The sequence below is a fragment of the Lissotriton vulgaris genome, chromosome 12 (genome assembly GCF_964263255.1).
Source record: "Lissotriton vulgaris chromosome 12, aLisVul1.2, whole genome shotgun sequence".
NCBI lineage: Eukaryota > Metazoa > Chordata > Amphibia > Caudata > Salamandridae > Lissotriton > Lissotriton vulgaris.
This window is the reverse complement of record NC_141700.1, coordinates 192,197,648-192,269,736: the sequence shown is the minus strand read 5'-3', so window position 1 is coordinate 192,269,736 and position 72,089 is coordinate 192,197,648.

Genomic DNA, 72,089 nt, shown 5'->3' with positions numbered 1-72,089 from the left:
CTGCAGGCCCACTAGTAGCATTTAACATACATGTCCTGGGAATATGGTATACCAATCAACAAGAGATTTATAAGTAAATTAATTATGCCATACAGGTGTAATCCATGGCCAACAGTTGACATCAGACCATGTTCAAGTTCAAGTTCAAGAATTTATATAGCGCACTACTCACCCAGAGGGTCTCAAGGCGCTTGGGGATATTATTTATCGAATAGCCAGGTTTTAAGTTCTTTTCTGAAGGAGAAGTGGTTCTGTGTAAGGCGGAGGTGAGTGGGGAGTGAGTTCCAGGTCTTGGCCGCCAAGTAGGAGAAGGATCTACCTCCCATGGTGGATCTTTAGATACGCGGAACTGCGGCGAGGCCTTGATTGGAGGATCTTAGTTGGCGGGTGGGTGTGTAGAAGGATAGTCGAGTGTTGAGGCATTCGGGCCCTAGTTTGTAGAGGTCCTTGTGTGCGTGGGTGAGGAGACGGAACGATATTCTCTTGTTGACGGGAAGCCAGTGGAGGTCTTTCAGGTGGCCGGTAATGTGATCTTGGCGAGGGATGTCCAAAATGAGTCTCGCTGATGCGTTTTGGATGCGTTGGAGTTTTTTCTGTAATTTGTTTGTAATTCCGGCCTAGAGGGTGTTTCCGTAGTCTAGTCGACTCGTAACCAGTGCGTGGGTGACAGTCTTTCTTGTTTCGGCGGGGTAGTGTGGCTCACTGGTTAGAGGCGGCAGACCCGAGAGCAGAGGACGGCCCGGGACTAGGGTTCGATTCCCGGCGCGGCAGGTTTCTGGACCAGGGTCAGCGGACTCGACAATTCTCTCGCCTCGGTGCCCACTCTGATCAGCGATCACACTCGGCAACTCTGGGCATTAGCTTGCCTCATCTTCACTAACGGCCCCACCAGACCGCCGGGGATGCCTGGTCTCACCCTGGAGATACCCATTAAGGGACCATCTCTCAGGGACCCAGGAAGGGTTTCGCAGCGGTCGAAGCGCGGAGATACTCCCCCGGGAGTGATTCTAGCGCTATATAAACACGCAAATTAAATTAAATTAAATCCAATGGAAGATTTTTTTGAGCATACGAAGTACGTTGAAGCAGGAGGATGAGACGGCGTTGACTTGTTTGGTCATCGAGAGTGAGGAGTCTAGGATGAAGCCTAGGTTGCGTGCGTGGTCTGTGGGTGTGGGTGCTGAGCCCAGATCCGAAGGCCACCATGAGTCGTCCCAGGCAGAGGGGGATGATCCTAGGATGAGCACTTCCGTTTTGTCTGAGTTAAGTTTTAGGCAGCTGTTTTTCATCCATACGGCTACTTCTTTCATGCCTTCGTGAAGATTGGTTTTGGTGGTGTTGGGGTCTTTGGTGAGGGAAAGGATCAGCTGGGTGTCGTCTGCGTAGGAGATGATGTTACGGTTGTGCTGACGCGCGATGGAAGCGAGTGGACTCATGTAAACGTTGAAGAGGGTGGGACTGAGTGATGATCCTTGTGGTACACCGCAGATGACTTCGGTGGCCTCTGACTTGAACGGGGGAAGTCGGACTCTCTGAGTTCTCCCAGCTAGGAACGAGATGATCCAGTCCAAGGTTTTTCCTTTTATGCCGATGTTGCTGAGACGTTGTAAGAGGGTGCTGTGACAGACAATGTCGAAGGCGGCGGAGAGGTCGAGTAGAATGAGGGCCACTGTTTCTCCCTTGTCCAGTAGTGTTCGGATGTCGTCTGTTGCTGCAATGAGGGCGGTTTCGGTGCTGTGTTTGGCTCGAAAGCTGGACTGTGAGGGATCGAGGGAGTTGTTAGGTTCGAGGAAGGCGGCGAGTTGGCTATTGATGGCTTTCTCAATGACTTTGGCCGGGAATGGGAGGAGGGATATGGGGCGGTAGTTTTTAAGTTCAGAGGGGTCTGCAGTGGGTTTCTTCAGGAGGGCGCTGACTTCGGCATGTTTCCAGCTTTCTGGGAAGGTCGCAGAGTTGAAGGAGCAGTTGATGACATCACGGAGATGGGGTGCGATGATGGAGTCTGCTTTGTTGAAGATGTGGTGGGGGCATGGGTCGGTTGGCGAGCCAGAATGGATGGAGTTCATTAGGCGGATGGTGTCATCAGTGGTGATTGGGTTCCAGGCGCTGAGGTTGTTAGAGGTTCTGAGGGGGGTGGAGAGGATTGTTCGTTGGAACTGTTTCCGAAGCTGTTATGTATGTCTGCAATTTTGTTGTAGAAGAAGGAGGATAACGAATCGCAGAGGTTTTGGGAGGGAGTGATGTCGTTTGAGGCTGCGGTGGGGTTGGTGAATTCTTTGACGATGTTGAATAGTTCCTTGCTGTCATGGGCGTTGTTGTCGAGTCGATTCTTGAATGCTGATTTCTTGGTGGATCGAATCAGCTGGTGGTGTTTGCGGGTGGCTGCTTTGAAGGTGGTCATGTTGTCGGTGGTTGGGTTTTTTCTCCATGTTTTCTCGAGAGTACGGCATAGCTTCTTGGATTTCTTAAGGTCATCGTTGAACCAGTTGGCCTTTTTGTTGTCTTGTTTGGTGTGATGTTTTTTCAGTGGTGCTAATTCGTCAGCGCTGTGAGTGATCCATTGTTTGAATTTGAAGGCTGCTTGGTTTGGGTCCGATGAGAGGGCGGGTGGGTTTTGGTTGAGCGATGTGAGGAGTTGGTCTGTGGTGATTTTGTTCCATTTTCTTCAGGGAATAGGTTGTGGGGGGTTGTGGGTCGAGGTGGTTTTGTAGCTGAAGTGAACACAACTGTGGTCAGTCCAATGGAGAGCTGTGGTGCGATCGAAGGAGATGTGTTTGCTGGAGGTGAAGATTGGGTCGAGCGTATGTCCGGCTACATGGGTGGGGGTGTCAACAAGTTGTTTGAGGCCGAGATTGGCCAGGTTGTCAAGAAGGGTGGTGGTGTTGCTGTCGTTTTTCTTTTCCAGGTGGAAGTTGAAGTCTCCTAGTAGAATGTAGTTCTTGGAGGCGAGGGCATGTGGACTGATGAAGTCAGTGATGTCTTCGCTGAATTGTTTACGGGTTCCTGGAGGCCTGTAGATGAGGGTGCCTCTGAGTGTGGTCCTAGGGTCGGTGTGGACTTGGAAGTGGAGGTGTTTGGCGGTTGTAAGGTTATCGTCGTAGCTGGTCGTGATTTTGATTGTGTTCTTATGGACGATGGCGATGCCTCCTCCTGTTTGGACGGTGCGGTCTTTTCGGAAGATCTTGTAATTGTCTGGGATGGCTATGGCGATGTCGGGTGTTGATGATGCGTTCATCCATGTTTCAGTAAGGAAGGCGACGTCCGGTGATGTAGTGTCGAGTAGATCCCAGAGTTCAGTGGTGTGTCTGTGGACCGAGCGGGTGTTTAGCAGGATGCACTTCAGGTGGTTAGAGTCGGAGCTGTTTTTGGGGTTAGTGGATGTGGTATGGGTCTTGATGCTGGTAAATTTGCAGGAATGGCATGCGAAGGGTCCGTGTGTACGTCCCGGGGTCTCTTCGTAGCATTGTGGTGTGCGTCCGGGTTAAGGGCTAGGAGGGTGGCGGCGTCATACGTTATGCGGGTGGAGTGGGGTTTGCATGGACCAGGGGGTCTGGCGCTGGGTGCGGTCCAGGCGCGGACGGGCGTAGACGGGCTTAACTTCGGCGCACATAGAGCGTGACCGCTGCGCGTGAACGCTGCGCGCAAAAGCATCTGACATATATGGATGGTGGAGGGGGAGGGGCGAGGGAGGGGCAGCTGGGAGGCGGGATCTAGGTGGAGGGCCGGGCTGGGGGGCACAATCAACAACAACAAAATGGCAGCGAGTCAACAGGCAAACGCGGCAATACCGTGACCCCAAAACGCTTAGTAAAGGCAGAAATGATTCTACACAGGCCCAAAATACACACGCAGGTGAGGCAGCAAAGTACAGTTGCATAAAACGATGAAAGCGCGGCTTAATGGTAAAGGGCTACGCTAACAGTTGCAATCACGAAAAGCGCTACAATCCTATTGTATTCAGGCACATAGATGGTTGCAGGGCAATGAAATCGGAAGCGCAGATATTCTTGAAAGGTGAGGAGCAGTTTGTTATTAAAGCGCAACAATACCAGTCTCGGGCAGGGCAGCGAGCTGCGTGAGGAGCGGCCGCTTCTGTGGAGCACAGGGCGGACAGATGTATAGCATTCAAAAACTGTTTAAAATGTTTTCATAAATGTTTAAAGGTATCATGTATTTTAGGGAATCGTAATGAGATGTTTAGGATACTGGATGAAGACCAGGGAACAGGAATGAGGACTCAGCCTCTTGACCTGTGACACGGGTACTTTTGTAGGTATAGGAGGGAAATCGGTTGCATGTGTGAGAAGTTATTTGGTGTGTCAGTGTTGTCAGCAAAAGCTGAAAAGGATGTCATTCAAGTTAAGGTGCTCTTTCAAGGGCATAAATCCCTTTATCCGGCACTCATTCTCAGACTATCCTCAGTGATTGTTGGTCTGCACACCCATTCACTTGGAAGCTTCCGAGCAATGGGGTACTGAACATGATCAATTTGTGGGTGGCAAGTATGGAGTTGTCAGCCTCTTGTTCTTGTGTCGGTCAGTCTGTTGCTGTCTGCATCTGCCACACACCCTGTGCTCTGATGCACTCCCTTGCAAGATGTTTGCCTGTATCGCTTCCACAGAATTATTAACAGATAATGCCCTGTTTCCAGGCAGTTCTTGTGATACACTCTTGTTATCTTCTTTGGATATGGGGGAGAACTCAGAGCATCCAATATATCCTACACACTTTCTTCTACTGCTATGGGGGCTTAAGTATTATTTTGAGGAAACAAATAAAGAGGAAGTTATACACTATATGCACAAGCTGTAACTCAATCCTTCAAATGCCAGTTTGTTATCTCATTTTTTGTGGGTGCCTTTCAAGGCCCACTCCTAAGATTCTTGCTTCCAATGGCTTCTCATGTTAGTTTAAAAAAAGGTGCCCATTGTTCTGAACAGGATTTATACTTATGATCTTTCAATCATGTCTAAAGGTTATTGAAGTACTCAAGATCAAGTGTACAATACTTGTTAAACCCAGTCTTCAATATAACTGCATGTGCTTTCACCATACTGGTGGTTTGATATATGGGCAAGAATCCCTTTTGCTAGGGCTTTTTCTTGTTTCAAATAAGCTGGCACAATTTTCCATACTACTGCCTCATTCACAAACAGGTACATGTTGATCTGTCTGGCAGCAATATGATTCAGCTCATCCCCCGGAGGGGTGAGGTAATAGAGTAAGGAGGGAAAGGCTAGATCTCAGGTTTTGGAGAACCCCGGTTACAATTTTTTTTTAGGCTTGCAGACATTATGGGTGGCAAAACCAGAGTACCTCTTACATTCACACATTCATCTGCTGGCACATGTACAAGGTGTTCTGAGCAATGTTTGCCTCCCTGTATATTTCTAGAGCCACTTACTCCTGTAGCATACATTTTATGCTGACATCGAACTCCTAATATATTGAGAATTCTCCAACACCTACCCAAACCTATTATCTTGGTCTCACCTGCCTAGGCAATATTTTTACAGTTTCCAACACTTATTATCTCTACATAGTTGACAAACCGAATCAGACTTTTCATTTTATAAATTTCAGTGACACTTTTTGGCATGTTCTATGTGTTATTCACCAAGACGTTCTCTACCCTAGCTACCAACGTACAAACCTCCATCTTACCCTTGTCACATGGGCAGTCATGAGGTTTATAGAACCTCAATTGTCAGAAAGTGCCAAAATAGTTCTCAGTACATGCATTTTTGTATGATGTGAGACTGAAGAGCACCATTGCTCTACAATGTAAGCGCATCCCCTTCTCTGTGAAAGCCACCAATGGAGGCAGCTTATAATGCTATCGTTTCTGATATCATGCTAGCTGTCAACTGAACATCACATTAAAATTAAGTCTAGGTAAGTGGTTCTTAACCTTTTGTTTGGAACCCCTGGTTGCACCAACACCTACTCAGTAGATCTGCAACTGTTTAGTAAATGAAATAATATTAACAAATTCTTAAATTGTATATAAATAAATAAGCACATTGTAAAAATGAACATTTTTAAAACTTGAGTAAATATGAAGCAATTTCAAATTGGAGGCTAAAAATTGAGTTGGCATCCTCAGATTGATTCGTGAGAGGAGTGAAGTGTATCAACTAGAATTTAGTGTGGACAGTAGGTGGTCTCAATTGAATTTAGAAAATCTTCAACCTTCCCATTAAAACTAAACAACTTTTTTTTATATTTGTTTGGGAATTAAATCAAATGTTTCACCAGTTGTGTCTGTGTTTAATGAATGCTTATTTATGAAATGTAGTGTATTGTTTTGCAGTTCAAATGATCGCAATTGTGGAGGCCCGGGTCCCTGGGTTCCAATAATGGCTCAGTGGGGATCCCTGGATTCCAATAATCATTTAATAGGGGTTACAAGATTCTAGTAATCATTCATGGGGTCCCTGGGTTCCAGTAATGCTTAAGTGGGTCTCCATAGAAGTCAAAGATGTAAGAACCACTGTGTTAGAGAATTTCCTATGTCCAATCCTAGCAACTTTCACACCAAAACCAAAAGTTCCTTTTTTTTAGTTTTTGGCACACCTCTCAAGTGCCCATTATCCAAGAAGTACATAGCCTTCCCCATCTGCAGGAACCTTATTCTCCCTTGTTCTCGTTTCTCTGTGCTCCTGTATGGATTTGCGTTATCACCACCACTTCCAGTGCTAGAACTGGCTTTCCATTTATGTTGGAGCTAAAACAGAAACACCAGGGTGACACTGGGCAGGAGGATTTCTATTCCTGAGGCATTAGAGATCTACATTAAAGAAATAAAAATGTTGGCTATCCTCTGCTTTGTCTATGCATTTGCCAACGGTTCCTATACACCTCCCAGATCGATACATCCTACTAAGTGGCCACTGTTGAACATCCAGTCTTCCTGCTTCCAAACCCATTGTCCTTGTAGGGCAGAGTGACTAACAGATGGTCTGGGTTGTGTATTCAGTCTCTGGACCTGACATTCTGGACCAATCGGTTCTAAACATGTTTTCTCTTAGGTAGACAAAGTGTATTTTTAAAAACCTGCTTTCCACTAATCTTACTAAAAATCTCCTTTCACCGTTGAATTTGTTTTTTAATAACAAATGGAAAAAGCCTTTAAATTAAAGTTATATAATTTTTGTCATGTAGAGGTATACAGACCATGGGTCAGTTCTACTAACATTTTGCGCTGGGCTTGCATCACAAAAGTGACGCAAACCAGCACAAATCGTTTTTTAGTACTTTACTCTCCAGTGCAACTTGTTTTGCCCCAGAAAGTAGTCTGCAAGTAACGCAAATCAGCGTGAATCACTGCTCTTCATGACTTAGCCTCCTCGGGGGGGGGGGGGGGGGGTTCCATGGGTGGCACATGGGTGTTCCCAAGCAACCATCCATGGTTTTTGATGCAAAACCCTATCTGGTAGTAATAGTAGACACGGTTTTGCATTAGAAAATTAACACCACTTGAAAGCAGGTGATAAAAGTAAAAATGCTTTAATTTCTCCTTTCTTTTCCATCTTTGCATGTGTGCTGCACTGTACAGTACACTTAAAAAGTAGGAAACGTTTTAAATGTTGTGTAGGCATATTTTTTTGTACTGGAAGGGTACCTCTCCAGTTTAAAACCTATGATAGACTACACACACACCCTTACACTGTGGTGCAATGGGGTGTGGGGCTCTGCAGCACAATTCTGCAATGGAGGTAGGGAGAGGGAAGGAGAGTGCTGTATCTCTGTAGAGAAGGCACTCTCCTGATCTCTCTCTATCACCCAATGCAGTGCGGCATTTTTGGCTGCAGAGCTGCATTGGGTGGTACTTTGGTAAATCTGGCCCCATGTGTTTTTACAGCACAGTGAAAAACACCTTTTTGCAACTTTTCACTGTGAAACATGTTATATTTTAATATCTACCATGTCTCATTTTTATATATTAAGCATCCAAGTATGTGGGCTTACAAGGCACACTTTAGGAGTGGCTTAGTATAAGAACTTGAGGTAATAATTGGGGCGGTGGGCACCCACCTCAAATAATAACCACAGCCCTTGTCAAAGTGAACCTTTAGAGTAACTAAATTAACTGGAACTCAACCTCCTGGTAGCTCTGGTGCAGAGCAGACAGGCTTACTTTAGAGGCAATTTATGAAGTATGTATGCAGTACTGATACTGTCATTTTGTCAAAACATCACACCAGAAAAATTCCAATCCAATACAGAAAAATAAAGTACTTTTTTAATAAATAAAATAGCACCAAAATTACAAAATCCAAGAAGAGAAACTAGAGTTCTTTAACTTTAAATTTAAAAATAGCACAGAAAAGTGTTAATCACCAACTGTGGTCCTCTGGCTGTGCTTGACCGGTACCTAGGCGTTAGTTAATGCCAACCACAATGGAGTGCTGGTTGGATATAGAAACCAATTTAATCCCAGTGTGAAGGTTTTACCTTCAGACCTAGTCTCAGCTGGGCATGGCAGCAGACTGTGGTCGAAGAGGGCTCCACATCGGCAGACGTGGTCTCAGTGAAGCCATTTGACTTTTGGGGTGAAAACTCCTAGTGGGAGAAATTAGAATTTTGTGCCCAGATATAGGTCCCTGGCCAGCTGGATACTTTTGGCACCTTTGCCCAGTGAAAAGTTTTACCTTCCGACTTAGGGTCTGATTTATAATACCGCGGTGTGTTATTTCATCACAAACATGACAGATATTGCAAGTGCATTATATCCATTGGCACCTGCAATACGAAGGACAGGATATCAGTCACGTTCTTGAAAGAGTACCCAACTTCTGAACTCAAAATCAGGGCCTTAGTCACTTTTTTGGTGCCCAAATAGTATCAGCTGCAGGCTGTAGCCAAAGTGTTCTCTGCGAGGTTGGATACCTTTTCTGAGAGATCCGCTGAATTGGATTTGCTGCTGTGGAAAAGCAAGGAGAGAGAGCAACGTGAATCTCTGGTTGAGCGACAAAGCACTTTTGTTGGATACATTTAGCTGGTTGGTTCCAGTTCTCTGGAGGTAAGGGTTTCCTTTTCTGAGTTCCAGGTATCAGGAAAGGTTAGGAGGAGTGCACCTTGATGCCAGCCAGCCTATGGTACAGCACTTAGGGGGCAGGACTTACTCCATCAGAGGTCAGCAGCCTGGTCCAGGGCAGGTCCATTTGGATCTAATCAGCAGGGGATTTGCAGAAAGGCCCTTGTGTAGCATGTTGTGTCACTGTAGCTTCAGCAGGAGGTCAGCTTTATGACCCTTGAAGCAGCATTGGATTGGTAACGCTGGCACTCGGGCAATGCCTAAGGGGCCGGTAAGCGAAATACAGTTGTTCGGATGTTGCCAGCGGCCAGTGGGTGCCTGTGTGGCCTTCCTGGAGGTAGATGGGCGTCCATTACCTCCCTTTCATCAACAGGCAGAGGTGTCACTCCCTTTCTCTGGCTGCAGGGCCAGGCTCATCAATTTAAGCATATTGAGCGGGGGCAGGGGGCCTGACCAAAGGTGACCTCACTTGTTTTCAGGTGTGTTTCACCAGTTTGAACTAATCTGTGCATTCCCCTACCCCCATTTTTGATAGAATTTTGCAGAAGCATTGTTTTGCGGAAAGATAAAATACAAATGTGGCCCACTTTTTTTTTGCGTGTCCGGGGCCAATTTTTTATCTCAATCCAATCCGGCATTGGATTCCACTTCTTTGTCCTGGATACAAGAAGGAGAACATGCCCGGTCTTCTAGGCTTTTCTCAGGTCAAAAACATCAGGTCAGTACTCTTCTGTTCTCCCGTAATTCTAGATAGTAGTCTGACAGGCGTATTGTGGGACCCACGTATGCCTGTTCTGGGTGGAGGCGATGCTGGGCCACTCCCTAACCAATAAGGTAAAAATTCCCAGGGTCACCCCTACCCACTTTCGCAGTGCTTCTTGTGTTCCCAACCATACACAACTCCACAGTGCCTTTCTCTGCCTAAATCCACGATGATTAATACCACCACTCCTTGCCATGACAGAGCTTCTGTTCCCACTCTGTCAGCTGTCTAAAACCTCTAGAAGCCAACTACATAAGCTTCCAACAGTCACCCAAAAGCTGAATAGTCCATTGATAAGGTGCTAACTTGCTCTCAGATCTATGACAAAGGCCTTCGGTGTTGGGAGGATCTCTGTTTCTCTCATAAGAGGACCTTCTGGACTTAATTAATTTCAAAGAGGCCTACTCTGTCGCAGACAGAGATGGCTAACATCTAGGCCTTCACCCTCCTTTGTCTAATTAGTAAGCCAGGCACCACTCCCAGTAGGAGAGTGGCTGCACCAGATCGGGTTTTCAGCGACCAAATAGGAGGGGCTACTTATTTCTGTGGCCACACCTCTGGGGTCGGGGACAAGAGCTTTGCTCAGGGGAAGAAAGATTATGCCTTGTTGGATTTATATTAGGAATGGCACTGTGGGATTGTTTGCAGCAGAGCACACAGAAACTGCTGCGAAGGTGAGAAAGAGTACTCCTGCTAACTATTCCACATTGGTTAGGGAGGGGGTGGGAGTTATATCCCACCCACAGTGCCATTCATTAATATGGCACCCCTGAGCAACATCTTTAGAACACTGCTGGACCTGTGAAGGAAATACGAAGGACTGGAGCTATTGAGACCTGAAAGGCTAGACATTCGCCCAAGTGTACAAAAAAGAAATAAGTGGACGGAAGTGGACAAGCTGCTAGAGGCCCCTTTGCTGGGGAGCTTAGCTGACTGGTTCGAACCAGACTTGCCCTAGACCCTGCTGTTGGTGTTTTGTTGGAATGAGTCTTGATCCCAAATGTTGTTGCTGAAGTCCTGGGTCCCATGACTGTGCCAAAGTGTACTCCTCCTAACATCCTGAGAAACCTGGGACTTAGAAATGTTTGGTTTCGAAAACCTCTGGAGGATAGGGAAAACCTCCCAGGTCAATCTGACAAAGGTACATTGTAGCTAGGCTGAAGATGCATGTTGCTTACAATCATAACCTTTCCACATCAGTAAATCTGTTTCAGAAGATGAAGGTTTCAGCCCCGTTTGGCTACGTTTTCAGACTTGGACTCCAAGCTCCAAAATAGGCACAGAGGATACAGCTATGTCTAGCTAAGTCCGAACATAGAAATCTTCACTGGAAAAAGGCACCAAAAGTATTCAACCAATGAATGACCTTCCTTGTGCACAAATTTTGAAGTTATTCTCCTCAACTTTACCACCAGAAGTTGCCTTATCAAAGTAACCTTGTCAATTGGCTGTCTGGTCTCATAGAGCCATTTTATGCCACAGCCTGCTGCATTTGTCCTGCTGAGGACTTTTGATTTCCATTTTAGAGATGGAGTCAGAAGGTAAAACAGAAAACTTTCGACCAGAACAATCCTGGTTTCTTTATCCATCCCATGCTCCATGAGGTCGATCTTAAAATGCAACGAGGTACCAATCCAGTGCAACTAGAAGACTTTGGCTGGCATTCAACAATTTTGGGAGCTATTTTTATTTGAAAGTTTAAAAATTCATATCTCTAAATTCCCTTATTGGATTTTTGTGGTTTTGGTGTACTTTTGGTCATTAAATTATTCTCTGTTTTTATAAATTGGAGTGGTACGAATAAATGCTTTACGCATTTTCATAGGTTAAGCCTGTCTGCTCTTTGCCACAGCTACCTGGGGTTGAATTTAGGCTTAAATCACTGTTTTTTTCCGTACCTAAGAATTAATGACTTATTACTTGTGGTGGACTACCATCCACCCCAAATAATAATCAACTTTCTGGCAGACACCATCCAGAAGAATCATTTAGAATCGTACACTCCACTGCACACATTTTACTACGTTTTAGGTCACATTTACACCACCAGTGATATGCACCTGTGATTTGATAATGCTGTTATTGGCAGGTCTGAGAAGAAACCAACCCTCTGTATTAGTATAACGCACAATGAAGCAACTCACTTTAATTCCTCAATAGGCTAATCATTAAAAAGAGGTACTGAAGAGCGGTAATGCATCATAGTACTACTGATGTGCCTGTTAAGTTTATTCCTTTTTATCACCCACAGTGTCCCCTTGTAATTCAGGCCCAAAAAACATGACCTTGTGCTTCAAAAGACTTTCATTACTTTTATGTTATTTTCACTCTCTGAAACCCCTTGAAAGATCCTACATACCATTGCTTTTTTTTTTTAAGAATTTTTTATTGAGCGGAACAGAAACCAGGTACAAGACAGATAAAAACCAATCTTTAAAATAATGGAGAAAAATCACAAGAAAAATATAGCTTCTTCTAAAAACCACAAACAGTCAAGCAGTCAATGTAGCTATTACTTCATAGAAAAAAAGTGCAAAGTCCATATTTTGCTATTCCAATCTAAAGTGCAAGTATACAAACCATTAATACATTATTCAATTTCTAAAGTGCAAGTATAATACAGTACGATACAGTCGATCCAATAGAAGCAAGTTGCAGGATGAGTAAAAAACAGCCTCCTTTTAAAACTAAGAGCAATCAATATAGCTGTTCATTCACATACAAAACATATATGCACAATCCATATTTTACTTTTCGATTCTAAAGTGCATGTGCAAAAACCATTGATTCATTTTCCATTTCTACAGTACTAATGCAATACAATACAGTACAGACCGTCGAATTAAACTAAACCTCTACTATTTTAAACTGCAAATGTAATACAGTACTATATTAATTTAGCAGTCCTAAAGTGCAGATGCTGAAGACCCCTAAAGTGCTTAATACCCCAAAGTACTAGTGCATACCCACCCATTATATTCAGCTTGCCCCAGCCTCGAGACTATTTAATACTCCTAGTTTAAGTTCGCAATTGAGACCCCCTTGCTTCCTCCAAATTCTCCAAATAGTGCCAGGTCCTTTCAAATCTCCTAATAGCCCCTACTCTGCTTGAATATGCTTCCTCAAAGTTTCGTGCCCTTCTCGTTTTATTAAGCCATTTCAGGTGTGATGGGGCTTCTTTAGATTTCCAATTTTGTAGGATTAATGATCGTGCAACTGTGCAAGAAATAAATATGAAGGTTTCCTCATCACCCTTAAACCACCCTCTATTATGACAAATCCCAAAAAGGGCCATTTCGGCTGAGGGCAAAAGTGCTTTCCCCAATGCTGCCTCAATGTCTATAAAGACCGTCTCCCAGAATCGATTCAAGTGGAAAAATATATGGAGCCAACCACCCTGGCCGTCAGCTAGACATCTAAAACACATACAGCCTGATTCATGAAGTGAAATTGCGCCCGCAATCGCTGCGAAAACGCAAATGCGGGCGCAATTTCCGTAATCGGCATTCAACAACAAAATAGCGAATTCGCAAACACATATTTGCGAATTCGCTAATATAATCGCAGAATCCCTGCCGCTGAGCATTAGCGAATCGGAAATAGCGACACACCACGGATTCTGCGATAATAATAGCGAATTCGCAAAAGAAAATCGCTATCGGCATTCAAGAAAACTCGCAATTAGCGAAAAACCCAAAAATCGCTATTTGCACGGCGCTAAATAAGGACAACTCAAAGCAGGTGGTAACCATGAAAGGCATTGAAAAATGTTTTCAAAAAACCGTTGTCCTATCACCAACAGGGCCAGGCCTGACCAATCACACATAAGGACATTCAGCAGCAGCATTAGGCGTTCCACAATGCCTGGGATGTACATGGTGGTGAGGCGGCGAAGGCTACAGCGAGCAGCACGGAGGAGACGCATGAGGCAGGCAAGGATTTACCGGCTGCGGGTCACCTTGCTGGGCCAAACCAGAGAACAGATTTATGCAAAATACAGGCTGAATGGGGAAATGATCACCTGGCTGATACAAGAACTCGACCCCATCATGCAGCACCCAACAAGGCGAAACAATTCTGTGCCCACACATGTGCAGGTATTGTGCAGCCTGCACCTCCTGGCCTCCGGCAGTTTCCAGGGCATAGTAGCCGCTGCTGGGGGGATATCCCAGCCCACCATGTCACGCTGCCTCCACACTTTTGTTGACGCCATGCTCAGCCAGCTCCACCGGCACATCACATTTCCCACGAGCCAACAGGAATTGGACCTCACTAAACTACAATTTTATAATGTTGCCCATTTTCCCCATGTCCTCGGCTGCATAGACTGTACCCACGTCGCCATCTGCCCACCAGCTGGCACGGAGTATATGTACCGCAACAGAAAGTGCTACCACTCCCTCAACATACAGATGGTCTGCAATGCCAAGAGCATCATCACTGACATTGTGGCCCAGTACCCAGGGAGTACCCATGACTCCTTCATCTTCAGGCACAGCGGACTCCACACACGACTGATCCGGGGAGAGTTTGGGGAAGGACACCTACTTGGTAAGTACACTTTGTCGACAATGTCACATTGCTATGAAGTAACTGCGCTGCACAGGCAATCAACATCTGCTCCTCTCATTCAGGTGACAGTGGCTACGCCCTACGGGAATACCTCCTGACCCCTTACCTCAACCCTGCCACACCTCAGCAACGGCGCTACAATGTTGCGCACATCCGGACAAGGAACTGTATTGAAAGGACATTTGGCCTGCTCAAGAGCAGGTTCCGTATACTGCACAAGACAGGTGGGGCCATGTATTACAGTCCTGCAGCGTGCTGCCGCATTGTGGCTGTCTGTGCAATGCTTCATAACATTGCAACCAAGCGCCGGATACCAGTTGACATCTCAGGCAGTGAATCTGAGGGGGACGACCGGCCACCAGCAAATGCGCACCATGCACGCGGGGAGAACCCAGCTGAAGGCCACAGACGTCGCAACCACATCACAGCTAACAATTTCTAGCCCACCCCCTTCCCCCACCCCACATATCACAATTGCATGCTAAATGTAATGATAACACAAGGCGAATGTATGCTTCAAAATAAATGTATTTGTTTGATTCACAACAAAAAAGGGTCATGGTAAGAACTATTTACAAAAAAATACAGTATTCCAGCATACTGCATGTACATGTGCATGGCAGGCTTATCTTCAGCCTGCGCCTGTGTCCCTGACACAATGTCATTGGTGCTTCCTGCGCACATTTCCCAGGCGCCTTTGAGGCTCCTCATCCTCATCCTGGGCAGATGGACCAGGCGTAGCCCTGGTGCTGCGCCTAGGTGGGGGGGCCTGCGTGGCAGAGTTGCTGCTCACGCTGGAGGCAGCCTCACTCCCATCATCTCCCCCTACGACAGCCGGTAGCACAGGTTGGAGCAGTGGGACCACGGCGGTGGTCAAGTGCTCCAGCACTCGGGTAATCTCCTCGCAGCACTGGACCAGCTGGTGCTGCTGGGTCATTGAGCGCCGCGACAGCTGGGTGGTGGCATTTGCTGCCACGTAATTGGAGCGACTATAGGTCGCCATCTGGCTCAGCAGCTGGTGGTGGCGCCTGCGTGCAACACTGCGCTGCTTCCCCAGCGCAGCAGTATTGGCCTCCATTGCCGCCGTCATGCGCTCAATGGCTGCCGTCATGCGGTCCACCCGCTGGCCGACTCCCGCCACATTGCGGCCGATCTTCTGCAGCTGGAGCTGGATGGCTCCTTGCTGCTGCGACTGCCTCTGGTGCAGACGGAGCATTCGCCGCTCCACGCTCATGCAGGCATGGAGATGCCCTTTGCCCCTCCTGCTGTTCTGCCGCTGTGTAGCGGATGTGGCTGGCCCAGATCGTGGAGGACGAGCTGCAGGTGTTGTAGCAGCTGGCGTCGCAGGTGCGGCAGGCACTGGAGGCACATTGGTGGGGGGCCTGGCCTTGGCAGGCGGTGGTCCTGCAGATTTTGCTGCAGTTAAGATGGTGGGCCTGGCCTTGGCAGGCGGTGGTCCTGCAGATTTAGCAGCAGGTAAGGTGGGGGGCCTGGCTGCTGCTGTTGGCGCTGCGGCAGGGGCTGGTGGCTGGGAAGCGGGTAGGGATTCCTCCTCCTGGGCCTCCTCGTTGATCACCAGCCTCTCACTATCACTGCTATCATCTGCACCTGTGAGGGTAAGTGGATACTCATTAGGTGCATGTGACTGTCAGACGTGCAGATGTTACATGCATGCTGGGTGACATTCCCTGGATGGCTGTGGATTTGTGCGCTTAGGAACCTTTCAGGCCGCATTGTGGTACTACTACATTGTGGACATACTACGTCTCCCACAATGCCTCAGGGCATTTCCTGATGCACAACATAGGCATGATTATGGGCCAATGAGTGAGCCTATTCGGGCAGGGACGGTCATAGGGGACAGGGTCGCAGTCGCATGCCACTTACCTTGGGTGTTGTGGGTTGGGCGGGAGGAGTCCAGGGTGGTCACACCAACACACGCCTCCCTCTCCAAGGTCTCCTCTACCTGGTCCTCCAGGGGGGTGTTGGGTGGGACAGTCGGTCCACCACCTCCAGTGCCTGATGACTCACCGAGACGCGCCGCCACCTTCTCCTTGGCACGCCCTCGGAGGTCGTACCAGCGCTTCTTGATCTCTTCCACCGACCTGTCCGCAACCCCAACAGAGTTCACGCTGGAGGCAATCCCCACCCAGATCCTCCGCTTCTCCTGTTCGGGGACCCTCCTTGAGTTGGCACCAAACAGCTGGTCATGTTGGGCCACCACCCCTTCTATGAGGTTCTCCAGCTCAGACTCGGAGAATTTCAGTTTGCGCTTGCGGCTAGCGCTGTTGCTGGGGCCGGGCAGTGGTTCTTCAGACATGGCGGGCGCTATTTCTGCCGGGTCGGGAATCGCTATCGGCGGTGTAGCGGCAGCTTTCCGTCGTGTAGAGTCGGATGATTGCGTCACTGTGGTGTTTGGGGGTGGGATTTGGCTGCTTCCTGGTTGTGATGTCATCACGGTGCTCGGAATGCGTCTTCCCGTATTTCCGGATCCCGCGATAATGCGACTCGCAATCCCGATCGCACGGGATTGCGAGTCGCAATCCCGTGCGATCGGGATTGCGTGTCGCAATCCCGATCGCTGGTGGCCGGAAATTGCGATTTTTCTGCGTTTTTTGTAGGTCGGTAACGGCTTTTGCGCCCGCGTGCGAGTCGCTATTTTTTCCCCGAAAAATACATGAATGCCGTTTTGCGTTTTCTCAATAGCGAGTCGCTATTATTCACTATTAGGGACACGCAAAACGGCATGTACATGAATCAGGCTGTTATTCCCTAACTCCGGAAACCTCTTTCCCAACGCCTCCGGAGTCCAATATGCTAGCCAACGAGACAGAAAGGACATTCTATTAAAATTAGCGGCACGCAATGACCTATTACCCAGCCGACTAATCGTTTCCCAATCTTTATGTGTTAGGTTGCATTGTGTTAGGTAATTAATTTTAACTAAATGGCTTTCTATAATTGGGAGTTGTCCTTCACATGAAAGCTTCTTGTACCAGTTTCCCATCCCACAACTTTTGGCTTCATACAACAATTTCATCATCCCATTTATTAAATCTAAATGATCACCTATATTATTCCGTAAAAAATGTACAATTTGTAGATATTCGAGAAGCAGCGAAGACCCGGGAGTACTTGCTCTACCCAGAACTTCTTGCCATGTAATTATTCTATCCTGGACATAGAAGTGCCTTATCTCCCGAAATCCCATTTTTCCCAGTTCATTATGTGGCTACTGCTAATTTGAAGGCCCAAACCTCCACATTCTCGAAAGCTTAAAAACTGAGAAGCTGAGGAGCTAAGATTTTTTTTTTTATATAGTCTTGTATCTTGTCCTTTTCGGTAGCTTTGCCACCTTTAAAAACATACAATTGCTGTGTAGATCATGCTTGCTGATGCTTCACATTCACTGGCTTTGTTTGTCATGGATGCAGAAGGCTACATCTGTGCCTGATTGTTTTGCGCACACGGGTGCATACATGTGCGTTTGGTCTGTGTTTTTGGGTACCTGGGGCCTTATTTATGAAGGCCTTGCGTCAGTTTTGCGCCGCCGGTGCGTCACTTTTTGTGACGCACCAGCTGTGTAAAAAATAGGCCTCGTTGCGCCATATTTAGAAAGTGACGCATCTAGGTAGATGTGTCACTTTTTAAACCCCTGCGCCACATTATACCTGCGTCAGGTATAATGTATGCAGAGGGGGCGTTCCCCTGCAAAAAGCCTCGTAATAGTGACGCAGTGAAATCTGTGAGATTTCACTGCGTCACTTTTAGGACGCTGTTGCGTCAAAATCTTGCGCCTGCCTCACAGCAGGCGTAAGACTGACGCAAGCCCTTTCACATGAGGCTTTCCCCATGTGAAAGGACGCATTGCTGGAGTTGCGTCACTTTTGTGACACACTCCAGCAATGCGTCACTTTTGCGCTTACAGATACGTCAGAAATACTGACGTATCTGTAACTCCTTGCGACATGATGCGTCATATATTAAATATGACGCATCAGGAATGTCGTAAGGAGTGCGCAGTGAAAAGTGACGCATCGCTGTTTTCACGCAGCGATGCGTCACTTTCCATAAATGAGGCCCTCGGTTTTTATTTGGTCTACCTCTGTGAGTGCGACCTATATGTGCTAATGAAAGCATGCATTGATGTCTGTAGTTGTTTTGGAGCGGGTCTGCGTGTATGCTCTGAGTGAAGTATTCTAGGATGATTCCATGACACCTGTACATGTCTTTCCAGGTTATTGCTTTCAGATGTGTTAATCTAATGTGATCTATTTAAACGAACCAATAGTTAATCGTTCAAATTCAAATTTTTTTTTTTAACTAAATGCCCTGCCCCAGAAACAATGTTTGTCTGTGACATTAACACATACGAGATTAACCCTGTATTTGTTGGTTGTTTGTTTGCCTGTTCGGTCTGGCCCTGCATTCGCATGCTGTATCTATAAGAGAGACAAGCCTACCGACTTTATCAACGAGTTTTTCCTTCCACGGACCAATAACTAATTTTACTGACATAGTCTGTCAGAGACTAATGCAATCTCACGCTGAGATATGTGGTAACGCAGTGAAGTCTGAGAGGAGAACAGCTGTCCAGGCACCAACCAGGCTGCTGCTTTGATATGTCTCTGTTTACATCGGACACAGCAGATCAAGACATTGGTGAAGCTATCAGTTGTCACAACATCTGCTTTTATTCGCAAGCTGAGTTGTGACAGCAGCACACCCTCTCAGCGGCAGATTTGCACAGCTAAATGTAAACCTAAGAAATAGGGACGCTTGGTTACAGCAGACACCTGCTCCAGCACTTCACTGATGCATCTTTTTGGATTTCAGTTGAATAAAAATGGTTTTTATCACTCAGTATCTGAAAATGGAGGTGTTTCTATCTCCCTAAAGATTACACAGTAACACGCATTGGTCTGATGTCAGAGCACATTTCACACACAAAGGTAAGATTTAATAATCTAATAGAACGTCTAAAAAATGTGTGGTGTATTTCTTCATCTGAGTATAAATTCATAATTATTCGTATTCCTGATGAAGTGGTAGATGTCGCTTTCATTCCTGTGTAAGTGTCAGGTGTAGAGCGAGCTGTTGCTGGTGTGTTAGAGCTCAGATGCCTCTGATCTAAAATTCTGTCCGAACAAATAGGGGGAAAAAAGGTCTCTGCATGTCTTCAAATTTCACACCCTTTTTAAAGCTTCTGCCTTCTTCACAAGTAGGTTTATAAGTCCTATTTAGTCCTCCCCTTCTCGGTGCGTTTCTTTATTGTACCCAGAAATAAATAGGCGTTGCCAATGCCAATATGTTAAGCTTCGTCATAGAGCATGCACAGATGCACACAGTTCCATGTATTTTTCCCTGAGTGAATAATCAGTTTGAGATTAATCGCGGTTGATTAATCTCGAAGTGGTTCATCTAGGATTTGTCTTTTTCCTATTCGATTTCAGTAGTCTTTATTCGGCTCTGCAGCCATAAAAGAGCATAATAAAAACGCAATACATAAAAATGCATAAAAACCAATAAAATACAGTACTTTGAAATAATTCACAGATCAAATTCATTGAACTAGCTCAAAGTATGCATCAATAAATACAATTCAATTATGTACAATTTATAAACAGAAGCGAACGACTGCTCAGCACTGGGATTGGAAAGAAATAAGCAAAGACGAGTCCATCAACAAGACACCCTTTTCTGTGTAAGCCTCCAAATAAACATCAAACAACGAGAGTCATCAAATTCAATAAATTGCCTTGAGTCACTTATTAAAATCCCAAACTAGACTCTAAAATGCCTGACACCCAGGCTGGGGCACACAGCAAGAATCAACTTTCTTCTGTAACCATGGTAAATAGGACAGAAGGAAACAACATCCTCAAAGGTATCCTCTGCCCGGCAGCAAAAGAGACAGGACTTGTCAGATTCACAAGGGTCATGGTTATAATTTGCTTCAAAAAAACGGAGTGGTAGCGTACCTACACGAAATTTAATGTAAAGTGACTTGGCAAGGGGAGGCTGGATCTCGTAAAAAACCTTCAAGGCAATTATAGTCTTTGAACCCCATGAAGGAAGCTAAAAGTGAAACAACCTTGGCGGGATTTAGATTCAGACCATGTATGTAACGCAAGTAGGCATCTTTTAGCATTGTTTTTGAAACAGCAGTAGGATCTGTCAGAGTAGAACAAAGGTTCTCATATTCAATCTAGCACAATTAATGCCTTGTGGACTAAAACCAAAGATATTAAAGGCCCCAAGATGGCGGTTACCATCTCTGAAAGTGCGTCAGCGCCGAATCTTCAGAGTGGGGAGCAGGGTTCGTGGTGCGACAAAGGCTGCAGTGAGTTAAAAGTCAACAAAAGATCCAAAATGTTAATACACCCAAATTAATATCATAACCGTTTTAAAATTTGCAATAGCGGCCTAGAACCCCCGGCTTTTCGCCTCAGGGGAGCGTAAGTACACTAAATGTATGTGCGCGGGCTTCAGCGCGATTTAAATACCAGCGAGGGCGGGAGGCAGCGAACAATTAGTACGCTGCCCTGGAATCCACCCTAGATGGCGGTTACCCTCTCTGAAAGCGCGTCAGCGCCGAATCCTCAGAGTGGGGAGCAGGGTTCGCAGTGCGACGAAGGCTGCAGTGAGTTAAAAGACAACAAAAGATCCAAAATGTTAATACACCCAAATTAATATCATAACCGTTTTAAAATTTCTAATAGCGGCCTAGAACCCCCGGGTTTCCGCCTCAGGGGAACGTAAGTACACTAAATGTATGCGTGCGGGCTTCAGCGCGTTTTAAATACCAGGGAGGGCGGGAGGCAGCGAACAACTAGTACGCTGCCCTGGAATCCACCCAAGATGGCGGTTACCCTCTCTGAAAGCGCATCAGCGCCGAATTCTCAGAGTGGGGAGCAGGGTTCGCGGTGCAACGAAGGCTGCAGTGAGTTAAAAGTCAACAAAAAATCCAAAATGTTAATACACCCAAATTAATAACATAACCGTTTTAAAATTTGTAATAGCGGCCTAGAACCCCCGGCTTTCTGCCTCAGGGGAGCGAAAGTACACTAAATGTATGCGCGCGGGCTTCAGCGCGATTTAAATACCAGGGAGGACGGGAGGCAGCAAACAACTAGTACGCTGCCCTGGAATCCACCCAAGATGACGGTTACCCTCTCTGAAAGTGCGTCAGCGCCGAATCCTCAGGGTGGGGAGCAGGGTTCGCGGTGCGACGAAGGCTGCAGTGAGTTAAAAGTCAACAAAAGATCCAAAATGTTAATACACTCAAATTAATATCATAACCGTTTTAAAATTTGTAATAGCGGCCTAGAACCCCCGGCTTTCCGCCTCAGGGGAGCATAAGTACACTAAATGTATGCGCGCAGGCTTCAGTAAAAGTACACTAAATGTATGCGCGCGGGCTTCAGTAAAAGTAAAACAGTTAAAACGTGAGCACGTGTATACTCTAAAACGTGACATCTACATAGGCGGAGCCAAATCTTCCTTCCATAGACTACTAAACAACCAAAAACTATATAAACCACACCTATTGTGCGATTAGTTTCTTTTTCGCGAGTTATTTCTGCATCGCAAATCTGTGATGCAAGTTCCCTTTTCTAGCATCGGATTCTTGTTTTGCGTCAACAAACACATTCCGGAGTTGTAAGTCGTTTTATAATGGCATAGTAGATAGTTATAATTTGTGACTATTTGTCAATATTTAAACATTTATATCTAGAAAAAACTGTTATTGCATGTTTTTCCCTTTTTATCTGTAACGTCAGCAGCTTGTTTTCAGAAACAGATAGATTACAACAAACATTGCTCCTTTTCTGGCTCCTTTCACCTTATATATTGTGACTTTCTATATTATAATATTGACACTGTACTTCGCTTTAGAGGTGTTGGTGACCCGTCGGCGCAAATCCTAAACATTCACAATCAACGTCACCACCTTCGAGTTGTTAGTGTGTTTTGTCCTAGGGATTATACACTGTTAATATGTATATTATAATATTATAATGTCACCAGCTTCTGGTTTTGGGTCTGTTCCCCCTTTTGATCATATACTGTGAATATATATATTATCATTTTCACAGTCATGATCTCAGAGGAGTTTATGACCCGTCGCCACGAAGATCAAACTTTTCGACCTCCTGGAGAAAAGAAGCTCAGAAAATAATTCCTGCTCAGAAGTATTTTGTTATGGATGTTCTGTTAAATAGAACTTTATTTCCCTTTTCTTTTTACTGTAACAATGGTATCAATCGTTATATTGTAATAGATTGTTCTATTGTTAAAGAAGAGGAATAGGAGATTTTTCGGCTCCATCTGTAATACAGATTAGGAAACATAACAACGTACTTGATCAGATATTTTTTTCAGGAACCATATTTTACGAAATTGCAGAATAAAAACTATAGCTTTCATACATACTTTGTTACTTTAAATATATGATAAACCCTACATTTCTGAAGGGTATTTTCTAATTTCTATTCTTCTCATTTGCGGTTCCTATTCACCTTCTCCCTAAAGAATACATAGGACCAGTTCTGTATGTTATAACAGTATCTTCATATATATTCTAAACTGAGTATGTGATTTGTTAGCGGAACAGTGTGCGACCTCTAAGCACTACGACAGAACGTTCCTGAATTCTACACAATACAAATTTGAAAAATATTACTGCATACATATCTATGTATTATGAAGTCACTTGTATTTAACTGTTTTTTACATGTTCTCCTGACCTCAGATAATGTAGTGCCAGAGTGTTTGTTGTAGCACTTATTTTCTACTTTATCTAAAAGTAACTGATGCCCTCTTACATTATCAAGAATATGGGGCAACACTTTTACAAACTATAGCAGAAAAAAGGAGGGTATGGCCACACTCAACTGATATTTTATGAAATTGCATTTTTATTTGTCACCCCTTTCATATATACAGCGTCAGTTTCTGAAGAAAGTTTATTTGTATTTGCTAAATAAAAACTGTTTCAAACCTAGACTGAACTTTTTGCTGCGCAACCACACCTCCCCATCAGAAAAGTAACCACATTATAAGTAAATTGTGCTCCTGGGAAGTATCCCTCCTTCAAACTTGATTAAAAAAAACACAAGACACTGTCATTTTTCCGCCTGGATTTGTACACCACACGGCAATTATATAAATGGCCCTTAAAACATATAAAAAATAGTTTTACCTTCATAATCCCTGTCCACCACCTTGTGACCACTGTACAGAGTTAATATTGTTCCTGACCTCCCCTCTACTACTTTCTTTTCCCATACTCCTTTGAAAGTGTGTCACAAAATCACTAACAACATGAACCGTTCTCACCCAATAAGGAGTAAACTTGTGCTCAAAACACTTTAGCCAATAAAATGTCCATGTTGTTCCGCAGAGGAGGAAGGAAGGACTGCCAAAACGTATACTTTTAATGCTTCATAGCCAAAGAACATTAAGCTTCGTAAGGTCCTGCTTGGAACACGTTACCCAATGAAATGTCCCTAATACTCCGTGAAGATGGAAGCAATCACTGACAACACTTCTACTTTCAACAGTTTACAGCCAATCAACATATGGCTGAGATACCCGCCACCCCCTCTCAACACAATCCCCAAGGATGGGAAACCGGAAACGGTTCTGAACTTTTGGAAGGCGGGAGGGAGTGACCCTCCCGGCCGTATTTATTAAAATATGAAACAAAATCAAAACATTAAAATAACAGTTTCATATTATGTACAATTTCATTTCCACATTACGATGTTTGGCTAACCTTAACAGATCTCTAATACAAAGATTCTCCTAGCCGATCTAACATCCTACAAAAACATTTGACTTGAAATTGTACATCCTAACATTAAGGGCCAACGGCAAGGTCGTAACCGGTGTCAGATCCCTAAACCAGAAATACAACCCTCACTTGTGAGAGGACCAACCGCACAGAGGCGTACCTCAAGTGCATCTACCAATTTCCCTTGGACTTGACGGGGGCCCCAATGAACTCGACGCCATTTAACGGTCGTCCGAGGACTCGTGTGAGGTGTCTAAGAGGTAGCGTAAACCCCCTCCCGAACCCCACACAACTTACCCATCTGCCGTCGCAGATGCCCTGGCCCCGGGAAATTCCCCAGGAGGGCCCGTAGCCCCTCCTATCCAGGAAGGGGCCTTGACCACCTTTCCTTTCCTTCCGGCGGCCTATCCTTAGACGGGACCACCTCCCCGTTGAGGGGCCAATGGCCACCTCCCCCGAGCGCTCCCATCCGTAATGGGTGACGCCCCCCCATAGGGATCTTCCAATTACTGCTCACCGATCATGACCTTACCGCCCGACAATAAATACGACAAATCTACCTAAATTACTAAATTACAAAACAATTATAGCCTATTAACGCATGATTACTGATCAATACTACTGCAAAATACTTTATTTGCAAAACATACTGAAATTGACCATCTTTATTGCATACTCAAAAATTATCACGACAATCGTCACAACCTGTAAGAAAAGAGAGTTACCACATCAAAACTTCATTTCAAAACAACTAGCTGTCCTCAGGGGCTGGTGGGTGGGTCAAAATTGGCTCTTCGTTCCGTCTCGAGCTCACGTGCAGCGGGGAGGTGCAGCTTCAGAGCACAGGAACAAGAGGATGCTTTCTTGGCTTGTTGCTTCTTTTATCCGTCTTCAGGGCGGGCGTCAACCCGCCCCCGCCCGCCTCCGAGGGCGTGGCCGAGTGCGGCAGTGTCTAGGACAACCCACTCCAGGGCGGGAAAAAGGCGCGCCCCGGCTACGCCGCTTCGGGCATACCAGCCGAGACTCGCCTCCCGCCCAAGATGGCTTCCCGGGGGGATCGTGGTACTCCACCATACGTTCGGGGGGACCGAATGGTCGCCCCTTTCCATATGGCTGAGATACCCGCCACCCCCTCTCAACACAATCCCCAAGGATGGGAAACCGGAAACGGTTCTGAACTTTTGGAAGGCGGGAGGGAGTGACCCTCCCGGCCGTATTTATTAAAATATGAAACAAAATCAAAACATTAAAATAACAGTTTCATATTATGTACAATTTCATTTCCACATTACGATGTTTGGCTAACCTTAACAGATCTCTAATACAAAGATTCTCCTAGCCGATCTAACATCCTACAAAAACATTTGACTTGAAATTGTACATCCTAACGTTAAGGGCCAACGGCAAGGTCGTAACCGGTGTCAGATCCCTAAACCAGAAATACAACCCTCACTTGTGAGAGGACCAACCGCACAGAGGCGTACCTCAAGTGCATCTACCAATTTCCCTTGGACTTGACGGGGGCCCCAATGAACTCGACGCCATTTAACGGTCGTCCGAGGACTCGTGTGAGGTGTCTAAGAGGTAGCGTAAACCCCCTCCCGAACCCCACACAACTTACCCATCTGCCGTCGCAGATGTCCTGGCCCCGGGAAATTCCCCAGGAGGGCCCGTAGCCCCTCCTATCCAGGAAGGGGCCTTGACCACCTTTCCTTTCCTTCCGGCGGCCTATCCTTAGACGGGACCGCCTCCCTGTTGAGGGGCCAATGGCCACCTCCCCCGAGCGCTCCCATCCGTAATGGGTGACGCCCCCCCATAGGGATCTTCCAATTACTGCTCACCGATCATGACCTTACCGCCACAGGCCGGATAGTTGACCGGCTATCCGGACCCCCCACAACAACTCCTGCCTAAAGGTCATGTTATAAACTCCTTAACCAAGCTATGAGGTCTCCTATGAGTAACTCATTCCCCACCCGGGACAAATGAACACCGTCCCCCAAATACATACTGTCCCCTTTGATACAACCATGCGAAACAGAATGCAGTGTACTTGAACGAAACAATCTACTCACTTTGTTATTTATTTTCCTTACTGAATGATTCAGAGCAGAAACAGAAATAGCCCCCCGCCACACTTTTCGTGGGATCATGTGGGACCATGCAATTGTGCACCCCGGAACTCTTCTTGCCAACCAACTTACTGTAGAAAGCATTGCCTCAAGAAGAAGTCGTCTACCAGTGGCCACCAAATCGTTGCCCCCAAGATGGACTATGATTATAGACGGCGGTGACCTTGTCCGCCCTAACAAACCCTCGAAAAAGGATTGAAACTGGTCAATACAGAGCCCGCCCTTTCCGTAGAAGGACACACTGTACCCGTATTCCCCAGCCACGTGAATCATGTCACCTGCTTTGAATACGTCCGCGGCACGCCTCACGTATGAGTGGCCCACGACCCACACCTCCTTTTTCACAGCCGGTGATGTCTGACCGCTGGTCCCCAGGTGTCGGGACGACTGCACAGTCCGCCCCGCCTCGTAGGCTTGCGCAACTGAAACCAAACAAAACAAGAAGCGTGAGTACATCATTACGGCTTCATAACATGTGCAACCGCACATACCTTTTATAACAGTTCGAGGACCAACGCCCCACACGTTTTACTTCTTCCACACTCAGACCCTTGGCTGTAGCCTCTGTAGCAGCCCCTATCCGAAAGGAATGGGTCCCAAACTCGCCGGGATTTAAGCCCGCGGCCGAAATCGACATCGCAAGCACCCGCTGGAACTGAAACCTTGTCAGTGGGGTGGTGTCAGCGTGTCTCAAAAAGGTCCCCCCCCATGATGCCACTCTCTGCGCTAAATATTCCTCTACGCAAACCACAGGGCACATGGGGGACCCGGGAATCCTCTGTATGATTATGCAGTCCCCAAACGCACCCTGATCGGTTTTGGACCTGACAAATGAGACAGTTATTGTCTCCCCCTTGACCTGAACGTGCTCTCGGCACAGTCCCCCCATCGTATCCTGCTTGTTCCTCGCCACTAGTTCGCTTACCCGCATAGCCCCATGGAATGCTAGCGCAAAAGCGGCTCGGAATAACACTGTCTCATACTGTGATGAACACGTTGCAGGGAGTACGGATAATAACAGGGCCAACCTATCCAAACCTATCGGGTGCCTCTCATCTGCTTTGCGACCCTCAAGGCGTTGCCACCCCCGTAGCGCTTTCTGGACTACGAAAGACGCTGTCGGGTCCTGGATTCCATGAGCCCTTGCCATAAAGGAAATGGCGGCTCGATGCCTCTGGGCCGTAGCTACTGATTTGCCCGCCTGATGTAAAGACAGCAAACATTTTACGACAAGCTCCTCCTGGCCCCAAAGCTCCCCCCTAGCAGAACCCAAAAAGGACCAATAGGAACGGAACGCCCCTTCGTATGCCTTCCTTGTCCTGGGCGCTAAACTCTCTCCCACGAGGTTTTGTAGTTCGGGGCACCGAGAGACCAGAGAGCTTCGGGAAAGGGTGCTGCCATCGGGTCCGCTGTGGGCAGAAAACCCCAAAAGGCCTGCATACGGAAACGAGAAAGCGCATCAGCCGCTTGGTTCAATACCCCCGGGACATGTCTTGCCCTAAAGAGCACATTCAACTGCATGCACGATAACACAATTTCTTTAAGCAGTCTCAGCATCCATTTACAACGTGCTGCCTGACTATTGATACTCTCCACCACGGTCATGTTGTCAGACCAAAACACCACAGACTGATCCCGGAACCCCTCAGGCCAGGTTTTCAGGGCCACCAAAATAGGGAAAAGTTCGAGAAAAGCAATATTCCTCGTCAATCCGCACTCATGCCACCATGACGGCCATTTTTGAGCCGTCCATTGTGTGCCGAATATGGCGCCAAAACCTATACTCCCCGCCGAATCTGTCCACAGCCCCAGCTCCTCAGAGGACACCGCCGGTTTTATCCAGACAATTCGACCATTGAAATCCGCCAGAAATGCCAACCAAATGCGCATGTCCTGGCGAACCTCTGCCGAGAGCCTCGTGCGGTGATGACCCTCCTTCAGGCCGACCATGGCTTGTGCAATCGAGCGGGAAAAGGGGCGGGCCATCGGCATTACTCTCAGGGCAAAATTCAACTGTCCCACCACTTGTTGTAATTGATGCAGTTTTACTTTAGTCTCACTGATACATGTTTCAAGGGATGCCCTGAATTTTTCCACCTTTCCTTTTGGTAGTCGAAAACAACCCTCTACCGAGTCGAGCTCGATCCCCAGAAACTCGAGGGAAGTTGAGGGACCCACGGTCTTACCTGGCGCCAATGGCACCCCCAATTGGTTCATCAAGACACAAAATTCATTTAAAGCCTGTCCACATTCTGGATCCCCGGCTGCCCCCAAGAACAAAAAATCATCGAGATAATGCATAACATGTTGAAAACCCGTCTTCTTTGTGAAGACCCATTGCAAAAAACAACTGAACATTTCAAAATAGGCACAAGATATAGAACATCCCATTGGCATACATCTGTCCATGTAATAGCGACCCTGAAACCTAAAACCAAGGAGACGCTGATCGTCTGGGTGTACCGGGAGCAACCGGAACGCTGACTCGATATCTGATTTTGCCATCAGCGCCCCGGGCCCCAGGCGATTCAACATGGCGACGGCCTCATCGAAAGATGCGCACCGAACACACTTCCGGGTCTATCGCATCATTCACGGAAAGACCACGTGGGGCTGACAAGTTATGTATCAGCCGAAATTCACCCGGGTCCTTCTTGGGGACCACCCCTAGAGGGGAACAAACAAAATTATCAACCGGTGGCAAGTCAAATGGACCGGCGACACGACCTCGAGTCACCTCCTTCCCAATCTTTGCCTGTACCACAGCCGAATGCTTTAAGACCGATAGTTGATTCGTACAGTTAGCTACACCCTGAAAGTCCCCCACTGGGATGCGGAAACCATATGAAAACCCGTTCCGCAACACCCCAGCGGAAGCATGATCCGGGTATTTACTGAGCCAGGGAATCATTGCCATGGTATCAATCGGAGTAGGTAAAGTCGCCCCTCGGACTATTTCAGACCTGTTTGGCGCTTCCCTTACCACCGTTATCACCCGTTTTGGCTCTGCACATGGACTCAGGATGGGATGGCTGCCCACACCCCCCACATTCGTGTCTGAACTTGCATGACCCCTGGGGCCTCGTACATTTACCTCTGTTAAAATTCCAACAGATCCCCCTTTTACCTGCGTTGCCACTCGGCTTCGAGTGGTACTCGCTACCTGCACCCATCCGAAAGGGTGTCCCAGAGTATTGGCGGGAAGATTCACTCCCGCTACTCCCTGACAATGGCACTTTTAACATTCCAGTACTCTCCATTTTTTGCCACGACACGGAGTCGTAACAATCCCAAGTCAGAACTGGGTCGTGTTCCTTAGCTTTTCTAAAAATATTGTCATAGCAGAACCACTGATTGCCCCCATACGCTACAGAATACTCCATGATACGCGATTGATAAATAGGCAACTCGGTCAGCAGCTCGGGCCTGCGCTCACCCATGATGGAGGTAAAAATGCCCCACGCTCTGCCCCAAGTACCAATGTTTTCGTCAACTTTGAAGGCGGCCATCTTTGCGCGCCAAACACTTGGATGCATGAGCTCCTTTTGGCTCTTAACATGCTCCATCTCGTAATGGTCGGTAAGCAAAGAAAAAATATTAACATACTTATTCGCCCAAATCTTTTCCTTAATTTCCAGTGGAACATGTTGAGCCACCTTCTCCCTTCGTGAAGGTACAGACCCTTCCCCCGTGATCGGCAATGGCCGCTTACCTGAACCAGAAGCTGCATCCGCCGCCGAACCTGGGCCTGTTGCATTTACCCCCACCGGAACTGGCGGGGTAACAGAAGATGGTGCCTTCCCAGCCTCCCTAGATTCCCGCAGTTGTCTCATTACTGCCCGGGCGTCGTCAGCCGTGGTGCCCTCGTTATCTTTTCCCAACCACGCTGCCAATTGTGCCGCTAACTCGGGAGGCATATCTCCCCCGGTCACGGGGGTGACCACCACGGGGATCGGATTCCCCTCCTTCGGCACCGGGGTTGGCTCCTCAAGTGGGGTATCAGGAACCGGGGTTTTCCCCCCAAGCGCCCCCCTTCTGGACCTCTTGCCTCTCCCACCGGGGACTACTCCCGGCAAAGGCCGTTTCGGTCCTTCCTCCCCGTTCTTAGCCGCCATCTGCTTCTTCAAATCGGCTACCTCCTTCATGAGCATGCGGAGCATCTGATCGGTACTGACCCGCTTTCCGACTTTCTTAGGCATTCTCAGACGGGATATCTGTAAGACAAAAAGAAAGATTACAATGCTCAAAATTGGCTCTTCGTTCCGTCTCGAGCTCACGTGCAGCGGGGAGGTGCAGCTTCAGAGCACAGGAACAAGAGGATGCTTTCTTGGCTTGTTGCTTCTTTTATCCGTCTTCAGGGCGGGCGTCAACCCGCCCCCGCCCGCCTCCGAGGGCGTGGCCGAGTGCGTCAGTGTCTAGGACAACCCACTCCAGGGCGGGAAAAAGGCGCGCCCCGGCTACGCCGCTTCGGGCATACCAGCCGAGACTCGCCTCCCGCCCAAGATGGCTTCCCGGGGGGATCGTGGTACTCCACCATACGTTCGGGGGGACCGAATGGTCGCCCCTTTCCATTAAACTTGGGAAAGTCCTCCTTGGAGCACCTCAGCAAATCAGATTTCCCTCCTACTCCACAGAGCAGAAGTGAATGGCTGGCAACACTTCTACTTTCAATAGTTCGAAACCAACAAACATAAAGCTCAGGATAGTCCTCCTTACAGCATGTAAGCCAATTAGATGTCCTTGCTTCTCTCTGGAACAGAAGTGAATTACAGAAAACACTTCTACTTTCAATAGTTCGCACCAAATACACATTAAGCTTGTTGTTGGAACACCTTAGCCAATTAAACATTAATTTGTTCCACGCACACATACAGAATACGCCGTCCTACATATTAATAAATTTCCTGTAACAAAGGGACTCTATCCGTAACAAAAGTGAACAGTGCCTAATAAATAAACATTATTCCACAATATATTAAATAAAAACCGCAATAAGCCGCATTGTTTTCCCGCTATAATTTAGACAGACTACTGCACCCCTCTCCCAACATGAGTGAAGCCTGAGACTGTGGGGGCCCCAGCGAACCCCCGCTAATATTTTTAGTATATTTTCCACTGACTTCTTCTACGACTAACGGTTCCTTTGGAAAACTTTAAAAAATCCAGCACAATAACTGTTTCGATTAGCAACATAGTTAGGTGAAATTCTAACCTCTGTGCTCACTTAAGTGTTCCATGAACTTTTACTATGGAAACAGGCAGTAAGTAGTTTGGGGGTAGGGTTGAAAGGTACTGGCTGTACAGAAACTGTTATATTTACCCAGGATCCTCTGCATGACAGAAAGGAAAGCAAAGTAAGACAGAACACTGTAGCAGATTTACAAGTCCCTTGAGCAACGTTCACATCACTTTTCCCATCTTAAAAATGATGCAACAGTAACGCAATAAACTTATAAATCTGCCCCATGCACATTACGAGCAAAAGAAGTACAGAACTCATTCAATTGTTTATCGATCACAATTAGACAGTGTTGCTTCACTATTCACAATGCACTTCAAAAAATACTTTGTGCCTATTTAAATGGGAGACAACATTGTAGACATTACAAAATTTAAGGGCATATTTACAAACACGCCGTTATAATTGTCGCCGCTTTAACGGCTGCAGCCGACTCCAAAAATGCAAAAAATTGACTTCAAAATCCTTTGTCATCTTACCGGAAGATTTTCTCAACATTGCTGTTTGCTATGCAACAGTGAGAACCACCCCCAGAGCTATAAAATAAATGGTTGGAGTGGGCTTCAAGGCCCCCCTCCAAAATTGGAAGTGGAAAGGCCTGAACGACCCCCCTAAATCCCCGGGAACCACCACCCCCGCGGCTTTGTGTATTGTGGGAGGGAGGCTGCATGGCCCTCTGCCTGGAGCACTCAAGGGCCCTGGGGACCGCCAGCCCTGAGGGCCGCCTCCTCCAGTGCTGTTTGCTTTGAGAGGGCAGGAGTCTCGCGGCTCCCGCCCTCCCATAGCAAACTTGGTTTGCATTTTGAAAGACAGAGCGCTGAAACCTGTTCATACTTCCAAAATCCAAACCAGATATCTTTTCCACATGTAAGTGAGCATCTCCCCATGTGTAAAAGCAATGCTGGAACCCGAAGGACGGGGGAGCCGACGGAACCGTGGGGGCATTGTGGCTCCCCCCACGGTCCCCAACATTTTTTATAAGACCCGGGGTATAGAGCCCCCAGGGATATTAGAAATTACTGATAGGGGCTATTTTTCTACGGTAAAATTAAAAGTCTCGCACCCAGCCCAGCGCTTAGTGCGGCCCCATGGTGTGCACGCGCTGGATGCACGACTCCTACTCTGTATGGTGCGCGACTCCAGCGCCTTTGGTGCACAACTTCTACGCATTTGAGAGCCGGCATTGCTTTTCCACATGGGGAGCTACTAACATGCAGCTTCCCATGTGGAAAACCAATCTGATTTAGATTTTGAAAGAGAGAACAGATTTATTTGCGATGGGAGGGTGGGATGAACACCCGGGACACTGCAGGAGCCGGCCCTCCCACAATAGATAAACCCCGGTGAGTGGTGTTCCCCGGGGCTTTGGAGACCTTGCAGCCCCCAGCTAATCTTTTTATAGCCCCAGGGGGTAACTGGGCCCTCGAATGCTCCAGGAGAAGGGCCACGCAGTCCCCCTCCCACAATACATAGAGTCCCGGGGGTGGAGGTCCCCGTGGCTTTGGGAACGTTGGAACCCTCCCCCCACCATTTTTTTTTTTAGCCCCGGGGATGATGATCCCCAGGGCTGGGGGACCCCTCTGGGCCCCCATAAAATTTAAAAATGTTGCCCCCCGGTATTTAAAAAGCTCAGTTTTTTTTAATTTATTTTACGACAGAGTCCGCCACCCTACACGCACTTGCCGAGTCTTTTTAAAAAAAAGAATTGTGGGCCCTCGGGGTCCTTCTGGGTCACCCTAAGCAGGTCTAGAGGGTAAAATAATTTCTACCCTGCCCCCTTTCTAGGTTTTGCTCACATATTCCACTGACTTCCTCAGCCTCGCTTCTACCGAAGCACAAAATGGCTGCCAACAGTCCCTGCTTTCGAATGTTGAGAACCACTTGACAGCCAATTAGGATTCAGCGCGTGATGGATTGGAAGGGTGCGCTTACGGTACGATGACAATGCTCGCAGAATCAGCGGATCCACCGCGCTCACAGATATATAAATCATTTTTACTTTAATTTTCTCAGAAACTACTGAACAGATTGACACCATTTAAGCAAAAGGTAATTCCGTTGAGCCATTCGGGCTATAGCTGTGGCTAAAGGTCCTATGGGAAATTGCATGGGGAAAACATGTTTTGGGATCCACCATTTTTCTCGGCCCTCACTTGACGAATCATCGTAAATCTTTCAGGATAGGAGCGGACACAAGCTGGGCGACAGTTTGTAAAATTTTGCAAAGTTTCTTCAATCGGCGCCAAAGTTATTGGGAACAGAATGTTGCGGATTTCCTATGCATAATAGGTCCTAACTATAACTACCTACTGGCGATCACCAGTAGGTAATATATATATATATATATATATATTCACTGAAAAAACCATAGGTTTCACACCAGTTATAGTTAGGAATTAGCATTAAAAGAACCTATTAAATTCACTGAAAAAAACATAGGTTTCACACCAGTTATAGTTAGCTGGAAATTTTACTGACATAAAACCATTGAAATTCCCACGTTATAGTTAGTTGGACTCACTATAACTTGCGCGTGCAATGCACTGCTGATGACGTCACATATTACATCACTCATGACATGGTCAGTGACATCACTCATGACATCACTGATGACACCATCCAGTGAATGTGTGTCTTTCTAAAAAATAAATATTAGTGAGTAATGTTTACATTTTTAAATATATGTATTTGTGTTTCACTTTGTGTATAAGTGGCTGCATGGGTTGGTGAGTAGCTACATGTGTACGTACATGGGTTATTAGATGTTTTTCTTAGTATCAGTATGAGTGTCTATATCGTTTGGTGGGGGTATTACTTAGCACATAGATGCATGATTGACTGACGCTCTGTTTGTATGTGTTTTGAAGACAGCATATGTGCAGGACTGTATGGGTGAATGAGTGTGTATATGTGTATGTTAGTGAGTGAATGACTGTCTCACTAGTGTCTTTATCAGTAACTACATATGTTTTAATATAGTATATGTGAATATTGATGTATATAAGTGAGTATATGTGAGAGTAAGAGATTGTAAGAGTTCCTGTTTAAATAAGTATGTGTTTCTATAAGGATTGTTTAAGAGAATAAATATGTTTAAATTTCAATAGAAGTAAGGTGGTAGTGTGTGTATAGCTCTATATGCAAATAAATGGATGTTCGATTGTTTATTTGCATGTGTGAGTATGTGTGTGAGCAACTTTTGGATGACTGTCGGTGTGTAACAGGATGTATAGGTGTATCACTACATATGATGAGTGAGTATATGTTGAGTGAGTATATTGAATTGTTTGTGAATGAGTAGATGTGTATATAGATGGTGGAATTACTGAATTGGTTGTTGTAACTGATATGGTTATCTCCATTTTTTTTTAAATTTTAGTTTCTATTTTTGAATATGTGTTTCAAGGGTTACATTACAGTGAAAGAAGGTCTGTCACTCTGTCACAAGGATGGTGTCATCAGTGATGTCATGAGTGATGTCATTGACCATGTCATGAGTGATGTAATATGTGACGTCATCAGCAGTGCATTGCACGTGCAAGTTATAGTGAGTCCAACTAACTATAACGTGGGAATTTCAATGGTTTTAAGTCAGTAAAATTTCCAGCTAACTATAACTGGTGTGAAACCTATGGTTTTTTCAGTGAATTTAATAGGTTTTTAAATGCTAATTCCTAACTATAACTGGTGTGAAACCTATGGTTTTTTCAGTGAATTACAAAGGTTTTTTAAATGCTAATTCCTAACTATAAGTCTCAGTTTATAAGTAAGACTGTTAGCGCTCTAGTTGTTCTTTAGAACACTCTGGGACATTCTGTCATTGGGCTATATTTGGGCTACATCTGGCTGATATTTGGGCTACATTTGTTTTTTGTCTCTGGTGGCCATCTTTGGGCCACATTGGGCTACATTGGGCTACATTTGGGCTCTAACATATATATAGCCCAATGTAGCCCAATATATATTTTTTCAAAGTTAATTTTCGTAAAAACCACTTGAGCATATATCTTGAGACATAGCAAATGCACATCGTCCTACCAGTCCCTACAATTTTGCCAAATGTATTTTTTGTATATTGTTTGTTTTTTTTTGCCTTGGAGCGCTCCCGGTGCGCGCCCCGGTGAGCGCCCCGGAAAGCGTAGTTTTATGAAGCGCCCCGGGGCGCGCACCGGGGAGCGTCCCGTAAGCGCCAATATCGCAAACAAAAACATGATCATGACGTATCGCGTAGCCGCGTCCGCGTGATACGCACGGCGTAGGCGCACCCGGAAGCACTCGAGCAAATACGATCGCGCAACGTAGGCGTCCGACGCGCATATGCGGTCGCCCCTGGGCGCGCCCGGGGCGCGTAGCGTAAGCGCGTCGGGTCATGTGACCTGAAAATAACACTTTTCATTGGTTCATAACAGTTTTGGTTTCATAATGATGAAGCCCCTGGTCATGTGACCTAAAAATAACACTTTTCATTGGTTCAATACATTTTTTTTTTCAAAAGGATGAAAGACCCCACCTTTTTTCCTTTTTCTGACTTTGTCCTTTGACTTAGGAAGACCTGTTTGTACCTCTCTCTACCTTTTTGATCTTTATAATGGCTTCAGTAGCAGCAGCAGCTGGTGCATCTGCACCACCACCACCACAACAACCACCAAGAGAACCACCACAAGATATCATTGGTGGTCAACAAGAGGAGGAAGAGGAGGAGGAGGAGGAAGAGGGGAGGAGAAGATGGCTTGAAGAACAAAATACCCCATACCAACCAAGACCACACATTATATGGGAGTTTTTTTCGATCCCAGAGGGGAAGAAAAAAGTAAATGCAGCCAAGGTGACTTGCCGAATCTGTGGCGTGGAACTTTCCAGGAGAAACCCTAATAAGAAATATTCATTTGAAAACAACACTATGATTCGCCACATTCAGCGCAAGCATCCAATAAACTATTCTGCTGCAGAGATGAGGGAACTGGCCAGTAACCCTCCCCAATCCACAAGCACCACCTCAAAAAGAAAGCAACCCACTCCATCGGCACCAGAGGAAAGTGAGACAATGCCTTGCATTCAGCCACGATTTGCAGATTTCCGAATTATCTGTAAATATTTTGGGAAGACCATCTCCTACGGAGAACAGAGCGTAAAGCTCATCGTCCTTGCTGGGGACAACCACAAATGCCCCAATAAACCCTAATTATTTATTTTCTTTTTTTTTTTGCTCCAGTTGAGCCATTTTCAATTCCCTGTTTTTTCGTTTCTCCCCATGAAAAATACAAAAAAATATAAAACTGTTCAGAAAACCCCAAAAAAGTTTAAAATGTTCAAAAAAACATTTAAAAAATATAAAACAACAAAAAAAAGAAAAAAACTGTTCTTTTTAGAACTACCTCCAATTTATAAAAAAAGGCTTCATTTTTGGAAAAGACTGTCATTCTTTTTTTCCCATGGTACGCTCCCCGGTCCGCTCCCCGGTGCGCATACCGGGCTCTCCCCCCGCGTAAATCAAAAACATATATATATATATTTTGCCCCGCGGGGCCCTTTTATGGCCCCCACATCAAACCTAAGGGGTCAGGGGGGGTCTATCCCTGCCCCCTTATGGTCATTTCCCCCTTTGATTTTTCCACCTCTTATGTCTTGATTTTACTGAGACACAATATGGCGGCCGCTCCGGACTGTTTCGAATGTTTACAGACACCCGAGAGCCAATCAGCTTTCTGTGCGCAAGTCGCGTGGCACGCCCGGAGCGCTCCCCGGTGCGCGTACCGGGGGGCTGCCATAGATATATATATTTTTTTGAACCTAAATTACTCAAAAACCACTGGAGCACATATCTTGAGACATAGCAAAGGCACATTGGGCCACCAGTCCCTACAATTTTGCCAAGTTTGGTGCAAATCCATTCAGCCGTTCGGGCTAAAAGTGAGTTTGACCGCCCTATGGAAATTAACATGGGGAAAACACGTTTTGGGACCCCCCTTTTATCTTGGCCCCCGCTTGACGAATCCCCCCCAAGCTTTCAAGGAAGGAGCGGAGCGGGCCATTTTCTTGGAGAAATGCGCGAAGATTCGTCCACCTGCGCCAAAGTTATTCCCAATAGAATGTTGCGGATTTCCTATGGAAAGTAGATCCTAACTATAACCAATATATATATATATATATATATATATATTATATCCAAATACCTCCTCCTTCCAGAAGTAAACTAGGACACCCGGACTTAGTTTGCAGATTTTATTCAGCAGATGAAAAAGTGCGACGCGTTTCGCCGATAAGGCTTGCTCACGCTCGTCCTGATTACAATGACGGCCATATTTAAAGTGCTCAAAAACACACCTCCAAGTGTATACAAAACAATACCATGGTAATGTGGGCAGCCATATTGTAAGGATACTTTTTCAATGTAAACATGGATTAAATTCAATTCCGTTGTGATAGAGCAATAATCACTTCATATGAAAAATATATATTCAAAATCCAAATACGATTATGCCAAAACAGTTTAAAGCGTAAACAAATTTCATAACTTGTTGGATATATTTATAAATACCACAATTATTCGAGCCAAGCGACATGTAAATAAATAATGTCACAGTTGTATTCCGGCTATGATATAGTACTCGGCAAACGTTCGACATTGTCATTTGCGATCACGTGATGTATATCTACATGTCATGTCGGTTCCCATAGGTTGTTCAGTCACAAGCTGATAATACGCTTGAAACGATTGGTATCTGTTGCTAAGATACCGGTGTCAATAGCATACAATGATAACAGCGTAAATTGTTGATAAAGTTTTACACAATTTAGATAATCCCGTCCAAGTGGGCAGATGTACCAGATATAACGGAATCAAACCATACAAAACAATATCCTACAAAATAGTATCACGTATCAGTTCATAACATCTCGCCCCAGTGGGCAAAGTTCATTGTACGTAAGTTGCCGTGTTGATCATTGAAAGAGTCAATATTGCTGATAATAGCATATTCATGAAATCCTTCCCCGCCCAAGTGGGCAAATTCTGAACAAAATAAGTATTTAGTGTTCCAACAAGTTAGATGATATCATTTCAAAATTTCTTGATATCCATGGATATCCCACATTGCCTGTGAATAAAATTAAAAATATTTAAAATTGCTGACAGCGGATTATCTCATATATGATCAACATATCTACATATTCATTCTTCATACAGATGTACTGCCAGTTCCTCACTCGTATTGAGCCCTGCTGGAGTCAAACATTGAAAGTCGATTATATATTTGGACTCAAGTTTTCTCATAGAGAGTTCATAATTGCCTCCTCGAATTCCCAGATCTACACAGTCAATCACTACCATACGTAATTTGGTCTCATCTTGCATGTGGCATTCATAAAAGTGTCTTGCGACCGGATATTGTCTATTCAAATTCCTTATCGCTCTCAGGTGTTCTAACACTCTCTTTTTGGCCTCATGTTTAGTACTACCCACATACCATTTGTTGCATGGACATATTAGTAAATAGATGCTGTATGGGGTATTGCATGTTAATTTCTTTTTTATTGTGAATTCTCTAGATGTTCCCGGTATCATTAGATTAACACAGTCTTTACTAAACTTGCATGCCTTGCATTTTCTGCAACATTTAAATCCCACATTTGCAGCATGATCTAATATACTTCTGTCTGTTACGTAGTTTTGACTTAGTTCATCTCGCAAGGATTTACCCTTCCGGAAAGTGATCTGGGGGTTGTCACTGAAATACTTTTTCAGATGTTCGTCAGTGTTGAGAACATGCCAGTATTTTTTAAACACTTTTCTCACCTCATGGGACTGTCCCGAGAATGTGGTAATGAATCTGACTGTTTCAGATTCTGACTGGGGCAATTTAGGAGCTAATAGCTCATCTCTAGTTTTGGCGTTACTGCGTTCCACTGCAATAGTAATTGCACCTTCTCGGGACAGTCCCATGAGGTTGCAAATGTGGGATTTAAATGTTGCAGAAAATGCAAGGCCTGCATACAGCATCTATTTACTAATATGTCCATGCAACAAATGGTATGTGGGTAGTACTAAACATGAGGCCAAAAAGAGAGTGTTAGAACACCTGAGAGCGATAAGGAATTTGAATAGACAATATCCGGTTGCAAGACACTTTTATGAATGCCACATGCAAGATGAGACCAACGCGTTGGGTTTTGGAAAAGCGTACTCTGTTGTGACGTATTGTGGACCTGTATATATATATATATATATATATATATATATATATATATATATATATATTATTCACTGAAAAAACCATAAGTTTCACACCAGTTATAGTTAGCTGGACATTTTACTCAAACAAAACCATTGAAATTCCCCCGTTATAGTTAGTTGTACTCACTATAACTTGCGCGCCTGCATTCCACTGCTGATGATGTCACATATTACATCATTCATGACATGGTCAGTGACATCACTGATGACATCACTGATGACATCTCAAATCACATCACTGATGACATCACTGATGACATCATCCAGTGAATGTGGTTAGCTTTGATATTTAAATATGTATTATAAATACACTACTTTGCATTGAAGAATGAGTGGATATATAAATATAAATGTGTGGACGGTGGATTTAGTAACAGTGTCATTGATTGTTTCCTTGACTAATTTGTAGAGTCTCACTATATATAATGTGTAGTTACTAAACTGTGTAAAAGTTTTTATTGCTTTGTTTTAATTGCTATGCTAAAGACTATATTTGTAATTAGTTTCTTAACTGAGTATTTGTATGGGTAAATGAATGTCTATGTGGTTTGGTGGGGGATGTGTGATTGATCAAAAATGTGTGAATGGTTCATTCAGTAGGTATTTTCATTCCAAAAAGTCATTTCTGTAAATGTAATGTACATAATAATCCAAGACATTCTGTGACATAACTGTAAAAATAGTATTTTTGACTTTTTCTAACCGTGTAATAGCTTAAAAAATGATTACTACAGTGAAAGAGGATATTGCTGGGAGTTCTGTGTCAGGGTTTAGAAAACTACAGTAGTATTCACCCAGTGTAGGGGGAATAGCAGGGGGTGTTCTTTCAGAGTTTAAGGCACAGCAGCAGTGTTCGGGCACTGTAGGACATCATGCAGAGACTGCTGTTTCAGGGTTTAGGGCAGTGCAGTGGTGTTTCAACATTATAGGGGCATTTGCTGAGGATGGTGTTTCTGGGTTTAGAGCGGTGCAGTAGTGTTGAAAGAGTTTAGCAGGTTTTGCTAGGGATGGTGTTTCAGGGTTTAGGACAATGCAGTGTTGTTCGGGCAGTGTAGGGGATCATGGTGGGACTTGTATTTCTGAGTTTAGAGCCCTGTAGTTATATTTGGGCAGTGTATGGTATCATGCAGGGGCTAGGACTATAACACACTGCATGTCCTAAAGCCTAACTCACTTCATGAGTACATGTATTCCCATATTTTTAAACACATCAACTAAGCAAATTATTCTGCCACATGTTTCTGGAATGAATACTGACTCATACTGTGACCTTATACACATGACAGTATCCCTTGCAATTCAGTAAAATGATTACTACAGTAAAAGTGGGTCTTGCGGGGAGTGCTTTTTCATGGTTTAGAGCAGTGCAGTTGTGTTGAAAGATTTTAGCAGGTTTTCCTAGGGGTGGTGTTTCAGGCTTTAGGTCAGTGCAGTGGTGTTCAGGCAGTGTAGGAGATCAAGGTGGGACTGATATTTCTGAGTTTAGAGCAATGCAGTTGTGTTTGGGCAGTGTATGGTCTCATGCAAGGGCTAGGAAATTATTCTGCCACATTTTTCAGAAATAAATACTGATTAACACTGTGATCTTAGACACATGACAGTATCCCTTCCAATTCAGTAAAATCATTACTACAGTGAAAGGGGGTCTTGCTGGGAGTGCTGTTTCAGGGTTTAGAGCGGTGCAGTAGTGTTGAAAGAGTTTAGCAGGTTTTGCTAGGGATTGTGTTTCAGGCTTTAGGACAGTGCAGTGGAGTTCAGGCAGTGTAGGGGTCACAGTGGGACTGATATTTCTGAGTTTAGAGCAATGCAGTTGTGTTTGGGCTGTGTATGGTAACATGCAAGGGCTAGGACTATAAAGCACTGCATGTCCTAAAGCCTAACTCACTTCATGAGTACGTTTTCTCATATCTTTAAACACATCAACTAAGCAAATTTTTAGCCACATTTTTCTGATAAGAATACTGACTCACACTGTGATCTTAGACACATGACAGTATCCCTTGCAATTCAGTAAAATGATTACTACAGTGAAAGGGGGTCTTGCTGGGAGTGTTGTTTCAGGGTTTAGAAAACTACAGTAGTATTCACCCAGTGTAGGGGGTATAGCAGGGGTTATTCTTTGTGAGTTTAAGGCACAGCAGCAGTGTTCGGGCAGTGTAGGAGGTCGTGCAGGGAGTGCTGTTTCAGGGTTTAGATCAATGCAGTGGTGTTCAGGTAATGTAGGAGATCAAGGTGGGACTGATATTTCTGAGTTTAGAGCAATGCAGTTGTGTTTGGACAGTGTATGGTATCATGCAAGGGCTAGGACTATAAAGCACTGCAAGTCCTAAAGCCTAACTCACTTCATGAGTTCATGTATTCCCATGTTTTTAAACATCAACTAAGCAAATTATTCTGCCACATTTTTCTGAAATGAATACTTACTCACACTGTGATCTTAGACACATGACAATATCCCTTGCAATTCTGTAAAATTATTACTACAGTGAAAGGGGGTCTTGCTGGGAGTGCTGTTTCAGGGTTTAGAGCAGTGCAGTAGTGTTGAAAGAGTTTAGCAGGTTTTGCTAGGGATTGTGTTTCAGGCTTTATGACAGTGCAGTGGTGTTCAGGCAGTGTAGGGGTCACAGTGGGACTGATATTTCTGAGTTTAGAGCAATGCAGTTGTGTTTGGGCAGTGTATGGTATCATGCAAGGGCTAGGACTATAAAGCACTGCATGTCCTAAAGCCTAACTCACTTCATGAGTACGTGTTCTCATATTTTTAAACACATCAACTAAGCAAATTTTTTAGCCACATTTTTCTGATATGAATACTGACTCACACTGTGATCTTAGACACATGACAGTATCCCTTGCAATTCAGTAAAATGATTACTACATTGAAAGGGGGTCTTGTTGGGAGTGCTGTTTCAGGGTTTAGAAAACTACAGTAGTATTCACCCAGTGTAGGGGGTATAGCAGGGGGTGTTCTTAGGAAGTTTAAGGCACAGCAGCAGTGTTCGGGCAGTGTAGGAGATCATGCTGGGAGTGCTGTTTCAGGGTTTAGATCAATGCAGTAGTGTTCAGGCAGTGTAGGAGATCAAGGTGGGACTGATATTTCTGAGTTCAGAGCAATGCAGTTGTGTTTGGGCAGTGTGTGGTATCATGCAAGGACTAGGAGTATAAAGCATTGCATGTCCTAAAGCCTAACTTACTTCCTGAGTACATGTATTAACATATTTTTAAACACATCAACTAAGCGAATTATTCTGCAACATTTTTCAGAAATAAATACTGACTCACACTGTGATCTTAGACACATGACAGTATCCCTTCCAATGCAGTAAAATCATTACTACAGTGAAAGGGGGTCTTGCTGGGAGTGCTGTTTCAGGGTTTAGAGCAGTGCAGTAGTGTTGAAAGAGTTTAGCAGGTTTTGCTAGGGATGGAGTTTCAGGGTTTAGGTCAGTGCAGTAGAGTTCAGGCACTGGAGGGGGTCAAAGTGGGACTGAGAGCGTAGAAATGAAAATTCACTGAAATGATTACTACATTCTACAGAGAGAGTTGCTATGGCATTTCTACAGCACACCAGGGATCTTTATTTTACAGCATGGAGACTATTTAGGAATTAAGAGGCCTGACAGACATGCTGCATAGGACTTTCTAGCACTACATGTCCTAAAGCCTAACTCACTTCATGCATACAAGTATTTCCATATTTTTAAACACATCAACTATGCAAATTATTCTACCACATGCTACTGAAAGATTTTCTATGACATTTGTGCAGCAAACCCAGAATGCTTACTGGACTGCAAGGAGACTATCTGAGAATTCTAACCCTTATATACAAGTGTGTAAGTGGTTAGACCACTTGATGTACACACTCTACATTTTTAACAACAGCACTGTGCTGCAAGAAAATATCTCCTCAAACACATTAACATACCAAATGCTCCTATCACAATGTTTTTACAAAGCAGACACATTCAAAATCAGACTCTATACAAATAAGCTCCGGCTTCTACATTAGAACACATTTTTCTAATTAACTTAAAGTGCGCAACATAGATCCCTTTACAAATTAACAACTCATCTTCAAATATACTTTTGTAGATTTAGAGCAGTGTCAATCACACACCAGATTTTCTGAAGCAGAATCTCTGAATTGTACACCAGTCACTTAAACCATAGAATGGCATTGCTTCCCCCTCATTTTACAACCATATTCATGTAGATAACTAATGAAATTTCTTCCCACACGAATTCAAAAGCAAACTAACATTTTAATTATTTCTACATTGCAACACTTTCAAACTCACATAATATTCAACCTTCCCCCACTGCTCTCTCTGTCTGTTACCATGGTAACACTCCATAGAACACCTAACTGAACACACAGGTGAAAAGTTCATCTGCAAACCAAACCAGCAAGGGTGTTTGACTTCTTAATACACCAGCTTATCCTGTGCAATGTTCCTTTCAATGACTTTTTCTCAACCATTAGCATTTCTCCTTTTAAAAAACAGTACCATGCACCCTAGTTTTCAATGTTGAATTTTCAGAAACCACCAATCATTTCTTTTTTTCCAAGTGCACTGAATCTCCCCCACATTTTTTTCTAAACTCCTACTTTTCAAACTGCCATTTCATTTCCAGAGCCCATCTCAGTACAACCAGATCTCCCTTCAAGATGCTTAGAGTGTCGATTGTAGGACACAGCTATATTTTCTGGAGTGAAAGGTATGCAGCAAATAGATGCATTCTCAACCTTGATTTACCAAATGTGGATATTATGTGGATTGGCCAGAGAGGATTGAGATGTCACCAATTGATGCCATTGGTAAAATCCTTTTTGAATCTCCCACACCCTGACCTCATAATTGTGCACTGTGGTGGCAATGACCTAGGCACTTTGACTGGGGTAGGTCTGGAAATGCTTTTAAAGGACACCTTTGGGCAATTGATGTCACTTTTTCCACAAACTGCCTTTGTATATTCTAATATATGCCAAAGGCAAAAATGGAACAGGTCCAACCAATATTGTCTGCAGATTGAGAATGCAAGGAAACATGTGAATAAGTCGGTTTCTGCTTTTCTCTGAGACTATGGTATGGGTTCTATATACCACAACAACTTGCGTTACAACATGCAAGGCATTTATAGAAGAGACGGTGTACATTTCACAGATGAGGGGAACAGAGTCTTCCTCTTGAACTTTAGACTCTGCATCGGTACTTACTTGTAGGTACAAAAACACAACTGCTCTTTTTAGAGCCAACCAACATCTAAACACTCAAACTTGTTATTTAAATAATATTTTTTGGGCCTTCGGGGTCCTTCAGGGACCCCTGAGAAGGCCTAGGTAGTCAGGGACTCTCTACCCTGCCCCCTTTTCACGTTCTCCACTTTTGTTTTTGGCTCTCTTCTGCCTCGGAGTGACAAAATGGCGGCCAACACTTCTTGGTTTCCACCGATTGGAAAGTTGACAAACGTCTAACAGCATATCAGAATTCCGCTTGCGCACACCCGATATGCGCACCATGCGTGCACGGGTGCAGTCACAGTGCGCGAGCCTAGATATATATTTTTTTTATTTTTATTTTCTCAGGAACTAGTGAAGGGATTTACACCATTTAAGAAAAAGCGGAATCTGCGAATCAGACTCTACCATTTTGCCAAATTTCTTGTAAATCCGTTCAGCAGTTCCAGCTGTAGCTGTGTCTAATCATCCTATGGGAAATAACATGGGAAAAAAACATTTTGGGACCCCCCTTTTTTCACAGACCCCACTTGACCCCCAAATCCCCCCAAAACTTTCAGGGAGGAGCAGAGCGGAGCGGGCCATCTTCTTTGAGAAATTTGTGAAGATTCATCAACCGGTGCCAAAGTTATTCCCAATAGAATGTTGCGGCTTTCCTATGGAAACTTTGTACTAACTATAACTACCTACTGGCGACATTTATATAGCTATAGTTAGGACCCTCAGATCTGGATCCTGAGCGCACCCTAAGCGTACCGCCCCGAACACGGGCTAAATGCTAATTGGCTGTCAAGTGGTTCTCAACATTCGACACCAGGAAGTGTTTGGCAGCCATTTTGTGCCTCGGTAGAAGCGAGGCCTAGAAATGAGTGGAATAAGTGTTTAAAATGTATAAAGGGGGTAGGTTAAAAATATTTTGATCCACTAGACCTTTTTTTTAAATATGGCAAAGTACGTGCAGGGTGTACGGATCCTGCCGTAAACAGGATGCCGTAAACAAAAAATAATATAACAGAGCTTCTTTTATAATTATCCCGGGGGCAAATTTTAAACATTTATGGTGGGCCCAGAGGAGCCTCCTAGTCCCGGGGATAGCCACCCCATGAGGCTACAAAATAAATGGCTGGGGGGGCTCCAAGGCTCCCACCCAGCAAAATGTGTGGTTTGGATGGTCTCAATGACCGCCCCAAGCCCCGGGGACCACCACAGCCCGGGGTTTTGTGTATTGTTAGAGCATTGGGGCTCCCCCCACGGACCCCAACATGTTATATAAGCCCCGGGGGATGGGGTCCCTGGGATAATAGAAATTAGTGATAGGGGCTATTTCTTTTACAGTAAAATTAGGAGTCGCGTACCTAGCGCGTTGCTCAGTGAGTCCCCCTGGTGTGCATGCATCGGATGCACGACTCATAACCTGTAGGGTGCTTAACTCCAATGCATTTAGTGCACGATTTCTAAGCGTTCGGTGCACGACTCTAACGCGTTGGGTTGCGTCTCCGAGCAAAAAAACTAATCATATTTTTCAGATATACATCAAGCTTATGTGTTTAGTTCTTAGGTGGCTCTAAAAAGAGCCCTTGTGTTTATTGAGAGATTTTGGTACCTATAATTAAATACCTATGGAGAGTCTAAAGTTCAAGAGGAAGGGTCTGTTACCCTCATCTGTAAAATGTACACCATCTCTCCTATAGATGCCATCCATATTAAAACGCAGATTGTTATGGTAAATGGACCCCATTCTATAATCTCGGAGAAAAGCAGAAACAAATGTATTGACATGTTTCATAGCTTTCTCAATCTGTGGACAAAGCTGATTGGACCAGTTCTATTTCTGCATTTGGCATATGTTAGAATAGACATAGGGAGTTTGAGGGAAGAGTTACATCAATTCTGTAAAGGTGTCCTTTATAAGCATTTCCAGACCTACCCCAGTGAAAGTGCCTAAGTCATTGCCAACACAGTGCACAATTATGAGGTCAGGGTGTTGGAGATGCAAAAAGGATTTAACCAATGTAATCAATTGGAGCCACTTTAACCCTCTCTGTCCAATCCATTTAATGTCTACATTTGGTAAAGCTAGGTCTTTGTCCATGTTTCTGTTTTCTGCATACCTTTGGCTCCAGAAAATATAGCTGTGTCCCAAAATCCACACTCTAAGCATCTTGAAGGGAGGTCTGGATGCACTCAGATGGTCTCTGTATGTGAAATGGCCGTTTGAGAAGTGAGATTTGTCTAAAATGGTGGATATGATACCGTTTTGAAAAAAGAAAATGAATGACTGGCTGTTTGATATCATTCTAGTCTAAAAAGTAGGTTGCATGTTTGTTTTTTAAAAGCATGTTTTTAATTGATTTAGAAAAAGTATTTGAAAGAAACATTACATAGGATACGCTGATATTTTGAAAAGTCAAGCACACTTGCTGTTTGGATTAGCAACATTGTGTGTTGAACTTGTGACCTATGAGTTCAGTTAAGTGTTCCATGAACTGTTTCTATGGTAACAGGCAGTGAGCAGATGGGGTAGAGTTCAGGTTTATGTCACTTGGAAAGGGCTGAAATGTGTAACCAATAGAAATGTGTGTTAGCTTTTGAATTAATGTGGGAAGCAATGTGATTTGATATTTTCATGTATATGTGTGCCAAATGAGAGGGAAAGTTTGCCATTTTTTTGATTTTGCTAAGCGTTGCAGAGTACAAAGATTCTGTATAAGAAAATCTGGTGTGTGACTGACATACTTCTTAATCTACAAATTAATTTGAAAGGTAACTTATTCTTTTGAGAGAGGTTATATGTGGTGTGGTAGTTTTTAATAAGATTAATATGTTTCTCTTGGTAAAGTCCAGGGAGTAGTCTAGTTTGTCTAGAATCACATTGTGAGACTGTGTTCTAAAATATGTGGAATGTGTGCATTTATGTCACATGTTCCAGAGTACTAAATGTTTTTGGTAAAGTGCAAGGGATACTGTTATTTGTCTGGAATCACACTGTGAGTCAGTGTAAATTTGGGAACTGTTGTGAGAGAAGCCTGTGGGTGTTTCATGTGTTTGCAGATATATAACTGGTTAAAAACGTATGCTGTGACTAAGTTTTGGTAGAATTTGAAAGCAGTTATTGTTAATGGATCTGCAAAATGAGTAAGGTTTCCACAGTACAGTGTATTTCTAAAATGTGTGGAATGTGTGCAGTTATGTCACCTGTTCCAGACAACTAAATGTTTTTTGCTAAAGTGCAAGGGATGCTGTTATTGGTCTAGAATCACACTGTGAGTCAGTGTGCATTGGGGAAAAGTATGAGAGAATCATTTGGTTGCTTGGTGTGTTTGCAGACACATAAGTGCTTAAAAACCTTTTTTGTTGTGAAGTTTTGGTAGAATTAGAAAATAGACATTGCTTATGTATTTGAAAACGAGTTACGCTTTAACACTGAAATGTAGTACTAAAACATGTGGAATGTGCGCAGTCACCTTCATCTTTCTAGATCAGTTAATGTGTTCTGATGAAGTCCAAGGGATAGTCTTGGTTGTCTAGACTCACACTCTGAGTTTGTGTACATTTGGGAAGTGTTGTGAGAGAAGCATGTGGGTACTTCATGTGCTTGCAGATATATAACTGGTTAAAAACTTATCATGTTGCCAAGTTTTGGTCGAATTTGAAAGCAGTCATTGCTTATGTATTTACAAAATGAGTAAGGCTTCCACAGTACAGTGCATTTCTAAAATATGTGGAATGTGTGCAGTCATGTCACCTGTTCCAGAGTACTAAATGTTTTTTGCTAAAGTGCAAGGGATGCTGTTATTGGTCTAGAATCACACTGTGAGTCAGTGTGCATTTGGGAAAAGTGTGAGAGAATCATTTGGTTGCTTGGTGTGTTTGCAGACACATAAGTGCTTAAAAACCTTTTTTGTTGTGAAGTTTTGGTAGAATTAGAAAATAGACATTGCTTATGTATTTGGAAAATTAGTTACTCTTTAACACTGAAATATAGTACTAAAACATGTGGAATGTGCGCAGACACCTTAGTTTTTCTAGATCAGTTAATGTGTTTTGAAGTGTTGTGAGAGAAGCATGTGGGTACTTCATGTGCTTGCAGATATATAACTGGTTAAAAACTTATCATGTTGCCAGGTTTTGGTAGAATTTGAAAGCAGTCATTGCTTATGTATTTACAAAATGAGTAAGGCTTCCACAGTACAGTGCATTTCTAAAATATTTTTTGGGGGAGAATGGAAACACAGTTCAAGTTCAGAGCCTTTCTTAAATGAAGAGAGTTATTTTCAGACCAATGATTTGTTGCATGCAGTTGAGACCAGTGGTCGAGCTTATAAGGTTAGAAATGGTTGTTAAATTGAGAAAGAGAAAATGGTTCCTAGAAATGCAGAACAAGTGGTAGCTGATGAAGTTCTAAGCAGACGTCCTAAAGCCCCAGTGGTTACTTGGGATTGCAGTAGTTTTTGTTGTGTACGACAGGCATCTATTGATCTTTTACACAATTTCCTATGAGAATATGGTAAAAAAAAGTGTTAAACAAAAGATTACGATGTTGCAAGGACTAGACCCTTGCAGAGTAAGAAAAAATACTGGATGGCAAGGTCATTATCTGGCTTGTCTTTCTAGGAAAGTATGTCAAATTGTTTTTCACCATTTCAGGATGTTGGCAGTACATCATACTCAAATGCGGAAGTTAGTCAGAAGAATATATTATGCAAAAAGTCCAGCACTAAAGTTAAATGCATTGAACAGTGCTCTTTTGTGTGGGTCAGTTTCAGATATGAAGAAGATTTGTGATGAAATTGAGTTTTGTTACTTTGGTCCTGAACAAGAGAGTGCAGAAACTGAGACATTAATAAAAGAAAATGTTGAAGAGAATGTTGAACATAGTTGTACAAAAAATGTTGAAGTTGAAATTACAAAGTTTAAGGTGATTTCAGGTGAAAGGCCAAACTATTCTTGTATTTGTTGCCCGCAAACTCACTATAAAAATCAGACTAGGACTGTTGATCTGTATTCAAAAAGTGAAAGAGAAAATAATGATAAGTGGAAGGAATTTGCAACTTATTTGTTGGTAGAAAATTGTTTTGATTTGGGTTCTGATCAGCGTATTTGTAAATATTGTTATAACAAACTAGATGAGAAAGAAATGACCGCTAGAGCTGTGCATAATAATGTAGAGCTTGTTGCTATTCCTCCAGAACTGATAGATTTAAATACCTATGAGTCTATTCTCATTCAATGTGTGCACCCATTTCAGGCTATTCATATGGAGCGTTAAACAGGTAAATTGCCTCCTTCAGATTTACAAAGCAGATTCAAAGGAAAAGTTGTGTATTTACCATTAGATTTAAAGAAAAATATTGAAACTATTGGTGTAGAGAGTGTGGAAAGTGAACCACTAGTTATTCTTGTTAATGGTGTGCCGACTAAGAGTAAGAAAATCTGGCAGGAGTTAGTGGATGTTAAGAAAGTACAGAAGGCAACTTTGTATTTGATTAAAAACAATACGTACTATAAAAATGTTTATATGGGAGAACATGAAATACTTTTAGCAGAAGATACTGAAACATCAAGTGGACAATTTGAAAAAGTGGACATGTCATAATATGAAGAAGTTTATGAACATTACAGTGCACATACACTCCATTCAAAAGAAGTGATGGGGAACACTATTGAGTTGTTTCAAATGAAAAAAGCAAAAGGAAGTCCCATGAATGTATGGGAAGAGAGCTTTGAAGCTCGTCTGCACTTGTTTCCAACAGGAAAAGGTGAACGATATGATGAACAACCTGTGCAGATTCCTGCATCTGAATATCGTAAAAGTGACGCACAACCTCACAAATGAGGCCCATCATCTTTTGTTTGAGAGTGACTTGTCTGGACTTTCATAAGCAAGCAATCACATTTTAAAAACTGGAGTACATCTGCAAAATGTATCTGCAAAGGATTTTATGGATGAAATGCATCAGAGAGATGATCATTTAGAATCACAGCTGATTAATCTGATGACATGTCAGTGTGGGACTAATGAATATTGGTACCATCGTCATGGAGAACTGAAATGTATGCTATGGAACTTAGGAACTCCTACATGGTTCCTTAGCCTAAACTGTACTGAGAACGCTTGGGATGACTTACTCTAATTTCTTCGAGAGGCAAATTCCAATATAAAAAATATTGCATACAAGACACTTGGAGAATTGTGCTCTTTGGATCCTGTTAATGTATGCAGGTATTTTAATCATAGATTTGAAGCTGTGATGTCTTTTATCTGCAATAAAAAAATCCTCCACTTGGAGAAGTTGTGGATTTCTTTTGGAGAAAGGAGTATCAAGCAAGAGGTGCTCCTCATATACATATGCTTTTATGGATCAAGGGTTCCCACAAATTTGGAACAGATGCCGATGATAGTGTTTTGTCTTTTATTGAAGAATATGCCACATGTGCTGTACCCAAAAGCACAGAACAAAACAACTTAAGTCAACAAGTCTTACGATTCTAAAGCCATCGATGTGGAAAATACTGTTGACGAAAGTACAAGTCTAAGGATAAGCTCTATACCAAATGTCGTTGTGCATTTCCACGTCCTGAAATATCCAAAGGAAGAGTGAACAGTTTTATGTCATCTATGCGACATACCATCACAAAAAAGTCTCAAAAATATACCTACAACTTAAGAAGAAGCGAAGAGTCAAAAATACATAAATGACTTCAATCCAGTTATTCTGTCCATGTGAAATGCTAACTTGCATATTCAGTGCGTTGCGGACAATTCCATTGCTTTTGCTCGATAAGTAACGTCCTACATTACAAAATCAGAAAAGATGGAATTGAAAGAAATGTGGGAAGAGATTTCTCACAAGAAGACTCTAAGTAAGAAGTTATACAGTTTCAGTTTGAAGATGTTATCGCATCGAGAAATTGGAGCATATGAATGCTCAGGTCGGTTATCATCTGCAAGTCCATACTGCAAATCTAGAAGAATAATTTGGGTGAGTCTAGGTCTTGCAGCAATGCGAAATCGGGTACTGAAATCTGTTCAAGAAATTGAATATTTAGCAGAAAAAGATCCAGAAAGTACACATATTTTGAAATCAAATGTGTTGGACACGTATTACCCAAACAGAAGTCATCATCTTGAGAACATGTGTCTATATGAAGTGCTGCAAAACTACACTTTTAAATGGAATACTACAGAGAACATCAATAATGGAAAATATGGAGTCATTGGTTCTGAAGGATGTTTGGTGAAACAAACTAAAGGAAATTTGATTAATCACAGGAAGCTGAGTTGCGACACTGCTGATAAAAGGGATTTTTTTTTTTTAATTTTTTGAAACCTTTATTGTGCAAGGTCAGCAAACAAATACGGGCCCACAACCATCCGGCCGGCCTCGAAACAATTTTAAGCACTGTTGCAAGCCATACGGCAACTCAATAGCACATCAATACCAATTGACAAACAATCAGAGTTACACTGGATCTAATCGTACTACCGAGAAGCAGGAGAAATGAAGGTTAATTTTTTTACATTTTTAAAGACATTTTTCAATATATAATAACGAAGAAGGATCAGAGTCCAGTCAATCCACCTACGACATGAGTGGGCAACGTGCATCAGGTAAAACCCAATAGACAAAAGTAAAATTACAATCGGAGTAGCGGCATAACAGGATATACATCAGGATATTTAAGCACACATTATGTCACATGCCGGTCACTACCCACCGCGTATCGGACCAACCTACGGACCCAAAGACAGAAATAAGAAGAGAAAGGAAGGTGGAAAGAAGAAAAATAAGGCCCATAGAAACTAAACAGACAAATTAACCCCCCCCCTACCCCCCACCCTACACGCATGCAGAGGCTACGGCCTACCCCCCCCCTAGCAGTGTGCCTGTCGCCCAAAAAAGGAGTACCCGAAATATAGAAACAGAAAGAAAAGAAAGAAAAGAAAAAGGAATTCTATAAAACTGAAGGAGGGCCAAATCCACGCGCTCCCGGTCTCCCCAGCCATCCATTCGACCTCCACCCCACAAGCAAGAATCAAGAACAGCAAACATCAGTTACACCATGAAGTGGGGAGAGACATCACGTATCGTACATCTAAATATGTCATAGAAGCGTCCCAGCCCGAGTCTTCGCCTGCCAATCAGTCACAGTTCATGAAGGGAAACTCCTCAGCCCTGGCCAGAGCGTAGAAATCCCCCGAATCGTGACCCCCGAGGAGAGCCCGCCCCAAACAGAACAAAGGGACAAAATGGCCGGGCTAGGCAAAGAAGAGGAGTAGGAAAACAAAATGGGCGTCGCCAGTCACTGATAGATCCGTAGTTCCAAAAAATGAATACCCCCAAGTTCGCACGATGACACTCCTTCCACCGTAGGGAGAAAGAAGCTTGCGAGGCGGAGGCAACAAAGGGGGCCAGGAGCTGCAGAACCAGCATTTGAGACAGTAGTGGCAACATCGTGGATAAAGTCTCAATCCTCAGCGGAGAGTGAAACAATGTAGCGCAGCTAAAGCTGGCGAACAACCGTCCGCATGCACTTACACAGCCAGGAATGATCCGTTCCTCTTCACACTTGCGTGGTAACATATTAGCCCCCTCAAGAGCCGGCAAAGGTAGATCAACACAACAGCGGGAGCTGGCCAGTCGTGCCCGCCCCAGTGTAAGCGCGACATCGTCAAGTTTCTTACCCAGCTCCCGGGAATCTGCTTGCCATGTAGCCCGTAAATCAGCAAGAGCGGCCAGAACGTCTCCACGGGTTGGCGCAGGCATCAAACCCAACAGCTCCCCACCACGAGAGGACACACGCCGATCAGCGGATAGCATGAAACTAGGCAGGGTGTCGCAGTCGTGAGGCAAGATAGCACCCACCTCCCCAGTCAGGGAGCCAGCGGCCATTTCCACCTCAATTGGGGAATCACAGGAAGATGGGGCCGAAGTCGGCACTGGAAGGCTGCCGCCCGAGCCGCTGATATAGGCATGACAAACTACTGAAGAGCAACCCTCGGCGAAAGCCATACCCTCTTCGGCTCAAGGCGAAGGGCAGATTCAGATGTGATCCACAAACACTCTGCAAGCCTCAAAATGGGGTCGGCGCAGCCCTACTCCAGGGTTCCACAAAGGGGAGGTAGTCTCAGTGGGCACCCATCACGCCAATGTGTGCAGTCCGCTCGTGGCGAGAAGCCGCGTTGCAGCGAAAGGATCTCGTCTGTTACCCCTTGCGGCAGGCGGGGCGCCTCAGAGTGTCAACTCCGCTCCAGCTCGACTGGCCGATGCCGTTCCAGCAGCATCCAGTGGTGTAGAACAGCACGGGTCCCGGAGCCAAGGCTATGATGGCCGCCAGACAAATCCGACAATATCTCCGGCTATCGGGCAGGCAGAGACCTCGGAGGGACGCGAGCAGTGGCAGTACGCTTTCACCGTCGTCCCGTCACAGCACAAACACAGGATGGAGGTCAGGATGTAGGTGCTGGAATCGAAGGCTTGCGGAGCCGGGAGCCTACGCGACTGTTCCAATCGCCATCTTGGCTCCTCCAGCGCGATAAAAGGGAATTTGACTATTAAGCCCTTTTGCAACTGTTCAAACAGTGGCGTTCAGAACTGGAAAAACTTGGAGATGTCCAGAGCTATGAGGATTCCTTCAATGCTTGTAAAGATACCATTAAATGCAGTGCTTTTGCAAATTATGTGAAAATGTTGAACGATGCAAGTGATCAAGAAGCTAAAATTGCAGCTGAGATTGCTAGAGACAGTTCTCAAGACAGTCAAAGTTCTGCTGCACTGAGTCAAGATCCACTAGGACAACCAATTGTTGAAAATTAAGCGCAATTGCCATGAATGAGGGTATTGATAGCACCCTCATTTGAGTGGGCTCTTAACAACTTAGAATGCTCAATGAACACGGTGTGCATCCTGGTGAAGTATGCAGAAATTGACAGGATGGAAGTATTGGCCCAAATAGAATCGCTCAATTTGGAACTGGATGCGATGGAACAACAAGAGGCCATCACTAAGGGGCGGGATGAAATAAAGAAACGCTTGGAAAAACATGAAAGCACAATTAAACCACGCAAAGCTTTCAAGTTCGCAAGGGATAAAGCCGACTATGAGAATGGTAAAATATTTACTTTTTCAATTAAATTTGAGTCGGTAAAAAGACAAGCTTCAACCAACATGGTACCCGCAAGACAAACACTACCATTTTTCAACCAGTCATTGCTCCTGCGCTATCAGATACGGATTTAAGCTCCATTTACAACAGCACAGGTTCTGAAGATGAAAACAATGTTCAACAGGTTGCTGCCAGTAGCTTTACTCCATCAGAAGAATTGGGGTTTATGGTGGAAGATCGGCGCAACACTCTAAGATCGAGGGGCACACAACAAGTGAGAGGCACCACAGACGCAACAAATGCCGCAAAGAGAGGAGGAAGCGCCGGCGGCTTCACGAAAATGCAAAAAGGGAAGGGGAATCCTCAATTAATTTAATGAGCTGTATTATCTCCCTCACACCATAGGGAATGATAAAACATCAAATACAGAAAAAGAAGAAAATAAATTGAGAAAACAATTTAAAAATCAAAAAAAATGAAAAAAATTGAAGATAATGAAAATACAGTGATTAATCTAACAGACCTGGACCTAAATACTGCTGAAACTCAACTTCTGGCTATGGGTCTCTCCTTTTGCCCTAAAAACAGTTTCAAGTATGTCTAATCAAGGATAGATGTTTTCAAATGTATTCGAAAACTTAAACTTTTGAAATATCACACGTTCAATAAAAAAGTGATCAAGCCACTATTATTTTACAAGAATCTCAACCTAGTAGAACTTTTACTATATCGGACACCACGGCCCTGAAAACTGCACACTCTCTCTTAGACTCAGAGAATGAGACTATTGATAATACTCAAGCAGTGTTGAAATCTATGGGTATTAGTAGTGATAGTGCTGCTAAAAGTCCTTTTTGTCCTCGATTAACATTGTCCCATTGATGCCGAGGGACGCCATTGACATTTTTAATGATTGAATGGTTGAGTATTTGAAGAGGTTGAATCATACTGTGGCAGTGAATCAAAAGCATAGGAGCTATAAGGATAAACAATACTCTAATCTCATTCGCAAAATCAACAATCATGGAAAGATCATAGTAAACAAAGCAGACAAAGGTGGCAATGTTGTCCTATGGCCACAGGATGTTTATATTACAGAGGCTGGGAGACAGCTTAATGATCCATTGTGCTACAGAAAGGCATCTTTTAATAAACTAAATAAGGTGAAGTTATTATTCCACACTAACTTGACACAGTGAAAGAGAGATGGACTAATTAGTAAAAAGGAGTTTGAATTTTTTTAAAAAGATCATCCGATAACTCCCACATTACACTTCTTGCCCAAATCCATAAAGGTACATCTCCTATACCGGGGTGACCGATCATCTCAGCCCAAAATGGGTTATTAGGGGCAATATCCAAGTATGTTGACTTTTTTTCTTCACGGTTTTATGGAGGCCCATCCAACTTACATAGGAGACACAAGTGACTTTTTGAATAAATTGAATGGAGTTTGCTGGAAACCAGAATACCAGTTTTCGGTAATGGACATTTTTTCTCTCTATACGTCCATAAATCACAGTGAAGGTCTCAGAGCAATTGAATATTTTCTGTCTGATAAGGACATAAGATTCTATGATCACAGTAAGATGTTGATCCAAATGATTGATTTATGCCTCAAAAACAATGATTTTCTATTTAATAATGAGGTGTACCAGCAGCTGCGGGGTGTGGCCATGGGAGCATGCTTCTCCCCTAGTTACGCGTGTTTACACGTGGGCTGGTGGGAGAGGCATGTTCTGGGTCAGCCCCGTGGTTGTCTGGATGACACTGAGACAGGCATCATTAACATGTGGCGCTTTATAGACGATGTCTTTATAATCTGGCAGGGTTGTAGGGCATCCGCTGAAGCTTTTGTTAAAGAGATCAATATCAATACACCGAATCTTGAATTTACAGCCACCATAAATAATGTCAAAGTTGATTTTCTTGATGTTGAAGTTTACATTGTTAATAATGAGATCAAGACCAGAATGCATAGAAAGGTTACGGCAGGAAATTCCATTTTACATGCCCAGAGTAATCATCCTCGCCACCTAATTAAAAGTATCCCATATGGGGTATTTTTAAGAATTCCGAGAATCTGCAATAATGAGACAGATTTGAATATCTGTCTGGAGGACTCTTTTCAAAGATTTTTAGTTAGGGGTTACAATAAAAATGAACTTACTAATTCCCTGAATAAAGTGATGGCCAAGACCCCTATCCCTTCTGCGGATACTTTGGTTATTACTAATATCCCTGCATAAACTGAGCAGAGTGGGGTTGAGAAAACTAAAATCAGGCTTATCACTACTTTTATTTGCCAGGAACGCAAAATTAGACAAACTGGCCTATCCTTAGGACAGATATCACTTTAGCCCCCTTATTGGAGGATAATCCAGCCATAACATTTCGGAGAGCACCGTCCATGACGGATGCTTTGGTTAAACCAAGTCCTGAAGTTAATATCAAACCTAATTGGTTATCCAAAAGAACTGGATTTTATAAATGTAGCTCTTGTAGAGCATGTAAATTCGGAATTAATACTACAGAGTATCAAGAAGCATTTTCAGAGACTGTTAGTAAGATCAATAGTCTATACACCTGTAAGACAGATCATGCAGTATATGTCTTACAATGTACTTGCAATCTGCAATACATTGGGAGCACTAAACTCCAGGTGTTTAACCAGATTTCACAACATTTACAGGCAATAGTTAATTCTGATGCAAGTTATCCAGTGGCGTGTCATTTTAAATTAGTTCACACTTATATCTTTATGATTTGAAATATTTTGTAATTGATGTGGTTCCTGTCTCAAAAAGAGGAGGAGATAGAGAAAAAAGATTAAGACAGTTGGAGAGCCACTATATAGTACTTCTTAATAGCAAAATTCCGAACTGCCTTAACATGGGGGATGACCTACACAATTTTCTTTGACATCTCAGATTAGAAACTGTATCTTGTAAATTGAAAAAAAATATTTTGGATGTTAGTGAAGGTCCTTTGATTTGTTCCCTCTTTATTGCAGTAATATTAGATAGCTTTTAGATCTTAGCTTTTATTAACATGATTTGATTAGCACGATTTTATATTGGTTTTACCGATTTTATAGTTTTACCAGTTTTTATACGTGCTGAGGATGACTTTTTATAACCATATGGGGCACTGCAATTAGGAATAAAATGATAATTCTAATTCTTGTATACTGGAATATGGATAAAACTTTTAATGAGTTGTTAATATAACCTGTTAGGATCTGTTATTTTATTGCACTGTATGCACTTTTTCTTAAAATTTTCTGCTGCTATCTAAAAGTAACATTTATGAATTAGTCGATCATATATTAAATTGCACTTTATTGGAGTTGGCACTTTCAGAAATACTACACGTCTGCTGTTGATACTGGGTATTGTTCTGGTATTTTTGCTCTAAAGAAATGTGAACACAATTATGCACAATTTTTGCACTTAATTTCTTTTGTTGTTTTTGATATATTGTGCTCTATGCCTTTGAATCTCCCTTTGTTAAATGCTTTTGAATTGAACATATTATAAACAGATTAATTGAAAACAGTTTTAGGTCACTTGCCCTTCATTGTTGTTGCTGCTATGCTGGTCCAATTTTTAGCAATCCTTTTATTTGGGTTTTATATGTGCTAATAACTCAGTTAGAAAAATAGTGATAATTTTTTCCTCTGTGACAACAGCAAAATTTGTAGTTAGATAAAATATATTGTCATCCATAATGCATACAATGTACTGTTTGCTAATTGACCACACAACGTTCTGTGTAAAGATTGTATTAGTATGTTCTTTATTTCTATGCTGAACAGGAGGTGGAGTTAGGAATTGGTGGTGCACAGAATTTAAACTGCATGTCTCTCTGGGTATGTCATGTGATCAAGTCCGGGTTTCCCGGACGAAATGCGTCATGCTGCTACCCATCTCGGAATAAAGGCACTTTATTTTGCACCATCCATCCCTGTGGTCTGTACCTGTTTGTGCTCGTGTTCGCCTTTGGGTCCATGTGCTACAGGACTTTGGAGTTCGATATATATATATTTCAGGGTGTTGCTCCACCCGTGCCTTTGAATGTCATGTCCCTTTCCCATTGGTGAGAGTATGTTTGCATGTGATAACATAGTAACTGCAGACAGGTTGAAACTACATGTCCCAGAAGGAATCATTTCCGGGTAAGTGAAAAATAGTGATAATTTTGTCCTCTGTGACAACAGCAAAATTTGTAGTTAGATAAAATATATTGTCATCCATAATGCATACAATGTACTGTTTGCCAATTGACCACACAACGTACTGTGTAAAGATTGAATTAGTATGTTCTTTATTTCTATGCTGAACAGGAGGTGGAGTTAGGAATTGGTTGTGCACAGAATTTATACTGCATGTCTCTCTAGGTATGTCATGTGATCAAGTCTGGGTTTCCCGGACGAAATGCGTCATGCTGCTACCCATCTCTGAAGAAAGGCACTTTATTTTGCACCATCCATCACTGTGGTCTGTACCTGTTTGTGCTCGTGTTCGCCTTTGGGTCCATGTGCTACAGAACTGTGGAGTTCGATATATATATATATCTCAGGGTGTTGCTCCACCCGTGGCTTCGAATGGCATGTCCCTCTCCCATTGGTGGGAGTATGTTTGCATGTGATAACATAGTAACTGCAGACAGGTTGAAACTACAGGTCCCAGAAGGAATCATTTCCGGGTAAGTGATGCGTGGGGCAAGCATAAAAGTTCTAAGCCAGGATATATAAATAAATAGGTGTGCCGTAAAATAAGTGGCGGGATCTATGTATTTTCTAATCAGCTGGCGGCGGCATTGCCGATTGCCAGGTTTGTCGAATACTAAGACTGCATAGTCCTGATTCCACTTCATGATTCTTTTTCCATTTTCCTGCACTTCCTGAGCCACATAAAGTGAGCACAGGGAGTGATAGCCACCGCACCCCAGGCGGGGGCGATCCGCCCACCATATTAACATGGCTGGGGGGTCCGCGGCGGATGGAAAGACCGTCGGACGCTTTTCCATCTGGTCGCCTTGCGACCGGGCGGAAAAGGGTTTATATGGTGGCGGTGCCTATCAGACACCGCCAGCCATATTACATTGGGCATTTACAAATGCCTTTCCGTGGTGGCAATGCCGCCACGGAAAGGCATGCAGAGTCTGCTTTGGGGACTGTTGCGGGCCCCCATGGACTCCGGTGGGGTGGGGGGTGCACATAGGGGGTACCTATGGTACCCACCTGCATTTCAAGGTACAATGTGGCAGGCACCGTGCGGTGCCTGTCACGTTGTGCATCAAAATGCACTACATGTATTTTTAGCATTGCGGCGGGCGGTGCTTTCAGCACCACCCGCTGCAATGCTAAAAATACGGGACACATCCGCCACTGTGGCGGGCGCATCCTAATATCAACCACGGGACTCCCACCCATATGGCGGGCGGTCCGCCCGTCATCCTAATGACCCTCTTAGTCTTTACCACACTTTTTGGGCTCACTTGTGTCCTAATTAGCTGAAGCAGTATTATTTCACCACCTTAGACAGTGATCAATGGACACTTGTCACATGAACTTTGAAGTTATGTGCTGCTTTGTGCATATGTTGACACATATAAAATAGTGAACAGGCCATAAAACAATATCGTACGAAAAGAAACATAACACGATTGCAACTGAACATAGCATATCAGAACAAAGCAGAATGCAACACCACAACGGCACTTGATTTTAACAAAATCACATTGCCATAATGCAGCACAAAAAGACAGCAGCAGAAAAAAACAATTGAACACATCACCACTACAACAACATTTCACAAAGCAAATGTGCACAAACGTTCTTGTCGATATTGACACGTCCAGATCCCTGTTTTCATAATAAGGTGGTAAAAGTTGCTTGGATGAAACATTGCCTTAACTCCCCACCACGGACCTAAAAAAGAGCTAGGCCAAATTTGTTCCTGATATGACCCCCTCTCCCTTTTCCATATTTTTGTAATATGTGCTCTTTCCCTTTGGCATTCTTTCTCTATGCTTCCCCGCCTCTGGGTTTCTCCAATTCCTTCCTTTCTCTCTCTTGCAACACCCATGATAAAAAATAAGTTCCACTCCCTAAAACGAATGCATGTGCCCAGCAGCGATCAGCACAAATTAATTACTGGACTTAAGGCATTTTGGCCACTGGTAGGTTGTTTACTGTTCTTTGCAATTGCGTGGCATTTAGAAGTAGGGCCCACCGCTCTGCATGGGCTCCAGTGATTTCAAGAAAGTCAGCCAATCTTCACTTTGCTATGCAGCATTATCGTTCTCAGCAGTTACTGGGATTGCTCTGACAAGGGTGCGATGATTCAAGCGTCCTCCCGCGCAAACATCTAATCAGCGCGAGGCCCTAAGTTCAGCGTTCCAAAAATAATTGGTCTTCTGCACTGTGCTATTGATTTTCATTCAGGTATTATGTCTTCCTTCCTCAGCAGGACGGAGTGTAAACATTCCTCAAACAATCGACACCTTCCTCGAGATATCATTTAATGAGCTTTGCCAGAAGCACGGCTCTAATTACAATGTGAAAGATTAAACAAATAAATGAAAAGCAAATTCCCATTGATTATTTCATTCTGCAATATTTTTATTATTAAGGGAATTGCATCAGAGTCGCGTGCTGATTGTTTGAGTCCATAAAGGTCATGGGAGTGTGTACTCTTCTGATTACGCTGTGCTGCGGGGACCTTTTTGTTGACTGAGACGTTTTTAATATCAGACAGATGGAAAGAGCTACAATGCCTGTCCCCGCGTGATCTGGTATCTTGTTTAATTCCGGGCCGGATAATTGGCATTTTATAGCTCAGAATCCGCGATGTTTTTGCACCTTTATTTTTAACAAGTTGTATGGTGGTTACCTGGCATATCTGTTATTTTTTGTTACCCTTATTAACTGTGTTTGATATCTAAATGTCTTAAGTATGTATGCAATTATATAATTCCATTTCCAATTAGGTTAAGGAAGGGTTTGTTCATGCTTTAAAAATCGTTTTAGGGTTCAGGCAACATACCTAACAAGTCGATTTTGTATAGCTTGATTTTCTGACATAAGACGTATTAAGCCTTGTGTTGCCTGAACTAAAAGTGTGTCAGAACGTGTAAAAATGATTTGTCAACCTGACAGATGCTACACTTCTCCCGAAATAGAGCATTTGTCTCTTGCTCGTTCAGCGTGATGAAGAACAGTAGAAGCGGACATGTTGTATCCGTAATACGCTTTGTAAGCTCGCAGCATGTGCATTTATCTTCGAGAGGAAATGATTAAGCGGCTTTGTTGGGGAGTTTTTCTGTGAATCAGCGTGCATCGCAAGGCCGTCTCAAGGTGTACACCGTCATGCTCGGGCCGCCTCCTGGAGTGTGGCTTGAGAGCAATGTTTTAGACGTTGAGGGTAGATAGCAGAGGCAGAGCCGTCAATGACTGGTTCAACAGATGCAGTCGCCCCAGGGACAAAAGGCCTCAGGGTCCCACTGACCACTGATTAATGCTATTCATTACTATCCAGATTGCAGGCAGTGCCCCAGTGTCCTTGCTTGCAACACGCCTCCTTAACTCACTGCTGGCAGGTAGGTTCCTCATTTTGTGAAGCTATACACTGTTATACTTCAACTCCATACATAAACAATAGGCACATACGAATGCCTAGTCAAAGGGGTGCCAACATGGCGGACGTGTTTCCTTAGTGCTCCATGCTCCCACCTATCCATTCTACAGCATCTTGATCCATTGCGTGGCCTGGGAGGGCCAGGAAATTAGGAACAACTTAAACAGACTGCTGTCATTTGCGTTGATCTACATTTCGAACTTTGACTGTCTCCCCGCCACTGGGGACAGATGGAGTCTGGGTGTACTGGCACCTGAGTTGTAATGACGGCTAGTATGCAGCAGTGTTATGCGGATCAAAGCCCCTAAAAGAACCATGTGACATTTTTAAAAAAGCACCCCAAGATGACTTTTTTTTAACATGCAATGAAGCCCACACATGCCCCTAGGGCCTATGTGTGCTCTACATGTACCACACTAGTTTTGGGGTGCGTTACTGGGGGTCATGCCAGTAGCCATCCTTGGTTTAGCATTTCCTAAATAGCGATTTTCTAATTGGAAATTGGTATTTAGGAAATGCAAAACAGGCCCATGGGTTTGACTGCCAAGGGATTTCCATATAATTTTGCATTTCCTAAATAGCGATTCATATGGAGTCGCTAGTTAGGAACTTCGAAATTATTTTCGTACATCTGGCCCATAACTCCCGCACCTTTATCCATAAAAAGAATGCGGCTCCGGCATGCCTCGACCCTCACGGGCCAGGAAGAATTTGATGATGAAGCATGCCACTGGATAACATTCAGTGAGTAAAGTTCCTTTAAGCAAAATGTAATTCCCCTATGTCCAGTGGGCTCACCCTAGATGACTCGAGGTTGACTCTCTCTTGATAAGAACAAGCCAGACATAATCCTACATCAGGGAACAATGGGTAATGATGGTAAGGCATGGCTACTTGCAAACATTTTCCCAGGGCCCAAAAAGTATGGTCTGTGGTGTGCCCGAGGCTTACACTGATGCCAGCAGGGTGGGAGTGAGGCTTTAAGGGGATATAAGGTGGGCGTAGGGGAAGCAAAGCATGTACAGGGTGTGGACAGTGAGTAATGGAGTTATTTTGAGGGTATCATTCCATACTTCCCACTAAATTAAGCCACCAGTCTCCAGAAGAGTTATAGATTTCACATTACTATGTAACACTGCATCAAAATCACCATGCATCTACCGCTGTTTCGGTAAGCCTACCTTGCTTGCTATCACTACCATGGTAAAGTCAAGTGTAAAAAGTGACTAACTTGAATATCAAATCAGAATGAACTCGTATTGCGCAATGTGACACAAGAAAACCTTGGGTCAATCCCGGCTTTCTAGTTTGCCAAGTTGTGTGATCCTAGGCAATTGTATATTTCACTTTACATCCTCATCCTTCATTATCACATATAAGAGCAACTTGAAATATATTCATTCAGGATGTGCGCTATATAAAACCTTCTCTTGTGTTTGGTATAATAAATTATAATGTTTATCTATAAGATCGACTCAGGTGACCCAGAGGGGTCACCATGACAACTGACTTGCCTCTTAATTCTGTATTGGCATTGTTGTCAAGATGGAGGGAGGCATGAATGTTTCAACATTCAGTTTTGAAAAGTATAATTTTTAAAATATACATCTCAATGCACTATTATCTGATGTACTAATGTGAAATGCTTCCGCATTTTAATGAAATACACTTGTTTGTATTTTTGTAGTCTTTATCACATATGTACACATTTGTTGTGAGATGTCTTACAAAATTAATGTGTTCCTAAAGTTAAGTGGAGAAGGCCACCTTATATGCTTATTTTCTTTTACTTTAGCATCGCAAATGCGCTTTATAATAAGTTAGAGAGTCGAATTTTCCCAGAGACCAAAAGGGTGGGTTTAGTCTTCTTTTTTTATACTATGGTTTATGAAGGTATCTTCATATGAGTTTACATTGTAGCACAGTGGTTCTGGAAAATAATCCTCTTTTTGTCTTCTTTTCACAGGTCAGGTGTCTGGAGCCATTCCAGTCGGTACCTTCGGTCGAAAGAAAAATGTGGCAGGTGAGTCGTTTGTCCTAATTCTTTTCTCTTACTTTTATGGTGATGTCACTTTTCCTTGTGCTCAGCCTTTTCGAGTATCACCGAAATTTGTGAGCGTTGAGAAATGGTGTTCAGGATTTCCTTTACATAGACACTGTACAGAAACCCAGTCTCCACCTAAAAAATCTGACTCAGTCACCCTTTGCACAGAGTCAAACCCCAAAATAGATCATGCAGTGCTCATGCACCCACTCTTATGCTTGTTCTTCGTAAGACTTCCTCCCACCACCTCAAGCACCTTCGCACACACCTCTGAGAGCCACGCCCCTACTCTAGAAGCGTGGCTGGCATGAAACGCAGACCGGCAGGTTGCTTCATCCACTGATGCTTGGAGTGGGACAGCTCCTCCTCCCTCTAGTCCACATCTTTCCAAAATGTTCATTTTGGTGACACACCTTTTTGTGAAAAAAAATTCAGGGACACAGTAACGCGAGGAAGCTGGTTCGGACCTTACACACACACACACCCCACCCCACACAAACCCACACACACCCCACCCCACCCCCCACACACACACACCCACACACACACACCCCCCACACACACCCACACACACCCCACACACACCCCACAAACACACACCCACCCCACACACACAGCACCCCACACACGCACACCCCACACAACCCCCCACACACAACCCCCCCACACACAACGCCACACACCTCACACTCCACACCACCCACACACACACCACACACACACACACCCCACACACACGACCCACACAACCCCACACACATACCCCCCACACACACACAACCCCCCACACACACACAACCCCACATACCCCACACACAAACACCCCACACACCACCCCCACAAACACACCCCACACACACTACCCCACACACACACACACCCCACACAGTCTAGTCGGTCAACATTTCTCCATCTGCACGGACCCTGATCAGCATATCTGGATCTCCTCGGTGGGCGTGTCAATCTGACGCTCCTTGTCACAATGAATGGCGTTGTTTCTTCCCCTCTCCCTCACTCGTTTGTCCTCCATGTCCATAGCTCTGGGGCTGCCTTCCCCGTCTCCGCAGGCAGACAATTAAAGGAACAGGGTCCCATGGCGGCCTGTGAAGAAGCCAAAAGTCTCTCTTTTGGTTTGATGTCACAGAGAGAGGATCATGGTACTGTGTCCGGTAATTTCTCCTCCATGTGACCTTCAGATAGTGTGTAAATAAATGATTGCCAGTTAATTTAACATCTTTTTGAATGTTAGTGATTACTCAAGTAATTAGCAGCTGAGTGTTGCTGTTCACCAGGAAATAGTCAGGAGGGCTGCACAAGGCCACTAGACTGTACTTTGAGTATCAATGTGCCAAGGCATTGGCACCATCCCAGACTTTCAACCAGAGTGGCATCACCCACAGATGAGTTAAAGGCCAGTCGTCTGGACCCTACTTCCTCAACAAACCTAATTTTATAAGTAATCCAATCATCTCGTGTAGCCCTTGAAATTATGATAGAGGAGGTAGGTATAGATGTCCTTTAGCGCCAGACCTTAGGAATACAGTAGAAAGTGTGACTGAGGCAGAATGCTGAATATACAATCTAGAAGACACGATGATGGAGCTCAAATCAATGATATCTCATTGGTCAGTCAACCTCAAAATGCCTGACAAACAGGACTGAGGATGCAGAAGGTATGGCTCAGTGTAATAAACTACATTTCGTGGGCCTCCTTAAGGGGCAGAGGGTTACAGCCTGAAAGTGTTTCTGGAATAATGGCTGAGGCAGAACCTCGTAAAGCATACCTTAACATGAGAAATTCTCTCAGTGCCCTAGAATTGTAGCTTATAGCTCACATCCTGAATTATGAAGATCAAGATAGAATCTTGCAAGTGACTAGGTGTCGTGCTTGTAGCCGAGGTCGTGGTTGGCAAGAACCGCATCCAGTTGGTTGGCACTGTATGGGGCGCATGCGCAAAGAGTCGAGCATGCGCGTGAGCACCTTTCCTGTCATTTAGCCACTCCCTTCCCTTCCAAGAACGCTTTGCGTTCCATTCCGGTTCCGGGGTCCTGTGTTTTCGAGTCCGGGTCACGGTGGTGGCGTGTAGCGGGTCCCGTCGGGTCTGCGGCTGTCGTCGGGTCGTTACCGGTCAGGTACCAAGCATTGTGGTACTTATCTATTGTCTTAGTTGTTTCGCAGAAATTGTGTGGCGTTAATGATATTGAGCGCTTGCACGTTAGACTTGTGTTCCAGTCCTAGTGTCGAACGCTATTCCCTGATTAAATAAGGGATCAGCTGTTAGTGTGATTAAGTCTTGTGACTTCCTTTCTACGGACCACTCGGTTCGTGCGCTGTATATATATTTTCATATCGGGAGACAGAGGTTCTTCCTTTGATAATCGTTGGGACTAGTGGAGTATTGATACTAGTCCCGGCTTAGGTTTATTGTTTTCTGGAACTAGAGGAGTATAGATTCTAGTTCCAGCTTTTAGGTTTTCCCTTACCAAATACACAGGTAGGCTTAGAACTATTTCCTCTACATTGTTGAGGTAGCGAGGATAATCATTCTGGAACTATTGCAGGGTACACAGAGAAAATACCATTCCTGATTACCAGACCAGTCCTCCCTGTTTATGTGTTTACCACCCTCTACACTCTGAACAGTACGCAGATTTCTCAACCTTCCTACATTCTTTACTACAGGTCATCAAGAACTGCACTAACTTTTGTTCCTTGTCCTCACATATAGGAGACAGTTTTACAGAGGTTCGTTGGTTCCCCAGGATCAACAGTCACTCCACCTGTGTATGAAGAAACCTGTGTTTTCCCCTACTTACCTTGTTTTGTTTCCCTGTTTTCCCTTGACGGGCATCACTATTTGTGTCCAGTTATTCTACTCTGGCATATGGTGAACCGGTTGGGGGAAGTAGTGGAACGAGCAACACTTCCTTGGTACTTCCGAGGCAACATTCGCGACAAGTATCACAGAACACGAAGCCTTTATCTATTTGCCGCCCAAGTACCATGGAAGTGACATTAGGTGACCTTCCTAACATGATGGGTAACCTTCAGAGGGAGACCCAAGCATTGGCCAGTCGATTAGACAGAATGGACGTAGATGGAGGGGAGGGTGCATTGGGCTCCCAGACTCCTGTTAAACAAGTTGTTACTCCACCTCCCCCTATACCCTTGGCTCCTCCAGAAAGGTTTCACGGAGACCCAACTAAATGTGCGGCATTCATTAGTCAGTGCCAATTACACTTTATGTGTAAAGCAGCTTGTTTTCCTTCGGATCAAGCAAAGGTTGCGTTTGTCCTGTCCTATTTAGGAGGCTCTGCTGCAAATTGGGCTATACCCCTAATTGAAAGAGATGATCCCCTGCTTCTTGATTATAACGCTTTTAAGAGAGAATTGCAGAAATTGTTTGACAAACATGCATTCACACATGCAGCTGATATCGAGCTTTTGACTCTTAAACAGGGTTCCAAAGATCTACCCACATATATATCCACGTTCCACAGACTAATGGCGGAAGCAGGATGGCCTCTTGAGAAACACCACGCCTTATTTTATAAGGGGTTGCGTGATGAATTAAAAGACGCACTGGCTCACGTTGTAGACCCCCCTGATACATGTACAGAGCTAATAGACCTAGTGGTGAAACTCGACCACAGATTAGGAGAAAGAAGGAAAGATAAGACAAGGTTTGACTTTAATAGAATAACTTACAAAGAAAGAAAGACAGATACCGAAGGAAGCTCAGACAACACTGAACCTATGCAGATAGGGAGCATTAAGGGACCCCTCAGTGAGGCCGAAAAACAATGCAGAAGGGATCTTAAACTGTGCTTATATTGCGGCAAAGCCGGGCATTTCCTAAGAGAATGCCCCATCAAGCCTAAACAAAAAAGAAAGTCGGAAAACTAGAGGACCCGAAGCCAAGAGAGACTAAGGCATCGGGTCATTCAGGATCTATAGTCTCCTCCTTATCACATATGCAGAGCCACTTTTTTTGTACCTTCTTTGTTGCAAGGGAATACTCACCAACTGGAAGTATCCATAATGATTGATTCCGGAGCTTCCGGTAATTTTATGGATGGTCAATGGGCACAAGAGAATCACTTTTCCAACATTCCCAAGAAGACAATAGAAGAGGTATACACCATTGATGGGAGTTCATTGAAATCAGGCCCCATAACTCATACCACTGAGACACTAGAAGTAGTCATGGCAGAAACTCATTGGGAGTCCCTTAGCTTTGATATTATTCAGTCACCTCCATTCCCGGTGGTGTTAGGACTTCCCTGGCTACGACAACATAACCCGACCATAGATTGGCAAACAGGACAGATAGTATTCGACTCCACATCATGCCATACACAGAAGCAACCTTCAACCTCTATGGTGTCTAGCATAAGCACCGCATTATCAGATACAACAGCTCTTAGACCCCCGATAAACCCAGTAGACCATGAGAAAGCAGTGACTCAGATAAAGGATAATGTGGAAGAACCTGATAAAATATTACCTGAAGTATATCACACGTATTCACCGATTTTTGATGCCAAGGAAGCAACCAGTCTACCCCCTCATAGGGTATACGACTGCCGAATAGACCTGCAAGCAGGGGCTCGTATTCCAATTAGCAGAGTGTATGCTTTAACAGAAAAGGAGAATATCTACTTAAGAGAGTATCTGGACAAAATTCTGGATCTCGGGTTCATTAGAGTCTCTAGGTCCCCCGCTTCGTCCGCTCTCTTTTTTATCCCTAAACGGGAGGGCGGTCTGCGCTGCTGTATAGACTACCGTTCTCTCAATGCAGTGACAATCAAGAACAGATACCCGTTACCACTCATATCCTCTCTCTTAGATCAGGTAAAGACAGCTAAGTATTTTACAAAGCTGGATCTGAGAGGGGCATACCACCTTGTGAGAGTAAGAGAAGGAGAAGAGTGGAAGACGGCATTCTGCACCAAGTTCGGACTATTTGAATATTTGGTGATGCCCTTTTGGCTATGTAATGCGACCTCTGCGTTCCAGTATTTCATAAATGATGTGCTGAAAGAACTGCTGAACAATTGTGTTATCGCATATACAGACGATCTACTCATCTATTCCCTACATTGGAGGAACACATAAACCATGTCTAATCTGTGTTACAAAAACTGAGGGACAATTACCTGTTCTGTAAACTAGATAAATGCTTTTTTCATAGGTCCCAAGTGGCCTTTTTGGGGTATATATTATCAGCCCATGGACTGGAAATGGATCCTCACAAAGTACAGGCAGTCATACAATGGCCATCACCCACATCAGTTAAGGACGTACAACGTTTCCTTGGCTTCCCCAATTTTTATAGGCATTTTATAGATCGTTTCTCAGAGATTGTAACACCCATCACCAAACTCTTGAGGAAAGACACGCCTTTTGATTGGTCGCCTGAAGCCAAGCATTCTTTTCAAGCTTTGAAAACAGCGTTGACTGTTGCCCCTATTCTTAGGCATCCAGACCAACAGAGCCCCTTTGTGGTGGAGGTTGATGCTTCCCAAGTGGCAGTAGGGGAGTATAATCACAAGCTCACCCAGAGACAGGAGAACTACATCCCGTGGCCTATTATTCACATAAACTCACTACAGCGGAAATTAATTATGCCATCGGAGAAAGAGAATTGCTTGCAATAAAGAAGGTATTGGAGGAGTGGAGGCAATATCTATTAGGTACCAAATACACAGTCACCATTATAACAGACCATCGCAATTTACAGTATCTGAAGACCACTAAGGCATTGTCCATGAGACAACTTAGATGGACTCAGTTCTTTAGTGGCTATGATTTTGAAATCCACTTCAGCGCAGGAAGGAAAAATGGAAAAGCCGATGCTTTATCCCGCTTAGGTTATGAAAGTTCCCCGGTAGATGAACATCCTCCCTCTATCATAGATACCAACAAGATTATTGGAGTAACCACTACGGAAGAACAGTTCCTAAAGGAAGTAGCCAACGCACAACAGAGCCCGGAAGCAATTGAATTTCTTAAATCTCAGAACACCCAAATGAAACAGGGCTTACAGTATGTACAAGGAGGATTATACATTCCTGAATCCCAACAAAGACAGATAGTCTTGAACTGGTGTCATTCACAAGGTATATCTGGTCACCCAGGGTATAAGAAGAATATTGAATTAGTGAAATGCTACTGCTGGTGGCCGACCTTGAATCAGGACGTACAACAATATGTCAAAACCTGTGCTGTCTGTGCCCAGGGCAAAGCCTCTCACATAAAGCCCGTAGGAATTTTATGTCCTATTCCCTCTCCACCAGGCCCTTGGCACACAGTGTCGATGGACTTCATTGTGGAATTGCCACGTACCAGGAATGGGAACACCACGTTATTGGTAGTAGTGGATCTATTTACCAAATCCGCACATTTTATTCCTCTACCTAGCATTCCCACATCAGTCACTCTTGCACAGGTCTTTCTACAAAACATTATCAGACTCCATGGCATTCCTTTCGTTCTTATCACAGATAGGGGTGCACAATTTGTTTCCAAGTTTTGGAAACATTTGTGTACTTTATTACAGATTGACGTTCGTTTGTCCTCTAGTCATCATCCTCAGACGGATGGACAAACAGAACGTGTCAATCAAAGCCCTTGAACAGTTCGTGAGATGCCAGTTCCTTCAGATGAGTCAGGATTGGGATGAGATCATTTGGCTAGCAGAACTATCATATAGCAACAGCCATCATTTCTCTACGTTGTTTACTCCCTTTCACGGATCTCATGGTTTCCATCCCAGGGTATTACCTATTCCTCTGTCGGTTACTTGTAACACTCCAGCAGTCACTACACTGGTCCAATACTTGCAAACAGTACATACATCCATACAGGATAATTTAGATAAAGCAAAGGTGGCATATAAGAAAGGCGCGGATGCACGTAGAACACCAGAACCTGCTTATCAGCCAGGGAATAATGTTTGGCTGTCTACCAGACACATTACCTTAAGTTGTTCATGTAAATTTAAACCTAAGTTTATAGGACCTTTTCAGGTTGTTCGAGTAGTAAATCCTGTAGCTCTACAACTTGACCTGCCTCCAACTATGAGAATACACCCAGTCTTCCATGTATCCCTCCTTAAACCCGTTGAGCCAGGTACTCGTCTACCACCAACGCCAAGTCCGGTGACTGTGGATTCGAAAGAAGAGTATAAAGTAGAAAAGATCATTGATTCCAGACGTTGTAGAGGCAGATTGCAATATTTGATACATTGGAAGGGTTATGGAATTGAGGAG